We start from the raw sequence: 70633 nt of genomic DNA on the forward strand, positions 1-70633 counted from the left end.
CCGAATGATGATGCTATGACAGAACACCTGAGACATTTCCCCAAATGCCCGTTTTTGGAAAGTCAGCCTCAAGACACTTCGAGATACAGTATTTCTAACCTGAGCATGCAGACACAGATAGCACGTTTCAAAACGTTCAGTAACTGGCCCACTAGTGTTCCCGTTCATCCTGAGCAGCTTGCAAGTGCCGGCTTCTATTACATGGGTAAGACACTTAATCCGATAATAATAATTTTTAAAAATTCAACATGTCTTCTACATTTTAGTGGGCAAATTATATGTATTTATAAGTTTTGGTCAAAAATTAATTTTAGGTTACAACGATGATGTCAAATGCTTTTGCTGTGATGGTGGACTGAGGTGTTGGGAACGGGGAGACGATCCATGGGTGGAACATGCCAAGTGGTTTCCAAGGTAATGGTTTTGATATTCTTTTCTGCAAATGGGTTGATTGTCATGAGATGGGTTATATAAGTATATGTTATAATACTTTCTTCTTTGTTTCAAAAACATATTTGTGAATTAATTTACGATGGATGGATTACTTAGAAAAATAATTACTTAAAAGGTTTGATGAAAATTTAAGACAGAAAAAATAGGTTTAGTACTTTTTGTGTAATTAGTATATATTTTAAAATAATGTATGCTCATTATAAAACCAGAGACAAAAAAATTAAAATGTCCAGAACTCAAGCTAAAGACAACTAGTGACCATTTTAGTGAACATCCCTCCAGAATCTATGTACATACATAGATAAATGCATGTAATTTTATTACATGAATTAGATATTGTGGATACTGTTTTGAAGCTTTTTTCAATTAACATTTTATCTGCATATATTTCTATTTATTCAACATTCAGTATTAATTGATACAACTATCAACAACTAAATCTAAAAAACAAACTAAGCAAACAACTAGAACAGGAACAGAATGACAGAAATGGAGATCATGTGGAGAGTTATCAGTGGAAAGGAGGCAGGGAAGAATGGGAGAAAATGTATAGGGATTTAGAAGCATAATTGGTAGGTACAGAATAGACAGGGGGATATAAAGAACAGTGTAGGCAATGGAGAAGCCAAAGAACTTACATGCACGTGAACCAAGTTGAGGGGATTGCTGGAGGGAAGGGGGGAACCAGGTGGACAGGGGCAAAGGGGGAAAACTGGGACAACTGTAATAGTGTAATAAATAAAATATACTTTAAACAAATAATATTAATTAATCTGTTGCCAGGCATTGTTCCAGGTGCTTAAAATATTCCGTGGGACAAAACCAAGACTTCTGGTTTTATAAGCTGATTTTGCAACAGGAAAGGGCAGACAATATAAACTTCATAAGTAGGTTACATAGTGTGTTGGAAGATAAGAAGTACTATCAATAAAAAGAAAAAAAAGAGAGCAGGGTAAGGGAGATCAGAAGCATCAGGCAGGTTGTCATATCATATAGGGTGATTAGGGTAAATATAGCCCCATCTGTTTTGATCACCACATAGCCTTTTATTGTCATGTCTTACACTTTTGATTATTCCATACTTATTTAGAGTTCCCCCTTTTTAAATCAAAATCAGGTGGCCTATAATTATTTTTTTCATGGTCAAAAGTTACAGTGTTTTTCATGTTGATTACTAACCTTGGTATCCTAACTTCTTTTCCATATATATATATATTTTTTTAAAAATATAATACTGCCACTTCATTTATACCAACTTAGTACTCCCCAAATATTTCAGATTTCAAAAATTATAAAGAACACTCTACAAAGGTGTTTTAAAAAGTGTTGCTAACTTTCCATTCTGGTAATTTTATGAATCGATAAAAAGAATGGTAAATTTGCTTTGCTATTATCATGAATTCATTTTGTACTTAAATTTGATAATGGGCGTATATTATTTAGGAAATGTCAAACTTGTGGATATCTACTTATTAGAAAATGTGCTCAGCATCCTCATTCTTTCTCTCATCCCTCTTTGTATATTTTCATCTTTGCACCATACAAAACTCATTTTTCAACAGTATTAATAATGAGATAACTTTCTACCTCTCTTTGGCTCTGTTCTTAATGTTCAGAGTGTTTTTAGGAATATTAGAATAGTCAAAGAGAGCAGCTAGGAGGTCTGAGTGGAGGCAGCCTAACTCATCTACCACGGGTGGAGAGTGTGTGACTCATCTCCTCTGCAGCCTTGGCAGCTTACCGTCATAGCTGTCCTCTGACTTACATCATCTTGCCTTTAACTTCAGCATCTCTTACCACTTCCTAGGTGCTAAATGAATAATCAAGTGTTTATATGTATATTATGTTATTTCAAAATATGACCAGTCCACAAATGACCAGATTAAAATAACTTCCCAAACTTAATTTTGTTTACATTTTAGGTGTGAGTACTTGATACGAGTTAAAGGACAAGAGTTCATCAGCCGAATTCAAGCCAGTTACCCTTATCTACTTGAACAGGTAGGGACTTTATTTTTTTTAATCTCTGGTTAACAACAGGTAAAATATTTTCTGATATTTTCAGAGAGTAGTATTTTACTTCAAAGGCAAGAGTTGCTTTAAAAATACATTACATTACATCTTGTTTTTACAATACTAAGCATGATTTAGATGCTAAACTTAAATTTGACAATAAATGTATATTATATAGGAAATGTCAAACTTGTGAATATCTACTATTTAGAAAATGCATTCAGCTTCCTCATTCTTTCCTCATTTCATTAAAAGTAAATTTTAGAAAGTACTGTTTTTAGGATAAAAACAGATTCAAAATTTAAAACCTCCTGAAAAATAATATTTAAGTTATATTTCTCTTTAAATATTTTTCTCATAAAGTCACAATAAAATTATTTGAGGAGAAATTGGATGGGATAGTAGAATTGTAATGGTTTACTATATTATTTTTTTAAAAAAAGATTTGCCCTGGCTGGTGTAGCTCAGTGAATTGAGCACAGGCCCGCGCGCGAACCAGAGGATCACGGTTCGGTTCCCAGTCAGGGCACATGCCTGGGTTGCAGGCTGGTTCCCTGCAGGCCAACTCCCATCAGGGGACGCATCAAAGGCAACCATACATTGATGTTTCTCTCCCTCTCTTCTTTCCCCTCTAAAGACAATTAAATAAATAAAATATTTAAAAAATAAAAAAATAAAAAAAGATTTGAGAAGAATTGCGTTGCTCTTTCTAATCTTCCTGGAAAAGCAAACAAGAACTTATATAGTAGTTTGGGAATCAAACACTTTCTAGCCATAGAAAATAGAACTTTAAATGTCCAGCTTATCCCAAAGGATGACCGAGGAAATATAAGCTCTGTGGGATGAAAGGCAAACAATAATTATATCATCACTGAATTGATCACTGAAAAGGTCTAGACCTTCTTCTGCCTTAATGCAAACAGAATTTATTTGTTAATATACACATATACATACATGAAGAAACTCTATTAGTTTATGGCTTAGGAAATTACTGTTATATGTAAATAAAATCATGCTTTTGACATGAAAAATTATATTGTGCATAAGCAAGTCAGTTTGCAATAAGTTCAATAAAATATGTCTCTTGATTAATTTTATTTTTTGCAATGGATGGGATATGATTCATATTTTAACTTTTATACCTTATTTTTTCCTGTAGCTGTTATCTACTTCAGACAATCCAGAAGATGAAAATGCAGAGTCACCAAGTATGTAGAATGATAATTGCTGCATTTAAATAGAACCACTTGGTACTGTTAAAATTGAAGTTTGATCATAATTATAATAAACATTTGTTATGATTTATAACTTAAAGTGCTTTTTCAAACATATTAAGTGGGTATTTCTCAAACTTTTGGGCGTATTGTAATTGCCTGAGGAACTTAAAAAAATATTACAGATTTCTGGTCTCTATTTCAAACTTACTGAATTGAATCATAGTATCGAAGGGCGGTGCTGGAGCATCTGTTTTTCTGAGAACTACATACAGCCAGTCTTAACTCTTGCTCTCAGACCATTTGGAAACAGGTGCACTGTGACTTTTGATTGCTCACACATCCTTTCTGTGAAATGGAGAGGGTAAAGATATTATTCCCATTTTTTAATAGTGACCCTGAGGCTCAGCGAGGTTAAGTGATCTGTCCATCACCTTAAAAGTAAGAGGTGATAGAGCCAATATTTGAGCAAGCTCTTCTACTCTGTTATCTAGTATTCAATTCAATAAATATTTACTGTGTATCTGCTACTCTGAGGATAGAATAGAGAACAGGATACACATAACCCCTGTTCTCATGACCTAACTGGTGAAGAGATACAGACCAATACAAAGACAGGACAGAGGTATATGGTGGGAAAGTTAAGTGCTATAAGAGTCGATGAAGGACAATTAACCCAGACTTGGAAGATCAGAAAAATCTTCAGATTAGAGGAGGTATTTGTCTTATTACAGAATCAAAGGGAAGAGTAGCAGTTAACTAAGAGACAAAGGGAGGAAAATGCAGAAAGATTAGCGCACGAAAAACTTAAGTGACAAAAGAGAACAGGCACATTTGAAGGACTGAACAAGATTCTGTATGGCCAGATGTAGGATTTGCAGACAGATAAATGAATGAATCAGGTCAGCAGTAAGAGCAGTCAGAACTGCAGGCAGAATCTGTGACTTCTGAACTGAGTGTAGAGTATGGATGAACAAGTGGTGAGAGATAAGGATGAGGATGTGGGGTGGGGCTTCACCCTCAGGGCCTTCCCCTGCCACCATGGATGAGAATAAATCTACCAAGATATGATCTGCTTAGGGAGGAAAGGTGGCTGATATCTCAAAAGAGAAGGGCCAGGAGCCTTTTCCTCAATGTGCTTTTATTGAGTTCAATTTACATAGGAATACAGGTAAAGCTCATCAGTCATTGTCAGGTAGTAAGGATCAAATAATAGATAACATACAGAGAACTACGAGGGCTTATTCTGAGTCAGGGTCAGTTAGCTAAAGGGCTATAAAACTTTGGGAAACAAACTCATTTCCTGCTCAGACCCTTATCAGAAAATTGAGAGCATTCTTAGAAAAGCAGGTTTCACAGGATTTTATGCATTCTTTCTTAGGCCTGATCACCTGGGGAACCCGCCGTTTCCGGCACAGGGCTGCACCACTCTCTGTCATTGTTTCAGGCTTAAGTCAGGCAGGGGAAGTAAGGCAGCCAAGAGATTAGGAGACTTCTTGCAGACAGAATGAGGACTCAGGCTATGTCAAAGCCGAGGGGCGAGGGTCCATCACCCCCTTTTTCTATAGCCCCACGAGTCCTTCCCTGTGGGACCCTTCATGACCATGCCTGTTTTAGGTCATCCCTTCCTTGAGGAATCTTACCTGTTATTGGCTAACTGGTTAGCCTTGGGGCCAAGCAGGGTGAGGTGAAGGAAACAGAGGCAGTGCCCCTGCCAGGGAGATAAGCTTTGTCTCCTTAGTGGCTTATGGTCCCAAGGTCTCTCATTCAGCCTTAGCCATGGGGGGGTTAGAGCTTCTGAAAACAGGCAGGGTGGTTCCCAACGAGGATGTAAACCAGGTCCAGATAATGTATGAGATTCTACAAGCCACAGTCGAATGTTATCCTGAGACTAATGGAATTGTTGATGGAATTTAAGAGTGTGACACAAGCAGATTTAGTATTTAAAAAGTCAACAGTTGCAGGCCCTGGCTGGTGTAGCTCAGTGGATTGAGCACGGGCCTGCAAACCACAGGATCGAGGTTTGATTCCCAGTCAGGGCACATTCCTGGGTTGCAGGCCAGTTCCCAGCACGGGATGCACAGGAAGCAACCATACACTGATGTTTCCCTTCCTCTCTCTTTCCTTTCCCCTCTAAAGATAAATAAATAAAATATTTTTAAAAAAGTCAACAGTTGCAATGTTGAGAATGAACTAGATGGAAGCAATACTGAAAGAGGCTATTGCATTAATGAAGGTAAATGAGTACAATGGTCTCTTTTGAAAAAATGTGAAACATGCTTGATTTAGAAAGTTCATTTTTTCATTCAACACGGGGAAAAAAGAACTTCTTTTCTTCTAGGAATCATCTCCAACATTCCATTTCTTTCTCCCACTCATACTTACACTAGATAATGCATATTTTGTATCTGAACACAATATTCCATATTCTTATTCTAGTAACTGAACATTATCATTACTGTAAATAAATTTTATTTTTATTTTTTATTTTAAAGAGAAGGGAAGGGAGGGATAAAGAGAGGGAGAGAAATATCAATACGAGAGAGCACTGGGAACCAAACCTGCAACCCAGGCATGTGCCCTGACTGGGAATTATACCGGTGACCTTTCAGTTTGTGGGGTGAACCCAACCAATTGAGCCACACTGGCCATGCTCATGACTTTACATTTAATGAAGTTTATATAAAATAGTGCCTAAATATTTTAGGGACTTTATGCTTTTGATATTGTAATAACTTTCCATTGTAAAAATACACAGGTTACCCCAACATATGTTAAATTCTTTGTTCCATACAGTTATTCATTATGGACCAGGAGAAACCCGTTCAGAAGATGCAGTCATGATGAATACACCTGTGGTTAAAGCTGCCTTGGAAATGGGCTTCAGCAGAAGGCTGGTCAGACAGACGGTTCAGAGTAAAATCCTAACAAGTGGAGAGAATTACAAAGTCGTCAGTGACCTTGTATTAGATTTACTTAATGCTGAAGATGAAATAAGAGAAGAGGAGAAAGAAAGAGCAACTGAGGAAGAAGAATCAGGTACACATACTTATTAGTGCAGTCTCTATTTCTATAAGAATTTGATGTCATTGTATACAAGTTACTGAAAATATAGTCAATTCAATCAAATTTTTCTTAGGTTCAGTATTCTGAATTTGAATTCTGAAAAATTTCACATTAAAATATATTTGAATTGCTTAATAAATTGAAAATGTATATATTGAATGAAAGCATTTTTTCCTGCTTTTTCTTAATTTATAATTTTACTCTGAGTAACTGGCTGTGTATGTAATTATTCATGGCATATTTTTGACCCCAGGCTAGTTGCTCACTCCCATTTGCTGTAAATCAGGGTGGGATCAGGGACAATTATTAATTTTAATATTAGCCTAACAGTATGTCTTAACCTGTGGCTATAAATTGGTATACAAATTATGATTACATCTCTCACCTGCCCACCCAAGAACCAAGTTTCCCTTCCTAGTGTCCCCCTAGTATTTAGGGGAGTCCTAGGATACTATTTCACATTCTCTCAAGACGACCACCCACGTCCTTCCATATGAGCTTTGTCTGCTACTCTGTTGCCTTTACCACATTGCCCTTCACAAAAACTTTTCCTCGGAGCACGTCCAGTTTCATCTGGTTGCTCTGATTACTCTCGTTACTGTGGCCTAGAGAGAGAGAAACGATCTCCCCTTTGCCATCTTTCCCCAGCATGGACTAGATCTGAGAGTCCTTTCAACACAGCTAAAAACAGACTGCAACTTTTAACAAGCTCCTCCTGGAGATTTAGGCATAACAGAAGCACACTAGAGCACAAATGACAATTGACAACTGCAACTATGTGGCCCCTCTTGGTGCCTCTAAGTCCATCCTCATGAATTTCTCTTCCTGGCTTCTATTTTATCTCTGCATAGCTGTGGCCAGTTTACACAACTGACTAGGAAAGTTGCAAGCATGTTTTCCCATATCAAAGCTCACGTCTCCAAATATCCACTAAGCCCTGAAGGAGAAAAGAGGTTACCCTTTATTCTTGTCCAAGGCCATCTGGGATCTACTTCTTCCTAGACTGACAGTGAGATTGTCCACTCCATTCCTGAGTAAACCTACCCTGACCACAAAGGTGGCTTTATCTTCTGGCCAAGCCAGGCAAATGTATCAGTATTTACAGTATTACATAGTACACATAGTACATTATAATACATATAGTAATACAATATTGTATATTTACCAAAGTGTGAATTATTCAGTCCTACAACCACCAATTTAGCAGCAAACTCACCCAAGTTCATCTTTGCCCACCCTACTCAAGTTCTCTTTTTCACTGCAAGTCCTTCCTGTAGTCTTCTCATGCTTGGCCATTGCTCATCAGTGAACAATTGCTCAAAGAAAGAACACCTATCTCCACAAGTATTTGTAGACCCTATGAAATCTAAAGCTATCCAGTTATAAAATATTTATATTTCCTCCCAAGAAAATCAACAAAGTCTCCAGATATATCCCCAAGTCAACAATATACAATAATTTGGATTGTCAAGAAGATCACTTATCTTCTCAGCTCAGCATTGTATCCATACTACTGAACACAGTGTCTGCACTCAAGAATATTTTTTGAATGAATGAATGAAAATATTTCCATTTAAGTTAATGATTATTTTATAGTTTCCCAAGAATGATGGGTGAGTAATTTCTTGACAGGTGTGTAAATAAGAAGGTAGTTAAGGATATTTTTCCAGAATAAAAGAATGATATGCTTCAAAGGAATTTTCACCTCTTATTAGCCAGAGTACAGTCTATGACTAGGAAATGAGACATTTTTCCACAGCCACTAGCAATCCAGTTTTAGAAATCTTAAAAATTTCACAGAATTCATTAGTTAGGTTAAGTAAAATATAATTAGAAAAATCAGTCTTAGGTTGAAAAACTAATATACTTCAACATCAACTGTAAATTATAGTTTAATTTTTTAACATATCATTATTCCTTTAACACAGGTAATTTAACAGAGTAAGTTCTAATTATTCTCCCACTTTTGTTATCACTTCTTTATTCACAGTGCTCTTTCAATCACTCAGGCTTGGTTGTCCGTTTGTTTGACACGTGTTCATGGAGCATCGTTCTTGCACCAGACGCTTTTCTAGGTCCTGGTCCTCTTCTCCGTTATTCTGTGTTTTAATTCTCTTCAGAATGTGTGTCTCTAATCTTGACTTTTTGACCAAGCCCCAGGGTAAAATGCTCCTAAAGGACAGGAATGGCCCTAGCTGGTGTGGGTCAGTGGATTGAGCGCCAGCCTGTGAACCAAAGGGTCACCGGTTTGATTCCCATCAGGGCACATGCCTGGGTTTCGGGCCAGGTTCCCCAGTGAGGGGTGTGCAAGACGCAACCACACATTCAGGTTTCTCTCCCTCTCCTTTTCCCCGGCTTCCGCTCTGTCTAAAAATAATAAATAAATTCTTAAAAAAATTTTTTTTATTTAATTGTTGTTCAAGTACAGTTTTCTGTCTTTTACTCCTATCCCAGCCCCGCCCCCGCCCCCGTGCTCCCCACTTCCCTCCCATTTCCACCCCACTTAGTTGTCCATGTGTCCTTTCTACAAGTTCCTGTAAATAAATAAGTTCTTTTAAAAAAAGACAGGAATGTGTCACTGAGAAGTAGGATTTAGTTTTCACAATGCTCTTAGTGTCTTTCCCCTTTTACTAAAAAACAGCCAGGTAATGGCAATATCATGTCTAATTTGCGGAAATAATTAATAATTAAAATTGCATCTTACAATAGAATTTTAGAGGAATTTTATAGGCAAATGATAATTTAAGAAAAAATGTGTTATCATTTTAATTTTCCTGATTTTACTTTTTCCCAGTTTGACCAGATTGAATCAAAATTTTAATTTTATTAGGTTCTAAATTTTATTTGGTTAAAGGCTTAACAGTATTGTCAAATGGTTAAGAGCACAGATTATGATGCCAAACTGCACTGTTTTGACTTTTGCTAGTTGTGTGTCCTCTAGTAGTTTACTTGCCACACTGTTTTCTCATCTGTTGCATTAAGATACTAGTATCTACCTTAAAGGGCTGTTGTGAAGATGAAATGAGTAAATACACACATAGTGCTTAGCACAGTTCTCAGTGTTAGTCCTTATTATAAGTAGCATTGTTACCAGGCACAGGGGATCATTACCCCAAACCTAGCAATCAACTTCAATGTGTTATCATGAATTACAGTTGTTTTTCATTCAGTTATATGTTGTAAGCCTGAAAGGAAGTTTGTGAGCAGAGATTGAACATGTCCGTGTTTGCTTTCTTTTTTATAAAGATGATCTATCATGTATCCGGAAAAATAGAATGGCACTTTTTCAACATTTGACTTGTGTGCTTCCAATCTTGGATAGTCTACTAATTGCCAGAGTGATTAATGAACAAGAACATGAAGTTATTAAACAGAAAACACAGACATATTTGCAAGCAAGAGAACTGATTGATACTATCATAGTAAAAGGAAATTTTGCAGCCACCATATTCAGAAAGTCTCTACAAGAAATTGACCCCGTATTATACAAGAGTTTATTTGGTGAGTGCCAGAAAATTTTTTGAGAACTTTCTAGATCAATTAAAATATGCTCTTATTAATAATTTGTGATTATTGAAAAAAATCCAATCTAATTTATAAACTATTAACTGCACAAAACTCTTTCATTGCCTTGACATTATGACAGTTATTTATAGTATTTGGCCAAAGTCTAAACTGTTGATTTATAAATATGCTCTGTGGATGGTGGGCTGGGCAGAGAGGGCAAAAGGGAAAAATTGGAACAACTGCAATAGAGTAACAATAAAGCCATTTTGAATGCATGGGCTTGGATTTATGGCAGGCCCGTCCCCCTGGGTCTCTCATAGTGCCCCAGGCCAGAGCATCCTGGCCTGGAACCGTCGCCCAGCCTCTGCTGGTGGGCTGCAGGCACGGAAGCAGGCTGTACAGTGGAAAAAAATATATATAGACTCTGTGACTAAATATTAACGTTATTTGCCATAGTAATGCTTTTTCTTTTTCTCCCTTAGTACAACAGGACATAAAGTATATTCCCACGGAAAATATTTCAGGTAAAATAGCATTAAGGATTTAAACCAGTAGAAAACATTATTTTTATTTTCTTGGCTTTTCACTGGGGAAGAAGCAGCAAATTGCCTTTTACTAAAAATGTGTTTCTCTTCTTAGATTTACCAATGGAAGAACAATTGAGGAGACTGCAAGAAGAAAGAACATGCAAAGTGTGTATGGACAAAGAAGTGTCCATAGTGTTTATTCCTTGCGGTCATCTAGCAGTGTGCAAAGAGTGTGCCCCTTCTCTAAGAAAGTGTCCTATTTGTAGAGGTACAATCAAGGGTACAGTTCGCACATTTCTTTCATGAAGATGATCCTAAATTTTAGAATTAGTCGATTAAATATATTGTAATTTTAATTTTTATACTGATTTTGTTTCCATAATTTTTCAAATTTATTTAGAAGTCAAAAATTTTTGTTTTGCACACATATATATTTGTACTATATATAGTTAAAACCTATGAACATATTTTAGATAGCAAGCTAATAATAAGCTTTTGTTCTTGTGAACAAAAAAATAGAGACAGCACTACAAGTACAATACTAAGTCAAAATTTCAGCACCATTGATATTGTAAGTGATGTAAAGTTTAAGATTTTTAAGTTAACCTTTCAGAAATTTAAATGTTCTGGAGTTGTATTAAGAACCAAGAACATAGATGCCTTGTTTGATCAGTGTCCTATACATGGAAGGTCTTGAATTTGTTGAATGATTCTTTATGCAAATGGTGGTTTTTTGTAAAGAATTCTGTGAGGAACATTTTTGATAAAGCAATCAGAATCACTCTTGTTCTTATCACTTTTATTTCTGTGACACTGGATCATTTAGCCACTCCCAGGCTCCTCCTTCCTTACCATCTTAAGACCTCTTCAATATTGGACGACCGTTTAGATCCCTTTCTTCAAGATGCTTCATCGTTTACCCTTGTAAAGCACAGGGGCCGGCCATACCTAGCTTTAATCTGCGGGATTCAATGGGATGTCTGAGATGAAATCAAACAATCCTCTCAGTGTTTGTTCCTTCATTTGTCTGTGGATACATTTGGAAAGTCTCATGCCAACCCTATCTATTGGGGAAAAGTCCCTAGTTTTCTCTCTCACCACTTTGGTGTTCATTCTGGGACTTAGAACGTACAGTGGGTAGCAGCCCTTGGAACCAACAGCACTTTCTGGTAAATAAATTTGTTCTGTACTGTCAGTGCAGCAAAATTTCCTCCCATGCATTACTTTTTTGGTACCACATCCAATTCATAATTCTCTATCCTTGTCTCCTATGGTGTTATTAGGGCTTTAAAACCAGAAGTAACCGTGTAATGGGAAAAACTTGGGGGCACAAGCATAGGCCAATTATCTAAGCCACTTCTAGATGTTTGCTGGGGTTTTACAGAGAAAGATTAAGAACCAAGCTAATGGGGAGAGAATCCATATCCTCATTCTGACACTGGGAGACTGTTTCTTTGGGATGTCACTGATTTTGCCCCTGTGTTAAAAGGCTCAGTTGGTTAGCCAGGTATTTACCACGTGGTCCTTCTGGGGTACGAGGCTGAACTAATTGTAATACTGCTTAGGTGGTTTATAACTCAGCTATAGGATAAATATTCAGAGAGAACATGCCTTTTTGCAATGTCTATTTTTATATGGTTCTTATTGCATACTACATACAATATCTGAACTTTTCTATCTTCATTGTAAAACTTTTGTTCATTTCTTATTTTAGTAATTTATAACTAACATAACCAACTTATTTATTCAAATGTTTTGTTGTTTTTCTAAGTATTAATTAAATGGAAATTTTGTTTTGGGAAAAATAAATCACTGTAGATAATACTGGTAGCTCTATTTGCTGATACATCAGCTATTATCTGGGGATGCTTGATGTGTGCTAATTCATTTGATTCTCTCCAACTTCACTCCCCATCTAACCTGGACTTCAGTTCCCAGAATCAAGTGGATAATTTAAACCTCAATATACAATATATAATGAGTGTTATAATTCAGAATGTTGCAGCAGGCTTAATCTCATACTTAGGCCATGCAGTGTTATGATTTCTACCCGCTCTTTTTATTCATTTCCTTATATTACTTGATAATAGCTGTTAAGTTCCTTTGTGGGCACAGGCAATGTCACTCAACCATTTTCATCTCCTTGTGACATCTTGCACGTGATAGCAGACAGTGTGGATGTTTATCAGCTAAATTCCAGGCAAAACTATCAGATGCGATGTTTAAGGAATTCACTATTTAGAAGCAACACTAATATGCTTGAAATAGTATCAGTGGGTCAGTATTGCTGATTCTCTTTAAAACTGTGCCTACTCCCCACCCTTCTAGTCAACAAGAGTTAGGCAAGGTCTAATTCCCGGAGTTTGTGTTGTGTAAATAATAGGTATCTTCCTCAAATTGCACAATGTACCTTCACCTTATCAGATTCTGACATGACCCTGCATAGGATTCAACCTCATTTTCTGCCACTTCACCCTTGCTCCGTATTTCCCAGCTACACTGGCTTTTCTTCAGTTTCTAAACATGACTAGCTTTTCGCTTCAGGGTCTTTGACTGCAATGTTCTTCCACTCACTCTTTCCCTGGCAAAGTCCCACTCATTCTTCGGGTCTTGTTCTTCAGCCTAGATGTACTTCCTCAAGAGAGGCTTTCTCTGACTTCCCCTACTTAACTTGTATTCCTTAGACTGTCTTTCAAATGCTATCTTTATTCTTTATAACACCACACTTTGTGTTTATACACTTGTTTAATGTCATATTTTATCATCGAAGTGAGAAAGAGAACCATCTGTTTTGTCACTAACAAATATCTAGCACCTAGCACAGAGCCTGGCATAGAATAGGTCCCTGTTGAATAAATGAGAACAAGAGACTTTCTGTGAGTGAGGGTGGAATGTGAGAGAGATTTCCTCCTCTGTAATTACCTCTGTGGGTAAAGTATTAAGGTATAATCATTGATAGAGTATCATGGACCACACTTAGATACCAAAATGAATTTTTAGAAAAATCAACCCCATTAAAAAAAGACTGATGTAAGTAAGTGGTGGGACTTGGAATCATTTTCTGAATGATAAAGCAAGGTATTTCAATTTAGGAAAGAACATTTTTAAAAGACAAACTATGGGCATTAGAATCTTTAATAATAATAATAATCTGACATTTATTGAACATGCATGTACTAGATATTTATATACATTGTCTTATTGTTGACTCATGGCAATTCAAAAAAGGCAGTACAGCACAGGGATTTAAAGTGCAGGCTTTTCACCCTGGCTAGTGTAGCTCAGTGGATTGAGCATGGGCTGTGAACCAAAGGGTCGCAGTTCGATTCCTAGTCAGGGCATATGCCTGGGTTGCGGGCTGGGTCCCCAGTGGAGGCCATGTGAGAGGCAACCACACATTGATGTTTCTCTCTCTCTCTTTCTCCCTCCCTTCCCCTCTCTCAAGAATAAATAAATAAATAAATAAATAAATAAATAAATAAAGTGCAGGCTTTGGGTTCACACTGCAGCTGAGTAATCTTGAGCAAATTATTTAACAACTCTGTGCCTCTGTGTGCATCTGTGTGGAATGAGGATAATAGAGCAACATCTCATAAGACTGCGGTGAGGATTTAAAGAGTTGATATACATAAGGTGCTTGGGATGCTCAAAAATTAAGTGGATACTGTTCTTGTTTTTTAACAAGATGGAAAAAACTGAGGCTTCAGGAGGTTAAGTATATTGCCTAAGGTGTTGGCTAGTAAGTGAACCAGTTGGGAGGAGAACCCACATTAATCATTACCATAAACTGAAAAAGACCTTAGGACTATATTCTTTAGCTTGGTAATCATCCTGCCACTGTGATAGCTGAACCACCTCTACAAGGAACCTCTTAAAAAGTGCTCTGTCAACTTTACTAGTTCTAGTAATAGAGATGATTACAACAGAATTTAAGTAATACCTGAAAATAGTGATTCACCTCTTTTGTCAGACCAAATTCTAATTCCAATTAGCTTATGCATCTTCTATCATATCATGCTATGATATGGTCTGATATAATACCATGTCCTATTATACTACTTTCCAAATATATGTGGACTCCATTATGTAAAATAAATATACATGGTAAAGCATTGTTAAATTTATTGCTTTTCAATATGATTTAACAATCAATTTTAAAAGTGTCAAATTGTGATGGGGATATCCTCAAAACACTTAAGTCTTCATACTTGAAAATATTGGAAACCATTGGTCCAAAATAGATCTGTGCCATTGAGTAGTCCCTAGTCGGGCTACTGAGTACTTAAGATGTGGCTTGGTCTTAACAGAGATGTGTGGCAAGAGTAAAATACATAATAAATTTCACAGACCTTGTATAGAAGAATATAAAATACCTCAATAAATGTTAAAATGATATTATTTGAGATATGTTGGGTTATAAATATATTATCAAAATTTCACTCATTTTTAAATTTAATATAATTACTAAAAATACAAAATTATATACATATATATATATATCACATTACACTTCTGTGGGACAGCGCTGGTCTAGAAAAATACAATTGCTCTTCATTTTATTACTTCAAGACATTAGAGATTCATCAGAGTATATACAAAGGTAATATATGCTATACAATATTATCTTCTCTAAGAAGCTACTCTGTCCACTTCAGGTTAGGTTAAAAGTCTCTCTCATGCCCCTTTATTGTCCCCATGTTTGATTTTATGATAGTATTTATCACATTGTATGAAATTAATTTCTTGGTCTCTTCCCCTAATCTGTAAGCCTCTGGATAGGGACTATTTTTATTCACTCTGTCCTTAGGATTTATGCATATGGTATGTTTCTGGAACATAAAAGTTAAATAATTTGTTCAAGGCTATATAACTCAAAAATAAGCACCAGAGATGAAAGCAAAACATGTTTCGCCTCAATGCCCTAGTTTTATTTTTAAAATATATTTTATTGATTATGTTATTACAGTTGTCTCAATTTTTCCCCCTTTGCCCCTTCTGCCCATTCCCTCCAGCAATCCCCCCTTAGGGGTCATGTATATAAGTTCTTTGACTTCTCCATTTCCCATACTGTTCTTAACATTCCCCTGTCTATTTGTTACCTACCAATTGTACTTCTTATACCCTGCACCTTTTCTTCCCTTCGCTCCCCTCTCCCCGCTAGCTGATAACCCTCTAAATGATCTCCATATCTATGATTCTGTTCATGTTCTGCTTGTTTGCTTAATTTTTTTCTTAGTTCAGTTGTTGATAGTTGTGAATTTATTGCCATTTTAATGTTCATAGTTTTTGTTTTTTTTAAAGATTTTATTTATCTATCTTTAGAGAGGAAAGGAAGGAGAGAAGGAGAGAAACATCAATGTATGGTTGCCTCCCATGAGTCCCCTGCTGGGAACTGGCCTGCAACCCAGGCATGTGGCCTGACTGAGAATTGAACCACGATCTTGTGGCTCGCAGGCCCGTGCTCAATCCACTGAGCCACACCAGCCAGGGCTTAATGTTCATAGTTTTGATCTTTTTCTTATATAGTTCCCTTTAATATTTCATGTAATAATGGCTTGGTAATGATGAACTGATGCAGACCCCAGCTCCTGGGGTCCGTGGCATTGTGGATGAAATACAAGACAAATTCACATGAACTACCAAGTTCTGTGGAGGAAAAGGGATGGTGAGGCTTCTTTCTCAGGAGGAGAAAAGCCTCCGAGCACCTTGGCCACTCTCTCAGAATGAGAGCTCACCAACCCATGACTTGACAAGCTTTTATTGCTTTTCTGGTCACATTACATGATGATCCCCATTCACTATGCACAGGTTTGCTTTAGGTGGTTACCTTTTACAGGAAACAAAGAAGAGGATGCCGCTAATTACATCACAGAAGAAGGATATTGGCAAGTGCAAAGAAAAAAGTGGTTGAACTGGTTACACCCATCCTTAGAAGGTTCAGCATAGATTTTAGGAAGTTACTTTAAAGATACGCAGTAAATGTTTGCTGCCTCATTTCAGGGTGAGGGAGTTTTCGCAAAAATCAGGTTTCAAAGTGGCCTAGGTACAATGCAGGCCTGATACCCCGTGGGAGAACCTATCTATGGGTGTGGATCCTGTGCATTGGACCTTGCTTTCCCCTGGCATTTCTGAGTGTGAGCTAGGCCCATGCCATGCAGAACGGTGTCCTATAATGAACTCCTTTAGCATTACCTTGTCTGGAAAGCACTTTATCTGAACTTCAATTCTAAATGATAGCTTTGCTGGATAGAGTAATCTAGGTTGTAGGTCCTGGCTTTTCACTACTTTGAGTACTTCTTGCCTGCAAAATTTCTTTTGTGAAATCAATTAACAGTCTTATGGGAACTCCTTTGTAGATAACTCTCTGCTTTTCTCTTTCTGCTTTTAAGATTCTCTCTTTATCTTTAACCTCTGGCATTTTAATAACAATATGTCTTGATGTGGTCCTCTTTGAGCCCAACTTGTTTGGGACTCTTTGTACTTCCTGGACTTGTATGTCTATTTCCTTCACCACATTAGGGAAGTTTTCTGGTTTTTTCCCTAGTAAGTTTTCAATTTCTTGCTCTTCCTCTTCTCCCTCTGGTACCTCTATAGTTCTGATGTTGGTTCATTTGGAGATGTCCGAGGATCCTTAGAACACAGGTGGCAAACACAAGGCCTATGGGTTGAATCCGGCCCTCCACCTTGTTTCTACCTGGCAGCAGTGCTGAGCTCTCATGTAACTATTACGGAGTAGCTACACTTATACAGTCCTAAAATTACATTTGGCCCTTTGAAGACAACTGCAAGGCTGATGTGGCCCCTGACAAAAATGAATTTGACACCCCTTAGATTACCCTCTTTTTAAAAAATTATTTCTTCTTGCTGTTGTAATTGAATGCTTTCTTTCCCTTATGTTCCAAATTGTTGATTTGATTTTTGGCTTCCTCGCAGTCACTGTCAGTTCCATGTAGGTTTTTCTTTATTTCACTTAATATAATCTTCATTTCTACCTGGGTTCTTTTTATTCTATTTTAGTGCCCAATAAGTTATTTGAGCATTCTGATAACCAGTATTTTGAACTCTCCATCTGATAGGTCACTTATCTCCATTTTGTTTAGTCCTTTTTTCTGGAGTTCTGTTCTGTTCTTTCATTTGGACCATTTTTCTTTGTCTCCTCATTTTGGCAGTCTCCCTGTATTTGTTTCTGTGTATAAGACAGGGCTGCTATGACCCCGTCTTGATAGTGTTGTCTATTGTAGAAGAGCACACCTCTAAATTATATGGGGTAGAGCCACAGGTAATCACCAGGTCAGGGCAACCCATTTCACCACTTTGTGGATCTGTGTGGGGGAGGGCTCAGAGACCAGACAATGCCTGTCCTCTGGAGGGTTGCTCAGGTGGAAGCTGTCTCCCAGCACTTGCCCTATTGCCAGTCACTTCACTTTCTCCCCATATGCCATTTGTGCCCTTCTAGCCGTTGCCCTTGTGTTGAATCCCGGAGCAGGTGGGTCTGCACAAATCCTAAGGCCTTTGTGGGCCTTTTAAGAGGACTCTGCTGAGAATCCTGCAGTTTCTTCCGCCGACTCAACTCCCACTGGGTTCCACAGCCAGAAGTTATGGGGGCTTACCTTTCTGGTGCTAGAACTCTAGGCTGGGTGGTGTGGGGCTGGGGTTGCTTGCTCCTGTGGTATCCCTCCTGATTTTTATCCACCACGCATGATGTGGAACTTCCCATTCCATCACCTCTCTGTGCCACGTCCAAACTCAGAGCCTCTCCATACCTCCTACTGGTCTGGATGAATGCACTTTTTTAGATCCTTGGTTGTTGAACTTCCATCACAGCTCGATTTTCTGACAAATCTGGGTGATATTTGTTTTGTAGTCTAGTTGTAATTTTTTGCTGTAGTTGTATGAGGAGGTGAAGCATGTTTACCTATGCTTCCATCTTGACTGGAAGTACAAAAATCAATGCCCTAGTTTTATACATTATGAAATGTTGTATATACTTAAAAAATTAGAATGATTTTGAGCAGTTGTCTTTTTAAAACTCAATAGCAAAAAACCTCAAACAACTCAATTAAAAAATGGACAGAGGACCAGAAGAGACATTTTCCAAAGAAGATATACAAATGGCCATTAGGTACATGAAAAGATATTCAACAGCATTATTTAAAAAATGCAAATCAGAAAAACAATGACATATCATCTCACACCTGTTAGCATGGCTATTACCATAAAAAGACCAGAGATAAATGTTGGCCATGCTGTGGAGTAGAAGGCATTTTTTTGCACTGTTGGTGGGAATGCAGACTGGTATCACCACTGTGAAAAGCATTACGGAGATACCTTAAAAAATCAAAAATGAATCTGCTTTTTACCCAGCATTTCCACTTTTTGGAATTTATCTGAAAATACCCAAAAACACTAATTCAAAAGAAGATAGGCACCCCTATGTTCATTGCAACATTATTTACAGTCTTAAGATATGGAAGCAGCCCATGTGTTTATCAATAGATGAGTGTATAAAACAAATATGAGACATTTACACTATGGAATACTACTTGGCTATAAAAGGGAGAAAATCTTATCATTTGCAACAGTATGGATGGACCTGGAGAACATTATGCCAAGTGAAATAGGCCCATCAGAGAAAGACAAATACGATATGATTTCACTTACATGTGGAATCCAAAGAACAAACTGAACTAACAAGCCAAAGAGAGACAGACTCACAAATAAGTGAGCAGGATGACAGCTATGGGGTGGGGGGGGGAGTTAGGGGTGGAGGTCACCAAGCAAAAAGGAAAAAGTACTTATGGACATAGATTTCAGGGGTGAGAGGGGTATAAGGAGGTTAAATAGTAATGGAAAAATTACAATAAAACTTTTTTAAAAATAGAAGTATATATTTTCAATATTTAATATAATCTAGTTTACCTAAGTTGTGAGAACTCAATTTTCTAAGTTACCTAAAGTCTTATTTATTTATTGCACTTATATAAGGCTTTTGAATAATTCTACTACAGACTCAACCGGTCAGTCTCTCCCACAATTGCTTTCTGGAAAACCACAGGAAAAGCCTTCCCTGGACTTGCATCGGCTTTTTGGATCCTAAAAGTCTTTTATCTTTTCCTGCCATGATAGGAAATAGTATATAAAGAAAGAACAAGGTCCTCTATGCCTTGAGTAGGCCAGCATGAATTCTTGTGACTATTTTTCTCCAATGAGGCTTTTCTTTTGTCACGTTTGAAGATTTGGGGGCTTATTTTGAAAAAAAAGCACATGGTGGCGGTAGCACACAACTGAGCTTTATGTTGTTGGTGCTAGACAGGTGAAAAGCAAAGGTTAGCCTTCCACAGCAGCAAAGTTTTCAGAGGCAGAAGTGTGGAGTCACCACCTGAAGAAGAAGCAGGCCATGCAGGTACCAGAAAGGTGGCTTACGTGGTCTAGGTGACATTGCACAACAGCTAGATGGGGAGTCAGGGAGCTCCAAAAGGAAAGAGCAGCTTGGGGTCTTACAGCCTGAGGGTTTGTCTTTAGTGGATACTGGCAATGTAAAGCCAGTAGGCTCTATCTAAATTATTTAAAACATGGTTATTTTGGGATATATTTAAAGCAATTAGATGTGTAAAAATTTGAGTTTGGAGCAGGTAAGCTTTTGAGCTAATGGTTTGAGCCTGCTATGAGAGGTAAACAATATAAAGCCAATACAGGGTAGGGCAAAAGTAGATATACCATTGTGAGTATACAAAACACAGTTTATTCTTATTTATTATTGTATTATTTTCCATATGAACATTGGTAAACCTACTTTTGCTCCACCCTGTATATAAGGGCCATCTTTAACCCATTTATATAAATCTTTATCAATCTTTTAATTCATATATTTTTTAATTAAGAGCTGAAGAAGAGCTAACTTATACTAATTAAGCTTTTAAATATTTCTGAAATTTAAAAAATGTGAATTCTGATACAGACTTTCTAATACAGACTTTTAAAGCTGTCATGACATCCTCATATGTAAAATAAAGTTTTCAGATTATTTCTAGTTTGAAAACTGTAATGAAAAGATTTTATGAAAAAAATCAGTCTCAAGACAAATACATGAAGTGATTTTTTTCAACAGATGGAAAGTTAATGCTTGTAAGTAACTAAAAGCTGGGGAAGCAAGTAGTGATGTGGCCATAATTTCCAAGTTTTTAATGTGTTGGATTCTGTTTAATTTTAAATTCAGGAAAGTATACATTTTATCTGCGTACTGAGGGGTAACAATATGCCACCTCAAAATGTGCCTCTTTGGCATATAGATTTTGAGCTAAAGGTCATTCAGAATTAACATGAGAAGCACTAAAAAGAGGGTACAAGTCTTCCTTTTCTAAGGGAAATTTACATTTTTAAAGTGCTTTTTCTGGTCACTTTCCTAAGGCTTCAAACCTCTTTTCCTTTGCTGGGTATTTAAACCCACATTCTAACTACCTCTTTGGGTTACTGCTCAATGTGGGTTCTCAACTGCACATGTGTGATGAACCTGTTTGTCTCGAGTGTCTGTTCATGATATACTCTTTCCTACAAGTCAGCTGGGCAACTGTTCAGCTAGATGCCTGCTGGGCAGCCTGGCACCAAAGAATAGACAAGAGTCACACAAGGTAATAGCACTATTCACTCAACTTTTATTGAATGCATTTTCATTCAAAGTAGAACATCAACATACATAAATGTCCTACTCACACCCTAACAATGTTAAGATAAATATAACACATACATGCAGCAATCAGTGGGGGATAAAGAACCTGAGTCCCAGAGTTTCAGTCGGCAGGTCTGGGAGATAGCATGGTGGGTAAGGGAGCCGTCAACATTTTGCAAGGAAAGAGCACCAGAGCCATGTAAGCAGCAGAGCAGGTAAAGTCCTCAGTCCAGCAGAGCAGAGCCCCCGGAAGCTGATGCCAAGGGAAGTCAGTGTGGCATGGAGTAGCAGTGGTGTGTGGAGCTGGGCTGTCTAAGCAGTGGTCTGGAGCCGGCCTCAGTTATAACTTGAGAGTGGTGTACGTATGTACCCCACCCTTCTAAGTCTTTTCAATAAATGTCTTGGCACCCCTGACACCAAGTGGGGAATTTCCCCAGGATCCTATCTATGGGTGGTCCTGCTCTGCAGAAATGGCTACTCTGACCACATGTGCAGATATCTTAAGTGTGTCTCCTTGCCAAACGTGTCTGCTCTTACCACGTGGGCAGATATGCCTCCTTGCTGGGTGTGTTTACTGTGACTTTGGTAATTTTCCTCCTGAACCAAAGTGTCATGGCTGACTGACAGCCATTTTAGCTGACTTAAGTGACTCCACTTTATTTTATATAGTTTATGCTATTTTAGCTGGACCAATGCCATTTTATTGGTCCTGCTCTCCACATTGTTAGTAAACTTCTGATTGTTTTTCTCTTGCTAATCTAATGTTGGCCAGTTTAATTTTCAGCATCCTAGCAAGAGAACCTAAGATGGTCAGAGATAGAGATTTTTCCTTCTCTACAGTATATACTGATGTAGGGGAGGAAAAAAATAATTTCCTCTCTACCCTTCTGAGTTCTTGGCTGATAGCCCTGTAATTAGAGACAGATTAACAAGAGAAAAAAATGTAAGTTTAATATGTATACCTCATGGGTATACATGGGAGATTCCCAGTGAAAAATGAGTAATTCCCTGAGGTAAACTAAGCCACAGGATTACATACATTCGTCAGCTAAAGGCAAAAGGAAGAAGGGTGTGGGGAGGTTACCAGGAAAAACATGGTAAACAAAGATAAGTAGCTCAGTAGGAATGCTTCCACCATTGATACCTGACCAAATTTCTTAAACTCTACATTTAATGTATAACACCTTAGCCTATCTTCAGCAAGAATCCCCCTGCGCCTGATGTCTCTACTAAGTAATTTTACATCTACTGACTCCCTTCGTTTTGCTGGTTGTCTGCTGTATTCAGAGTTGAGCCAAATCTCTCTCCGATACTGCAATGCTTTTAGACCAATAGTGCTGAATAGTCTTTCTTGCCTGTTCCTTACTTGCTGACACCTTAACAAGTGTCAGAATAATTTTTCTTTAACAATACCAAATAATCAATCCTAACATTTATACTTATTCTTAAAACAAATAAAACATTGCACATGCAATTGATGTATATGATAAGATTTTCAATGTCATTCATAACAGAGCAAATAAATTAAAAAACTACGCTGAAATTGGGGCTGCTGGGCAAGCGGGCAATGTGAGTAAATGCAGTCAGTACTCACATCCTCCCAAGACCACATCAAAAGTACAACTAAACTAGAGAACAACAATCATTCAGAACTGCCTGAAACCTAGCTGAAAACAAGTCCTACAACTAAGAATGTGAAGAAGTTATCAATACATCAAGACTGGTAGCAGGGGCAGAGACTTGGACTGGTCTGGTCCCACACACATACTGGTAGATAAAAATCAGGAGGGATATCTCAGCTATGGAGGATTCCCTTGTGAAGGAAGGGGTCCCAGCCCCACACCAGGTCCCACAGCCCATGGTTCTAGTGCCAGGATAAGAAATTCCCGTTACTTCCGGCTGTAAAAACCAGCACGGACTGTGGGTGAGTGAGAGAGGGCTTCTGGAGACCGGGGTGCTCCTCATAAAGGACCCACACAGTGACTTATTCAGACTCACTAGCTGAGCTCCAGTGCTGGGGCAGCAGCTCGAAAGTCATCAGGGACACACGGGAAGGGAATGAATCGCCTGGCATCAGGGAGAGAGCTGAAGAGGCCGTTTCCTCCCAAAGTGCTTGCAGAGGCCATTGTTCCTTTGCTGAGCTTCCCCAACCCCCAAGGCCAGCTGGTAGGCATCATAGCTGAGTCTCCATTAACGTGGCAATCACTGTTCACCTTGCCCTGGTGATTCCTTGAGACAATGCCTCACCCAACTTGCAGACCCACACAAGCTGTTTCCAGTGGCTTTTCCATACAAATGTTTGTCTTGGCTCACACTTCAGACTTTCCTAAATTCTTTCAAACAAGCACCACCAGGCTCTGTACCTTTCCCTAAGTGGCCCCAGGCATAGCACCAGTGGCAGCTGGCTTTAATTCATAGCTTGGCCTCACCCAGGTACCTCCAAGCCCAACATCTGCAGATCACCTTGTAGCTCAGGCCAAGTGGCCCTGGACAGTATGCAGGTGGTGTGTGACCTTGGCTTGCACCTCTTGGGAGGCCCCAGAGCCAGCTCACTTATTGGACAGCGTCAGACCATGTCAAAGCACCATCCCACCATCTCCACAAGCAATATACTCAAGGGGTGGATTCTTTGGCCACCACAGTCTTGCTGAAGTATTGTTAAGTCTTGCTCCATGGGGTGGGCCCCTGTACAGCTGATACTCCATGGTGGTCAAAGACAGTACTTGCAGCTGATTGGCCTGGGAGTAAATCCCTACTGTGGACGTGCCAACGGCAATCAAGGCTCAGGTACAACAGGAGGGTGCACACAGCCTACATTGGAAGAGGATGCACCTGGAGTGCCCAGCTTGGATGAATGGGGAGGCTGTGCCACTGGGCCCCACAGGGCACATACTACATAAGGCCAATCTACCAGGCTGGGAGACATAGAAGCTCAACCTAATACATAGAAATAAACACAGGGAGGCTGCCAAAGATGAGCAGACAAAGAAACATATACGAAAGAATGTAACAAAACTCCAGAAAAAGAACTAAGTAAAATGGAGCAACCTATCAGATGCACAGTTCAAAACACTGGTATAAGGATGCTCAATGAACTTAGGGGAAGAGTAGATGAACTTTATGAGAACTTCAACAAAGAGATAAGAAACCTAAAAACAGATAAAAAACATAAAAAAGAACCAGTCAGAAATGAAGAATATAGTAATTGAAGTGATGAATACAGTGTAGTAGATGAAGCAGAGGATGAATTCAGAGGATTGGAAAATAAAGAAGCAGAGAACTCCCGATCGAAACAGCAGAAAGAATTTTAAAAATCAGTATAGTATAAAGAGCTTCTGTGATAACTTCAAGCATACCAACATTTGTGTTATGGGGGTGCCAGAAGGAGATGAGAGTAAGGAATTGAAAACCTATGTAAAAAAATGATGTAAAATTTCCCTGATCTGGCCAGGTGACTCACATGGTTGGAATGTCATTCCATACACCAAAAGGAGATTAGACACACAATTACAGGAAGTTCAGAGATCACCAAATAAGATGAACCTGAAGCAGCCCACATGAAGACATGTCATAATTAAACTGCCAAAGGTTAAAGACAAAAAAAGAATCTTAAAAGAAGCAAGAAAAGCTATTAGTTATTTACAAGGGATGTTCCATAAGACTGTCAACTGGTTTCTTAACAGAAACTTTGTAGATCAGTCGGGACTGACATGAAATATCAAAGTGATGAAAATCAAGGACCTACAACCAAGATTCCTCTACCCAGCAAAGTTATCATTTAGAATTGAAGAAGGGACAAAGAGCTTCCCAGACAAGAAAAAGCTAAAGGAGTTTGTCACCAGCAAACAAGTATTACAAGAAATGTTAAAAGGTCTTCTTTAAGAAGAGAAAAACAGATCAAATATGTGAATAATAAAATGGCAATAATACATATCTATCAACAATTGAATCTAAAAAACAAATTAACAAGCACAAAAGAAACAGACTGATAGATATAGAAAACACTGATGGCTGACAGATGGGAAAAAGGTTGGGGGATGGGTGAAAAAGGTGAAGGGCTATAGAAGTACAAATTGGTAGTTACAGAATAGTCATGGGGATGTGAAGGGAATATAGTCAATAACACTGTAATAACTTTGAGTGCTGTCAGATGGGTATCAGATTTATCAGGATGATCACTTAGTTGTATAATATCTAATATCTGGCTTGTACACCTAAAGGTAATATTATATATCAACTGTAACTGAAAAATAAAAAATTAAAGTAAAAAAAATATTCTGATTACATTTACTACATTTCTTTAGTAGGGAGGAAGGAAAAAGAGGAAAAAAAACCTATTACTACACCTCACCTACAAAATTTCTTATTGTTTTAAAACAAGGACTGTTAAATATGGTAAAGGTGTTTTCTTCCACCCCCTTTGCCAGTCTTTATGTAAAAGTGGTTTCATTTTGTTCATGCTACAGGTAAAGACAATCATTTAATATCAATATCCACCTATTGATGGCCTAAACACAGAGCATTATGCATTTTGTGGATAGATAATATACATGTACATCTATTGCACATATGTATACAGACCTACATTTGAGAATGAAAGATGTGAGGGCATTTATTTTGACAGCTCCTAAGCCGACAAAAACTTTGTTCTGAAATGCATGGTTTTTTTCTACAAATAAAAATTACCTTTTATTTTTTCTGGGGTTATGTAAAAAAAACTATACTGAAATATAATTTATGTAACAGACTGGCAACAATTCAAAAGTCTGATGAAGCTGTGCAGCAAAATGGAATCTACATATATTGCTGGCTGGATTGCAAAATGCTAACATTCCCATGGAGGGGGAGGGATATTTGGCCATATCTAGCAATATTACTTAGGAATTTACCATTTGACCTAACAATCCAACTTTTGAGAATATATCCTAAAATAAGATTTATGTCCATGACTATTCATTACAGGACTACTGTAATAGCAAAAGATTGAAACCACTAAGAAATTGATCAGTTAGGGAAGTAGTTGAAAACATATGGTACTAGTTGAATATATTATGGTATAGCTGTAACAGGGTGCAGCCAAGGGCAGAGGGGGGGTACAAATAGGTATTTGTAATGGGGTCTAGAACTCAGTGTCCAGGAAATATTAGAAAAATGTATATATATGATGTCCTCACCCCCACCAGTCTGAGCTGGGGAATGGGAGGCAGGGAGCAGGGCCCTGGAGAGTTGTTTTGAATAGCAAACAGTTTTGCAGATAACCTCTACAATGGTCATTTAACATATGTATAACCTTTAACTGGTTTCATAGATATGTTAAACAGTTGTGGCCTTGTTTTAAGCCAGGGAGATGGGCGTGACTTCAACCCATGATGTAACAGGGAGGCAACTTCCCCTGGTTACAGAGCCCATGTCAGAGCATGGAGATGACTTGGCCCCACACTGCAGGGCCACGCCTGCCCAAACTTACTATGGCAGCCCAATAAAGCTGGAAAAAAATACAGGAACGGGGGCAGCTGTGGCCAATTGTGGGAGTTGGAAATGGTGCAGCAGAGGAAGATTGGCGCTGGGATTTAAACCCAGGCTAGGCAGCCAATCGGTGTCTTTTTGGGACCACATGGCTTGGGCAGAGAAACATGGACTTCTATTTCTTTCTCTGAGATACAGCACCCCGGACTGGGCAGGGGGAAGGAAGGGCTGTGCATTTGTGGGTATTCTAAAGTACTTTGGGATCCCAATGAAGACATTAAGTCATTACTCTTAAGTTTGTATAACTCTTTAAATATATAATTCCTTTCCTTTTTACCAATCTCTGACATAGAGAGATGTCTTTCCCTGGCAGCAGACAAGGCTAACCTAGTGTGGGGCTGGGGACCCCCAGAGCACAAGGGTGGGTCCATTCAATAATAGTATACCAATCATTCACCATCACCCCCACTCCGGGTCTGTTCTCTAATATAGCTACAAAAAACAAGACCGTATTACCCAGCTCTGTCCATGGATCAGGTTATAAAACAATACAACTCAATCACAACTAGCACCACAAACCGGGGTACACTGAATAAATGGCTAATTATAGGTAATGGGATAAGAAATGTATAAAACCAGCCTGGCAAGCTATCAAAGACTCTTAGGGCCTTGTCAAAGGACTCAGAAACCAATGCGAATAAGCTACTATTGGCCTAAGGTTAAAAACAAACAGAAAGCAAAAACTTGAGTATTGACAGTAACTGTGATGGGTTGTAACTCACAACATACATTTAAATCTCCAGTTTCATAATGATGGCTATTCACTTTAAGGGTTTTTACCAGGATTGTTTTTAATAGTTTAGATCAATATCTAACTTTCCTATGAAAATAACCATTTATTCAGCATTACACATTGAGTAATTCTCTTCTCACTAATATCAATATCATATAAAATTCATACATATAATACATGATATATTGTATATATTAGTATTAATATAATATATAAACATGTTATATCTTTTATTATATATTTTTGTATTTTATAAAAGCTATATTTATATCTTATATTTATCTTTTAATATAAAAGATTTATGTTAACATAATATATATCTTTTGCAGAGCTCCTTATCTTGTTCTGTTGTTTACCTGCCCATTCTTCTAATACAATACTGTCTTAATTACTGTGGCTTTATTATGCAACTTATTACCTGATGAACAGGTCCCTTCGACCTTATTTTCTTTTTTTTTCTTCCTTAAAATTGTCTTCAATGCTGTAAATATTTTTTCTACATACATCTGAAAAATATTAGGATGACAATCTCAGGAGAAATATACACCTTATGTTTAAAAATCACCAACAATTCTACAGTGAAAATATGAAAAAAATTAACTGAATAAATTTAACACTAAACTACAAGGTTACACAAAATAATAAAGTAGTACTTATTATACCTGATTGTTATTACATACTTTTGGGGGGAAATATCTAAGGCTTTTGAGTTTGTGAATTTGAATTTTCCCTTACAGTGAAGTATATTCATTATCTTTTTTGGTCAGGACAAGAACTGACAAAGAGAAATTACCTTGAATTCAGAATGAATAATTCTATAAAATTTTCCCACATGTATAAGGAAGGTTCTGTAACTTCCCAAGAAATAGCGACTTGAACTACATATTGAATTACTACTAAAACTCACGTGCACATTTCCAAGTTTTTAGTCATTGGGAGCCATGACATTTCTTTTCTGTTATCACAAGCTGTTACAAATACTTTCTTTTTACTGTTAACATTGGGACAGAAGACCTCGTGTTGTGACTGGCAGGCAGAAATGACAGAAAGGAAATGGGAAATGGTTCAGGGTCCTGGAATTCCCGGCTGTCTAAGGGAATTAGGCTTGTTATTTGGAAGTTTCTGAAATATTTGTCCCCTGGAGTTCCCCTGAGAGAAAACCACATCTGATTTCATTGACCAAGAGTATCTTCATACAACATAAAATAAGAAATTAGCTCACTGCAATTCAGCGAACATTTACTGCATGCCAGTGTATTGCAGGCACAAGTAGAACAGGGGGGAGGGGGAGAGACAAAACGTCCGTGATTAGCAACATCCAAGATTTCGTCTTTGCAATTTTCTATCAGTCAGCTACTGAAAACTTTAATAAGTGGGCTCCTTTGTGGTTCACCTACCATTTTTATATATACACACACATACGTATATCCCATTTTAGTCACATTCAGAAAAAATTGGGGAGTAAAGCGTGGCCTGAAATGCTGTTCACGTTGCTAGCGATAAGCCTTTGAAATAATAACGCTTTTTCGTTAGTGCATGTATCTCCAGAACAGAAAACCAAAAGTTTGAAAACAAAAGTTTAAAAACATAAGACACAGAAGTTAATTACAAAATAGATATAATTATAACCCCTAAAGGATTATACAATCAGGCCTTCAAAATTAACCCGACGCTGTTCTACTTCCCAGCATTTCCGCTTTTTCCCCTCTCCACGGAAGCTGTTGAAAGTTGAGGGTACGTGGCTGAGCTGGGAGGAAAAACGGTTTCCTTAGTTGAAGCAAAAATGCCAGCAGGCTGTCTCCTCAAAGGCAGTCAGTCACCTACGTCAAGTGGAGGAGCCACACCAGAGGTATTTGGCCAGGAGGTACTTGGAACCGTGAGGTGACGCGGTGAAAAGACGCAAAACCACCCGCGCAGGGGCGTTCCCACAGGGTTTCCCAATATTCAAACTCTTCGGCTCGCGGTTTGCCACGTCTCCTTCGGGAGAACGTTAGGGACAGAGAGAGGGGGAGACGTCAAAAGTAATAAAATCGCGAGACCAAAAATCTAAACACCAGGTTAATATTCATGGTGTTGCTTCACCCACAAGCTGACCAACTGACCGCAGCTGAAGGGGCGTTGAGTCCAGTTCTCCAACCGCAGACTCTTCGGCGCCCTCCCGTGGCAGTGACGCAGTCCCCGGCCAGGCGCGCTGACGTCACCGTGCGTCGGCACTGGCCCTGCTTGGGCGGGGGGCTTCGGGAGCGCTGGACCTGAACCGGTGGTACTGTATCTCGGGTCTGCCCGCTTCTCCTGTATGTATGTGTGTGTGTGTGGAGGCCGCCAGGCAACCGCGCCGTTTCCGTGTGTGTGCGCCTGCACCGAGGTGAGTGCAGCTCCTTCCGGGCCCAGGCCGAGAGAGGCGGGTCGCGGCGAGTGGGCCCGCGGGGCCCACTTCCCAGAAGCTGCGGCGGGCCGAGGCAAGACAGGGCCTGGGGGTCCGGCATCCTGTGAGCGTTCTGCCCTCCACTCTCGCCTAGGCCTGTATTTAATACGGAAGCTCTGACTCCAAGACTTGATATCGAAAATAATTTTTTAAAATTTATCTGTTTGCATGCATTCTCTGGCTGCTGCCCACTTAACCCTCGGTATACTTTTTCATTTTTTGAAACCAAGGCAGTTCTGTGGCGGCGAGATTGTGTTTCAGGTAGCTTCAACTGCGCTTCGCCACTTTAGTAGTCTTTTGTGTGCTGTGAGATACAACTCCTGGAAATTAATGGGTAAATCCCATAGTTGCTCTTTTTTCTTCCAGTCTGTCCTCCCACCTAGCTACAGTTTGCATAAAGAGGGCGAAATTCACAGTACGGTGCTTGCGGCTAGGAGTTTATAATTTAAAGATGTGATATCAGGTCCTGGTGTAACGAAAGCATTTATGCAACTGGTCACATTCTCAAGGCCAGTGTTTCACAGGCCTTTTGTGCTGCGTTTTGTTTTCGAGGTGCTTTCTGTTGCTGTTGCTTTGGAACTGGGAGGGAATTGTTGAGTTTAAGACAATTTATATTAATGACTTCCTGATGCATTCATGCTTACTGGTCAGTTTGCCTAGTCCTGGAGAGATTTGGCATTAAAAAATAACGTTACTGTCTAATTACTGTTGTGCTGTTGTTGATGGGGTGTACTTAAACTTTTTTTCACCATTGTCTCCTTTTGCCTGAGATATTATCTTTAAAAGTTGTATTACATTATATTATATTAAAAGTTGTCACCAGAATAGGGGAGGAGACCAAGGACAAAATATTTTCTTATAAGGAAATGTCCATCTGTCTTTGAAGTTGTATGTTTTTTAAAATAGATATACTCTTAGTTTTAAAGGAGCTGTATTGCATTTATTTTAATTAAAGCTTTTCCAATTAGGAAGTTTAGGTGACAAATTGCTGGAATTAAGATGTATTACCTAAAGTGTAAATTATTTTTAGATTTTTATGGAATAAATTGAATGATCTGTAAATGCTCTTTACTATAAAAATAGTTTTCTAAAACAGCTTTTTCTTTTCCTCCCCCCAGATTTACAGCTCTGAAGATACTCCTTTTCCCCCTCATTTTTTCCTGCTACAGTAATAAATCCCATTATGGAGACCCAGAAACTTTAAAGGGATATAGCTTGAATTCTGTGGAGTGTAATTTTGTGTATGAATTATATACATATTTAAAACATGAAGGTTTTTCAGAAAGAAGGCTAGTAGGGTTAATTAGTTATACATTATGTATAAGCAGTAGTTCTATTGGGTTACAATATTTTATTAGGCATTTGTGATAATACTAAAAAGGACAAGCTGTGTCTTGATAAATTGATTTATTTTTAATTTCAAAATGAATGATATTATAAATACATGATCCTTAAATAATTTTTAAGTGCAGTGTAGAAAATTCCTGCTGTGGAAACTTTATGGTGAACTACTTAAGTTTATGGAGAAAATACTTTCAGTTGATTAAGTATAATAAAGTGCTATGCAAAGGAAGAAAGGCAATATAATATTGATGCTGCAGGAAATGGAAACATATATAGATAATAATTAACAAAAGTAGAAACATTAAGTTTATTTTAAACAAAATTCATTTCGTTTGATATGATAGCCAATATAATAGGCATAGGTTCAACATAGGTTGATGTCCCCAAAAGTTGTTAATCTGAAACTAATATAACCCATTTAAGTAAATACTAATGAAAATAAGTTGTGTGAAATTAGCCTATAGATAATGTAACCCCCATGAAGGCTTCTTGTTTACTAGGCTAAAACACGGTTTTTTTGAGGGGGTGGGGTGGTATTAAAAGTGCTTGGGGAGAAAGACCCTGGTGTTTAGTTTTTCCCTCTTATAGCATAATCAGTAATTGGCTTGCTACCCAGGCTTTGTAGCTTATAACCAAAAGCAAATTAAAGGTAAATTTTAGGTATTCTATACTTGTTTAGAATTTTGGGAGTATAAACCTCCTTGAAAAGTCAAGTAGTTTTAAATATTTTCAGAAGTGTGTCTGTTTCTTTCAGGCCATTATGTTAGTATTACACCAATAGGTAACCTGAGTGTAATCCCCAAAACTACCACAGAGTATCTCTCAGTAATTTAGAAGTATATGTCAGTACTTTAGAAGAGAGATTCATCCTCCCTGAGTGTAAACTCAGGTATAAATCCAGTAAAGTAGGTGTAGTGAACTTTAAGTAGGAGTCTATCATTTGGTTCTTTTTTAATAGTAAAAATCTAATTTAGTGTGAAGGGATGAGAAATTTCACGTGAGAGTTTTTTACCCATCAAAAAGTAAAATCACTCATGCACAAAACTACCTCCCCATGACTTATCCCAGGTCCCTTGTATCAAAAAACTAAGAGTATAATGGAAGATCACGCGATCTTGTCAAATCGGACAATTGACAACAAACACAAAATGAAATATGACTTTTCATGTGAGCTCTACAGAATGTCTACATATTCGACTTTCCCCATTGGCGTTCCTGTGTCGGAAAGGAGTCTCGCACGTGCTGGTTTTTATTATACTGGTGTGAATGACAAGGTCAAATGTTTCTGTTGTGGCCTGATGCTGGATAACTGGAAGCAAGGAGACAATCCTATTGAAAAGCATAAACAGCTCTATCCTAGCTGTAGCTTTATTCAGAATCTCGTTTCCGTTACTAGGTTGGAATCCACTTTTAAAAATACTTCTCCGATGAGAAACAGTTTTACACATTCATTATCTCCCATTTTGGAACAAAGTGGCTCCTTCAGTGGTTCTTATAGCAACCTTTCACCAAACCCTATTGATTCTAGAGCGGTTGAAGATATCTCCCCATTGAGGACTAATCCCTACAGTTATGCAATGAGTACTGAACAAGCCAGGTTTCTTACTTTCCACATGTGGCCATTAACCTTTTTGTCACCTTCAGATTTGGCAAGAGCTGGTTTTTATTACATAGGACCTGGAGATAGGGTAGCCTGCTTTGCTTGTGGTGGGACACTAAGTAACTGGGAACCAAAGGACGATGCCATGTCAGAACACCGGAGACATTTCCCCAACTGTCCATTTCTGGAAAATTCTCTAGAAACGTTGAGGTTTAGCATTTCAAATTTGAGCATGCAGACACATGCAGCCCGACTGAGAACATTTATGTACTGGCCATCTAGTGTTCCAGTTCAACCTGAGCAGCTTGCAAGTGCTGGTTTCTATTATGTGGGTAAGAAACTAACGTAGCTCTACATTTTCTAGTTCATTTTGATTTACGTATTAGAAAGTGTGTATTCAATTTTAGTCCTTTGTTTTCTTAAGGTCGCAACGATGATGTCAAGTGCTTTTGTTGTGATGGTGGCTTAAGGTGTTGGGAACCTGGAGATGACCCATGGGTAGAACATGCCAAGTGGTTTCCAAGGTAATTGTTTTTAAAGGTATTGCTACACAAAATTGCTTAAAGAAACAGGTGTCCCTGTGCAGTTAAGTTTACATCTCAATATAATAAAGCTTCTCTTATACTGTTGGGGAATTAGCCTTTTAAAACTCCCAATTTGGCCCTGGCTGGTGTAGCTCAGTGGATTGAGCACAGGCCTGCGAACCAGCGGATCGCGGTTCCATTCCCAGTCAGGGCACATGCCTGGGTTGCAGGCCGGTTCCCTGCAGGCCAACTCCCAGCAGGGAACGCACAAAAGGCAACCATACATTGATGTTTCTCTCCCTCTCCCCTTCCCCTCTAAAGGTAGATAAATAAATAAAATCTTTAAAAAATAAAAATTAAAAAAAAAATAAAACTCCCAATTTGAACTTAAAATATTTTGATTGAAAATGTTGTGGAATGTTCTGTGTACTTTTATTTTGTAAGCCATGTATTTAGGATATTGTTTAACTTGATGACTCATTTACAATTATGGCCATACATTTTGTTTATATAGTTCCCATTTTGCTTTAAGGAGACTTAAGGATTAAAGATATGTAAAATAGAACCAAAAAAAGCCATAAGTTGGTAAGAAGGGAAAAGGAAAACAAGCAACATAAAATGGATCTATGAATAAGATAAATATAAATACATATAATAAAATCTGTTAAGTCTCTTTAATTGTAAATTATTTTTCTGCACAGTTTTATCTTGTGATATGTCACATAATTCCTTTGTCTCTAGCAATATCCTATTTTTAGAAAGAATTTAGAGGTAGTGTTATTAGTGGAAATAGAATTAGAAATTAATTGTTTTTCTTATGGAGTAGCTATGTGAACTTGAACAAATTGTGTGATGCCTTTGAGCCTCTCTCCTATAAAATGAGAAAGTTGGATTAGATCATTTTTTAATTGTGGTAAAATATAAATAACATAAAACTTATCATTGTAACCATTTTTAAATATGCAGTTCTGTGTCATTAAAAGTATTCACATTGTTTCTTAACCATTACCACCATTCATCTTCTCAAACTGAAACTTGTACTCATTACACTAACTCATTATTTATGTGGCCCCCCTGCAGGCAACCACCATTCAACTTTCTCTATGAGTTTTACTACTGTAGGTACCCCTCACAAATGGAATTGTATGATATTGGTAATGTTTTGATCTGCGCGTACTTTGCACAACATGAGGAATCTCTTAAACCCCTTCAGGAAATTAAAAAACTTTTTGTCATTTTTGTGTAAGATAAAAAAAATTGAGTAACAATATTTTATTATGGATCAGTACATTGTTAAAAGTTATATTTTAAAGTCATATTTTAATATTCATAATATATAAGATAAATTTAACTTTCTAACTAAAAAGTGACATATTTTGTCTATTTTAAATAATCTACATAGCAAAAAGCATGTTTTATTATCAGAATAATTTTTTAAAATATTTATTTACTTATTAGAGAGAGGGTAAGGGAGGGAGAAAGAGAGGGAGAGAAACATCAATCGATTGCCTCTTGTACATGATCCAGGAACTGAACCCGCAACCTAGGCATGTGCCCTGACCGAGAATTGAACCAGCAACCCTTCCCTTTGTGGGATGATGCCCAGCCAACTGAGCATGCCTGGTCAGGGCTTATTGTCAGAATTTTAAATGACAGTTATGTTTGACTCTATGGGATTGTGTACATATAATTTGAAATTTAACTATGCTGTATGAAAAAGACAAAACAGCTTTCCAGTTCCAGTGTTTGAATGGTTGTATTTTGTCCTTTATAAAAGAAAACAAAAAATATTGGTTTATTTCTTTTTTTAAAATATATTTTATTGACTATGTCATTACAGTTGTTCTAATTCCCCCCTTCATTCCCCTCCACCCTGCACACCATTCCCCCCCCTTTAGTTTATGTCCACGTGTCTCAAGTACTTTAGATTCTGTATTTCCCCTACTATTCTTGCCCTCCCCCCTATCTATTTTCTACCTACCATCTATGCTACTTATTCTCTGTACCTTCTCCCCCGCTTCTCCTCTTTCCACTCCCCTGTTGCTAACCCTCCATGTGATCTTCATTTCTATGGTTCTACTCCTGATCTAGCTGTCCACTTAGTTTGCTTTTGTTTTAGGTGTGGTTGTTAATAACTGTGAGTTTGCTGTCCTTTCACTGTTAATATTTTTATCTTCTTTTTCTTAGATAAGTCCCTTTAACATTTCATATACTAAGGGCTTGGTGATGATGAACTCCTTGAATTTGACCTTATCTGAGAAGCACTTTATCTGTCCTTCCATTCTAAATGAAAACTTTGCAGGATAGAGCAATCTTGGCTGTAGGTCTTTGGATTTCATGACTTGGAATACTTCTTTCCAGCCCCTTCTTGCCTGTAAGATCTCTTTTGAGAAATCTCCTGACAGTCTGATGGGAACTCCTTTGTAGGTGCTTTCCCCTTATCTCTTGCTGCTTCTAGAATTCTTTCCTTCATTTTAATCTTGGCTAATGTAATTACGATATGCCTTGGTGTGTTCCTTCTTGGATCCAACTTCTTTGGGACTCTCTGAGCTTCTTGGATTTCCTGGAAGTCTATTTCCTTTGCCAGACTTGGGAAGTTCTCCTTTATTATTTGTTCAATAAGTTTTCCACTCGTGGCTGTTCCTTGTCCCCTTCTGGTACCCCTGTAATTTGGATGTTGGAACGTTTAAAGATGTCCTGGAGGTTCCTAAGCCTCTCCTCATTTTCTTGAATTCCTGTTTGTTCCTTCTTTTCTGTTTGGTTGTTTCTTTCTTCCTTCTGGTCCACTCGATTGATTTGAGTCCCAGTTTCCTTTCCATTGCTATTGGTTTCCTGTGCATTTCCCTTCATTTCAGTTAGTTTAGCCTTCATTTGTTCCTCTAATTTGTGACTAAAATCAACCAGTTCTGTGAGCATCCTGATCACCAGTGTTTTGAACTGTGCATCTGAAAGGTTGGCTATTTCTTGGTTGCTTAGAATTATAGGGTCTGGGGCTTTGAGTTCTTCTTGAGCCATGTTTTGGTCTGTCCGTACCTGTTATGTATGAGGAGTGGAGCCTTAGGTGTTCACCAGGACGAGGCAACTCAGTCACTGGGTTGTGATGCTGTGTGTGGGGGCCGGGTCAAAGGGGCAATGGCTATCTCCTCTGCTGCTTCCCGCCGCCATTGTGGCCTGTGCGGTCTGTCTCACTGCTCACTTTGCTGGTTTATCTGCATTCGAATGTGTGACCACGGTCAGCCTGCCACCTTGCACCCTCACTGGGTCTGCCCGTTGCTTCCCCACACCTGGGATCCACCCATGGCTGCCTGCACACCTGGGTGGGGGATCTTTCCTGCCCGACCTGCTCTGCTGCTGGCTCCGCCCCTCTTACCTGTCTGGCTGAATGGTTCGTTGTTGTCAGACTTCCCTATAGTTCAATTTTCTGTGTTTTGGCTGCGTTTTTGTTTCTGAAACTTTGTTGACTTTAAACTTGGTTGTGCGAGGAGGCACAGTGTTTCCACCTACGCCTCCATCTTGGCGGAAGTCCTTGGTTTATTTCTGTAACTTGTGTTTTGCTTTAAATGGTTAAATAAGGGGAAAAGCTTAGGGGGGCTTTTTGTAAACTTTCTAAGTACAACAAATTTTCACTATGGGTAATCTTTAATCTCAGTAAATAAAAAACCAAAATGGGTAATAAACAGTTTAAACAGTTCATTTATTGTCAAATATTTGGATGCCTAATGGAGACTATTTTAGGTGCAGGGGATATAACAGTGAATAAGACACATGAAAATTATCCTCATGGAATTTATTAGAGAAGGTGGAAATATGGGGCAGAGTTTTTATGCTTCCTGTCTTTAATCATTGTGAGTATAAATTAATCAATCCCAGGACAAAAAATAATTTAAAACTATATAAAGATCAAAACGCAGTGACATCTAGCTGTGTTGTTTGCATGATAAACTTGAGTCCTCAGCATGCATATAGTCTTTACTAATTCTGCCCATTCACCAGTTGAGGATATTTGAGTTGTTTCTAGTTTGCAGCAATAATAAATGAAGCTACTCTAAACATTAATAAACATTTGTGGATACATATTCTAATCTTTCTTGGGTAGACATGTCCAAGTGTGATTGGTAAGTTATATGGCAAGTTTTGTTTTCACTTTATAAGAAACTGCTAAATTGTCTTTTGAAATGGCTGTATCACATAAAATGTCAAATTTCCACTGGCAAGGTATAAGACCTCCACATGTTGGGCATCCTTAACACCATTTGTCAGTCTTTTTTATTTTAGCTGTTCTAATAGATGTGTATGTACATAGTGATTATCTCCCTGTGATTTTAATTAGCATTTCCTTAATTACCAGTGCTGGCGAGCTTCTCATTCACTTATTTGCCAGCTATACATCTTCTTTGGTGAAGTGGCTGTTCACATCTTTTGCCCATTTTTAAGTTTTTTTAAAATTAAGTTTTGTGAGTTCGTAATATAGTTTGGATATAGTGCTTTATCACATGTGTTTTGCAAATTCTGAGTCCGTGGCTTATTTTCTTTACCTTGTGGGGATCTCAGTCAAAAAAAATTACAGCATGGGTCGCTTGTATCCGGGAGATACATTTGTTACTAATAAGTGCTGAAATGGGGGAAAAATTAAAAACACTGCAATTTTCCACTTATTATATTTATATAATAAAAATACATGGTTTTTATTTTCAACTACTGTCTAGAAATTATTAAACAAAAATTTAAAGAATACAAATTTTTCAAATAATGGAAATACAGATATTGCTAAAAAATACAACCAAAAGATGTCTTTAATATTAATTAATTAGAGAATCTTCAGTAGTTGGCTTTGCGGACTATTTTTGTAACAGTCATTGCAAACAAGATTGCTATTCTCCAGGCATAAATACTTTTCATGATACTTGCAAAAATATTTTGATGAGCGACTCATTTTGGATATGTAGCACCTAACAACATATTTTTCTTTTTCTGCTTGTTGGGGGAGCTGTATCCATGTTGTTGTTAGAATTTCCTTCAATTTTTGTTTGAAATTGTTGAAATTTCAGGTATAAAGGCTTTATGTATACCCATAGCATTTTCTGAATGCCTTTTTATTTGTTCTGACACTAACTGCATTATAAGATTTCTAATAATTATTCTGCACCTTATTTTGACATTGCTCTTCAGTCTGAAGTCTGAGCATTTATTCCTGCACTATTCAAAATTGTGTAGAATATAACCATGGGCATTCCTCTGGTATTCCTGGCCATGATATATTTACTGATCGCTTGGTCCACAGTTGTCAACTCCTGGTTGTAATATTCTGTTAGGTCAGGCTAATGTGAATCTGAATTTATGGCATCATCAAAATGCATACATGAAATAAAATTACATTTTTTCCCTTTTGGGTATATGAGATACAAGTGTACAGTCTGCACCAAAAGCAAATAAATTGCATTTTGGGGGCCTCTTTCTGGAAGACACAGATTTGGGGGTAATTGGGGTTTAGTCTTAAGGAGCAGTACCTACATATGAAAGTCACTTCTTTTTCAAGTAGTAGGTAAGATTTATATCAGTGTACCAGTTACCTGCTGTGATACTACATCCTGATGAGTAAATGGGTTCTGCATGTGTCTTGGTTAGGTTTGTTATTAGTCAAGTGAGGACCTTTGGGCTGCTTACTGGCTTATATTTCAAGATTTCCTGTGTAAAATAGTTTTGAATCACCCATAGCAAAAATTTTTATACCATATTTACTGGACTTGGTTGGAATATATTGTCTAAACCCACATTTGCCTCTAAATCCAGGTAACATTTGGTCTGTTGTTACATTCTGTCCCATTGAGTGATTTAATTTACAGTGTTCTACAAATGCTGAGAAAATGTCTCCCAGCTACAATTTTGTCCACTTTCAGACATTCTAAGTGGATGAATTTGTCATCAAGCCTGTTACAATTATGAATAAATCTAAATATCTGCAAAGGTACCATAAGTCTAAAAAGTTCAGTTTGACTACCATCTGTAACCCATAAATCCTGCAATTTAGCTATTGTGTCTATGCAAACCAGCCAGATATGAGGCCTAAAAATGCTTTCAGTTCAGGTTTGTCTATTCATTTAACATCTCTTTCTCCTGAAAGCCAGCTCAAGATAAAATCAATGTATTTATTTTGTATATAATGAGATTATATCTAAAGTAGCATTTGTGATAAAGCAGTTCCAAGTTTCAAGTTCTCTCTAGGCATTTTTTTTGCTTTTGGCCAAACTAATGGAAATTGACACAAAATATTCCATGGTTATTTTCTAATCTGTTTTCTTACTGGATTTTTCCTTCACTTTGATTCTTTATCCTTTCCCAAAAAATACTCTTTATTCACATCTGATTCATTTTCACTAAAATATCTTGGTATCTGAATCCTCTGAACAAACTTCCATGTATATAATCTTCATCTTCTAAATCACTTTCATTTTCATATTTGACTCTATCATTCTCATCATCAGACTCAAGTAGCCTCTGCTGAAGTTCTTCACCATCTCTTGGATTATCGAATCAATATTTTTTCCAGACATTTTCAACAGTAAATGAAAAAAAACCCCACAACACTGACTTCATTGTTCCTGAAAAAAAAGCCCAGCTACACCAACAGTGACTTTGGGGTTTGTGGTATCTCTCAGATACAGTTTACTATCAAATATCGAACACCCTTACAAAACATGTGCTACAACCAAACTGATGGCTTAAATGTTATAGCTTAACAGTAGTCACATACAAACGTCTAGCTAGCCATGATCTTGAACCTGTGCACCAGATGTATGTAACAGTATTTAGGATAAGAGTTTGTATGTATCTCTTAGATAAACTGTGGCCTCTGTAGGGTTAGCAGTGTATTTTGATGAGCACACTTTTTAATTTTGATGATGTCAGTTTATCATTTTTATCTTTTATGGTTATGCTGTGGTATCTTAATCTGCACCTTACGTAAGAATAGAAAGATTTTCTGTTTTCTTCTATGTTTTACACTTCACATTTATGTATGTGATTTATTTTTAGTTTATTTTTGTGTATAGTATGGGCATAGGTTGAGGTTTATTATTATTTGCATATGAATATCTACTTATCTCGCACCATTGTTGAAAACAAAAGGAATGAAATGGAAACAGGTTTTATGTGAACTTCCTGGGACACCTTTGAGAGACCCTACTAGTTTGAAAACAAGTATTTGGAAACACACTATGTATAGATGAAAATATTTGTTTCAATATTTTTTGGAGGGAGGGCTTGTGCTTTAAATGTAATGGAAAAGTGGACACTGGAGAAAGATTAGCAGTTGTTACATTGTGAAAGATCACATTTTAGGAATACTGTAGTATAGTTTAGGAAACTGTTCAGCCCCAAAAGTAAATTATCTGGAACGGCATTTTTCAAGCTTCAGTTTGTGCTCCTTTGTGCTCCTTTGTAGGCCATTTTATTGTTATTGTGTTAATGGAATTAAAGAGAAAATACATTAACACATAGTAAGAGTCTAATATTTTATGAGAATTTTGTTCCTGTTAGGTTTGTTATATGTACTACGTTGTGATGAAAAGTATTTCTATTATAGGGTACAAAGAGTGTGAAAGCCACTTTTTTAAATGATTGGGTTATGTTTTTTATATAAAACAATTAAAAAATAATTTTCCTCTAATGTTTTAGGTGTGAGTTTTTGATACGCATGAAAGGGCAGGGGTTTGTTGATGAGATTCAAGCTAGATATCCTCATCTTCTGGAACAGGTAAATAAATTTTTATAATTGACATTGAGTTCTCCTAAATAATAATCACAAAAACATTAGAAATGATAGTTACAGATTTTGTGTCCATATTAATATCTTTAGTTTTTATTTTTTTAACTGCCATGTTGAAGGGCTTTAAAAAAAAAGATTGCCTTTTGCTTTTAATTTTTTGAAACTCACTTAACATCCTACTATATAACTTGTGGTAAGGTTGGAGGAGGATGTATAGTGTATCCTCCATCTTTTCCAGAAAAGAAAATAGAAAATACATTGTCAGTTGTTTAGAACCTCAGAGAATGATCCCTCTGAAATACAACTTTCTAAAAGGAATGAGAAATCATTAATACATTTTGCTACTTTCCTGAAACTAGAGGAATACTTGAATTCTAATTTGGAAGTAGATAAATTTTAGGGAAATTTTTATGATGATTAAGGTAAAACAAAAGCAACATGAAGTATTATGTAAATTACTTAGTTTTCAAAAGAGTATGCACATTATATAAGGGAAACCTAGCTTAATGTTGCTTTGTGCAGGATGTTTGAGGTTTCTGACTTTACCTATTAATTTTTTCCTGTTTCATAGCTGTTGTCAACTTCAGACCCTCCTGGAGATGAAAATGCTGAGCCACCAAGTATGTATGAAAGTACTTCAAGTATAGAATGGTAATTTTTATAGGAATGTTGGGACCTAAAGTATGCAAATAAAGGATTTCTGAAGTCATAGAAACTAAAAGCTGGAAGTTAACTAATAAATACTGTGTCTACTAAGATTCATAACATTGTTGGAGGTTCTTAGAAGTAGTCTTTCTTAAAGTACTGACATTCAAGTGAGGAGACAAGATGCATGTAGAAGAAAAAGAACCGTAACAAAACAGCTCCACGAATACCAAGGAAATATGCAAATAATTAGCCCTCCAAGGAGGAAAAGCTGTTTGCTAACTTATATAGCATGTTTAAAAAAACCCAGTTCACATAGATTTAGGAATTGGGCTAGATATTAGGTATTTGTCAGGTATATAGAATTTTAGTGCAAAGATAGGAAGTACATCTTCTGGTTAGTATTTAATTTTAATCTGTCATTTAGTTCAGGGGTCCCCAACCTCCAGGCCGAAAACTGGTACCAGTCTGGGTCTGTTAGGAACGGGGGCCTCACAGCAGGAGGTGAGCTTGATTGTAATGTGCTTGAATCATCCCCAAATCATTCCCCTCCCCACTGCCCCAGTTCGTGGAAAAATGTCTTCCATGAAATCATCTCTGTTGCCAGAAGAGTTGGGGACCACTGATGTAGTTTATATATATAAGTACATGTTTTGGTGTCCAAAATAATGAAGATAATAGTTCACTGATTTCTGCACTAATCATGTGTAGAAAGGGGTATTTTGTATTTGGCATACCATTTCAAAGAATATTGGCAAATTTGTAGCAGGACCAGAAGATAACAATATATGCGTCTTAGAAACCATGGCTCAGTAAGATTACTGAAGATTTGGGTGGTAGTATTTCACTTGGAAAAGAAAAATAGTTGCTTGGATATATAATAACCACCTCCTATATAATAGAACTGGAAAAAAAATAACAGTAGTGCTGACTATTCTTTAAATTTATAACCATGGCTTTCTAGTGGGCTGCCCTGCAATCCTTCAGTTCCCTAACAAAATCACTTTGCCAAACTTTTAAATGTCTCACATGTTCTCCATAAGTTTCTAACACTGTTTCGTGCCTTATTCTCACCTCATAACCTTATTTCACTGAGAGAATGAAAAAAATCAAAGAAAAACTCCCTCATCTTCTCATTAGGAAAACTACCAGTCTACATTAATGTACCCGTATACTCTGGTTTCTGTTCTTTTATAAAGGATCCATTGTCCTTCCCTTTATCTGAGCCCAACTTCTTCCAGTTACTCTCCTTTCTTTGAATCTCATCCCCTACTGCCAATTTAAGAACTTTCTTTGGCAATAATCTACCCTTTCTCACATCATCAATTTTTGTTTCTCATTTATTTAAGCATACGTACATAATATACTGTTGCCAGTCCTCAGAAAATCTTCCCTTGAGCTTACATCTTCTTCCAGCAGTTGCCTCATTTCTCTTGCTTCCAATGACAACAAAATGCCTAAAAAGATTTATCTGAGCTAACTTTCTTCTTCACCTTCCATTTTTTCTTTAATTTGTTCTACGAAACACTATTTCTGTCAGGGTCATCAGGAACTACTGTCTTAGCAAATCTACTACTTGACCATTATCCGCATTTGAAGCGACTGAGTGCTTCATCTCCCCTCCCCTGCCATCCCAGCTTTATTGAGATAGAATTGGCATACGACATTGTGTAAGTTAAAGATGTACAGTGTCATGATTTGATACACATACTGCAAAATGATTACCACATTAAGATTAGTTAACACGTCTGTCACCTCACATAATTAAATTTGCTCTCTCAGTAACTTTTAAGTATATAATGCAGTATTATTGACTGTTGTCATCATGCTGTATTATTGGGTCTACAAAACTTACTCATCTTATAAGGTCCACCCATGTTGTCACAAATTGTAAGATTTCATTCTTTTTATTGGGTAAAGTATATGTATATATAATTTATACCACATATATATTCACACTTATTCATATATGTGAATATACATGTATAGTTACATTTTCGTTATCCATTTATCTGGTGATGGACACTTACAGGTTGTGTCCAGTGAGCATGGGGGTACAGGTATCTCTTCAAGATAGCAATCTATTTTCCTTTAATATGCACAGAACTAAGATTTTTAGATCATAAGGAAGCTCTAATTTTGATTTTTTGAGAAACCTTCATACTGTTTTTCATAATAGCTACACCAATTTACATTCCCACCAAGGGTGCTAAGGGTTCCCTTTACTCCACAGTGTGGCCAACTGTTTCTCTGGTCTCTTTATGGTAATAGCCATTCTAACATGTGTGAAATGAAATCATTGGGGTTTTTTTATTTGCATTTCTTGGTGATTAGTGGTGTTGAACATTTTTTCATGTACCTAAATGGCCATTTTTTCATGGCCATTTGTATATCTTTGGAATATGTATCTTTAGGTCCTCTGTCCATTTTTTAATTGTGGTTTTTTTTTTTGTTTTTTTTGTTGGCTATTGGATTGTATGAGTTCCCTGTGTATTTTGGATAATCTCTTTTCTGATACATTGTTTGCAGTTTTTTTTCCATTTTGTATGTGCCTCTTCATTTTGTTGATGGTTTCCTTTGTTGAACAGAAGTTTTTTAGTTGGATGTTGTGGGCTTTTTGTTTGTTTTTAATTTTAATCATTGTTCAGGTAGACTTTGATGTTGTTGATTTTTGCTTTTGTTGTTTGTGCTTTTGGTGTTACTTCCGAAAATCATAGCCATGGCCAATGTCAAGGAGTTTTTCTCTCTCTTCTAGGAGTTTTATGGTTCCAGGTCTAAAATGTAAGTTTTTTTTTAAACCATGGAGTTTATTTTTGTGTATGGTAGAAGATAGGGGTCCAATTTCATTCTTCCCCATGTGAATATCAGTTTTCCCAGCAGCATTGTTTAAAAGATTTTGTTTATTTAGAGAGAGGGGAAGGGAGGGAGAAAGAGAGGGAGAGAAACATCATTGTGTGGTTGCCTCTCACATGGCCCACACTGGGGACCTGGCCCACAACCCAGGCATGTGCCCTGACTGGAAATTGAACTGGCAACCCTTTGGTTCACAGCCTGAGCTCAATTCACTGAGCTACACCAGCCAAGGCCTCAGTAGTGTGTATGTGAAGACTGTCTTTTCCTCACTGAGTATTCTTGGCTTCTTGGCTCCTTGGTTAAATACTAGTTTTCCTTATGTGTGTGGATGTACTTCTGGTCTCTCTATTCTGTTCCATTGGTCTATGAGTCTGTTTTTATGCCGGTGCCATATTGATTACTATACCTTTGTAATATAGTTTAAAACCAGGAAGTGTGATGCCCCCAGCTTTGTTCTTTTTTCTGATGTTTGCTTTGGCTATTTGGGGTCTTTTGCAGTTCTATATGAATTTCTGAATTGCTTTTTCTGTTTCTCTGAGAAAGTACCATTGGAATTTTTTTTAATTATTTATTTATTTTTTAGAGGGGAAGGGAAGGAGAGAGGGAGAGAAATATCAATGTATGGTTGCCTTTGGTATGTCCCCTGCCGGGAGCTGGCCTGCAACCCAGGCATGTGCCCTGACTGGGAATCGAACCATGATCGTCTGGTTTGCAGGCCCGTGCTCAATCCACTGAGCTACGCCAGCTGGGGCAAGTGCCGTTGGAATTTTGATAGTGATTGTCTTGAATCTATACGTGGTTTTTGGTAGTATGGACATTGTCATAATATTAATTCTTTTAATCTGTGAACATGAGATATCTTAAGTTTTTTATTGTTTTTAAATTGAGATATAATTAACTATTTTTATGCTATAGTAAATGGGATTTTATTTCTCTATCAGATACCGTATATTTTAGACTACAAGATGTACTCTTTTTCTTCTTTTTTAAAAATAATTTCCCAAAATTTGGAAGAAATAATGGTTGTTAATGCTGCTGTTGAGTTATATTTACATTTACATTGGTGAAATATTATGTTATTTATGTTATTAAATATTTTACCACATTTTTTTTGCTTCAAAAATTTTTTTCTATTTTCCTCCTCTGAAACCTAGATGTGTCTTATGGTCTGAAAAATGTGGTATTTCATTGTTAGTGGATAGTAATACAGCTGATTTGTATGTGCTTTTGGGGGTTTCTTTTACAGAATTTACTGCGGTTTCAGTGAAATTGCTTATTCTAACAGATTTTTGGTGGAGTCTGTAAGCGTTTTCTATATATAAGTTCATGTCATCAGTAAACAGACAATTTATTCTTCTTTTCCTATTTGGATACCTTTTATTTCCTTTCTTGTCTAATTCCTCTAGCTAAGACTTCCAGTGTTACATTGAATAAATGTAGTGAGAGTGTGCACCTTTGTCTTATTCCTGATCTTAGAGGAAAAGCTTTGAGCTTTTCTCTATTGACTATGTTGTTAGCTGTGGGTTTGAAATATTGGTCTTTATTATGATGAGTTATGTTTTTCCTGTCCCCAATTTGTTGAGAGCTTTTTATCATGAAATGGGTTGAATTTTCCTAAATGCTTTTTCTGATCTGTTGAGAGGGTATGTTTTTTATTCTTCATTCTGTTAAAATGGTTGTTCATGTGTATTGATTTGCATATATTGAACCATCCTCGCATCCAAAGATAAATTTCTTTTAACATAAGCATGACTCTTTTAATATGCTATTGAATGTTAGAGAATTTTGAGAATTTTTATATCTGTATTCATAAAGAATATTAATCTGTAGTTTTCCTCCAAGTAGTGGCTTTAGTGTCCAGATGGTGCTAGCCTCATAAATGAGTTGGGGGTTTTCCCGCCTCTTTAATTTTTTGGAGGAGTTCGAGAAGGGTTGGCATTAATTCTTTTTAAAATCTTTGGTAGAATTCACCAGTTAAACCGTCTGGTCTTGGTCTTTCTTTGTTGGGAGGTTTTTGATTACTGCTTCAATCATCTTAGTTGTTATTGGTCTGTTCCCATTTTCTGTTTCTTTATGTTTCAGTTTTGGTAAGTTGCGTGTTTCTAGGAACTGATTCATTTCATCTAGACTATGCAGTTTTTTTGTACATGTTAGTGTTAGTTTTTTGTAATAGTCTTTTTTATGATCCTTTATATTTCTGGTGTTTAATTTGCCGTGTCTTCTCTTTTTTTCTAGATTAGTCTGACTCTGGTTTTTTCAGTTTTGTTTATCTTTTTGAAAAACCAACTCTTAGTTTCTTTTTTCTATTTTCTTTATAGTCTCTATATAATTTATTTCTGCTCTAATTTTTATTATTTCCTTCCTTCCTCTAACTAGGGCTTAGTTTCTTTTTCTCATTTCATACGTTTAAAGTTAGGTTGTTTATTTGAGACCTTTTTCTTATGTAGGCATTATTGTTTTAAACTTCCGTCTTAGAACTATTTTTGCTGCATCCTCTAAGTTTTGGTACATTTTGTTTTTGCTTTTTTGTGCTTAAAAGGTATTTTCTGATTTCCCTTTGATTTCTTTGGTGCATTGGTTGTTCATAGTATATTTAATTTTTCTGTATTTGTGAATTTTTCAGTTCTTTTTCTGTTGTTGATTTCTACTTTTGTATCATTGTGTTTGGAAAGGAAACTTAGTATAATTTCAGTATTCTTAAATTTGTTAAGGCTTGTTTTGGGGCCTGATACATGATTTCTCATGAAGAATGTTCCCTGTGAGTCTGAGAAAAATGTTTTCTGGTGCAATTGGATTCACTATTCTATGTATGTCTGTTAGGGCCATTTGGTGTATAGTGTAATTTGGGTATGCTGTTTCTTTGTTAATTTTCTGTCTGGATGACCTATCCAATATTGAAAGTGGAGTATTGAAGTCCCCTACTATTATTTCTCTCTATTTCTGTTAATATTTATTTTAAACCTGTAGACACTCTAATGTTTGGTGCATATATATTTACAGTTATTAATACCTGCTTGATGAATTGACCTCTCTCTAATGACCTTTTTGTCTTGTACTGATTTTGACTGGAAGTCTATTTTATTTGATGTAAGTATAGCCACTTCTCATTGCTTTTGGTTACCATTTGTATGAATATCTTTTTTCATACCTTCAGCCTGTCTGTTTCCTTAAGCTACATTGAGTTTCTGTGGGCAGCATATTGTTGGATCCTGTTGTTTTAATCCATTCAGCCATTCTGTATCTTATCAGAGAATTTAGATGTCTGTTTACATTTAAAGTAATTATTGATAGTTAAGGACTATTACAATTTTAATTGTAATAGTTTTTTTTTTTTTTTTAAAGAATTTATTTATTTATCTTTAGAGGGGAGAGAGGGAGAGAAACATCAATGTATGGTTGCCTTTCGTGCGTTCCCTGCTGGGAGTTGACCTGCAGGGAACCAGCCTGCAACCCAGGCATGTGCCCTGACTGGGAACCGAACCGCGATCGTGTGGTTCGCAGGCCCGCACTCAATCCACTGAGCTACACCAGCCAGGGCCTTAATTGTAATAGTTTTAATCGTAAAAGTTTTCTGACTTTTTACAAGCTCCTTTGTTTATTTCTTCTTCTCTTGCTGTCTTCCTTTCTGATTAATTTTTCTTTGTGTTTACCATGAGGCTTACATGAAACATAAGTCTGTTTTAAGCTGTAACTTACCTTCAGTCATATATGAAACCGCTACATTTTTACTTCTTCTCACCGTACATTTTACACTATCGATGTTATACTTTTACATCTTTTTATATTATTAATGCATTAGTAAATTATTGTAGCTATAGTTATTATTATTGTTTTTTAACTTCCATACTAGAGGTAAGACTGATTTATATATCATTGTTACCATGTAGAGTATTCTGATTTTGACTGTATATTTACCTGTACCACTAAGCCTTACACTTTTATATGTTTTATATAGTTACTTAATGTCCCTTCATTTCAACTAGAAAAAATCCTGTTAGCAGTTCTTGTAAGGCAGGTCTTACATTGATGAACTACCTCAGCTTTTGTTTGTATGGAATGTCTGTCTCTCCTTCATTTCTGAAGGATTATTTTGCATGGTTGACGGATTTTGTCTTTACGCAAGTTAGTCTCTCCTGGTCTGCATGATTTCTGTAGCAAAATCTGTTGATAGCCTTGGAGGACATGTAAGAAGTAGTTTTTCTCTTGCTTCTTTGAAAGAACAACTTTCTTTGTCTTTTAACATTTTGATTATGTGTCTTCGAGTGATCTTTGGGTTGATCTTGCTTGGAGTGTTTTGAGCTTACTATATTCCTGGGTATCCATAACTCTCCCCCCAAGATTTGGTAAAATTTTCAGCTATCCATTTTTTTCTTTAAAAAAATTAGTATTTCTGCCTTGGCCAATGTGTCTAAGTTGGTTGGAGCATCATCCTGTAGACCAAATGACCGCAGGTTCAATTCCCAGTCGGGGTTCAATCCCTGGTTGGGGCGTGTACGAGAAGGCAACAAATCAATGTTTCTCTTTCACATTGATGTTTCTCCTCTCTCCCTCTCTCTCTCTTTCTCTCTCTCTCTCTCTCATTTCTCCCAGTAATTAAAAAATTTCTTCAGATAAGGATTAAGAAAATTTATTATTATTATTTTTTTATTTTTTAAAAAGATTTTATTTATTTATCTTTAGAGGGGAAGGAGAGAGGGAGAGAAACAACAATGTATGGTTGCCTTTTGTGTGTCCCCTGCTGGGAATTGGCCTGCAGGGAACTGGCCTGCAACCCAGGCATGTGCCCTGACTGAGAATCGAACCGCGATTGTCTGAGTCACAGGCCCGTGCTCAATCCACTGAGCTACACCAGCCAGGGCTATATTATTTCTTTAAGTAAGCTTTCTTTCCCTTTCTGTCTTCTTCTGAGACACCCAATAAAGCTAATGCTCTTGTGTTTGGTAGTGTCCCATAATTCACGTGGACTTTTTTCACTCTTCTTAATTTCTTTTTGCTCTTAAAACTGGCTAATTTCAAATGATTCCCCTTTTAAGTTCTCTGATTCTTCCTTCTGCATGATCAAGTTTATTGTTGAATTTCTCTGTTTAATTTTTCAGTTCTGTCATTGTATTCTGTAGCTCCAGAATTTCTGTTAGTTTGGTTTTGGGGGGGGGGTTTGGTTTCTATTTTTTTTTAACTTCTCATTGTGTTCATGTGTTGTTGTTTTTCTCATTTTATTTAGTTGTCTGTCTTGGTTCTCTTGAATTTCATTGAATTTCTTTAACTGATTATTTTTAATTCATTGTCAGGCAAATCATAGTTGTCAGGTAAATTGTAGCTATTTCTTTGGGTTAGTGAGACTTGAGTAGTTGCCTTTGATGGTGTGATACTTGCCTGATTTGTGTGATAACATGTAACCTTGCCTTGGTCTTTGTACATTTGAAGGAGCAAACAACTCTTCCAGTATTTGTAGACTGGTTTTATCAGGTAAAGACCTTCTTCTGTAGGGTCCGCTGGCTGATGGGATTGCCTCTGGATTGTCGTCATGCTTGGTTGGAGCGGTTATAAGGCTATTGCTGGGTCTGTGGTAGTATTCATGGATGGTGGGCTTGTTACCGGGGGCTTTGGCTGGTGTGGATCCGATTTAATCCCTTGCAGGATAGGACTGATTCTAGTACATTGTCAATAGAATATTGTTGGGACAAGGGTCTGCTGAAGTGTCCACAGTTGGGCTCTAGATAATGTCTGTTACTAGATGTACAGTTGAATGTGGCTCCCTTCAGGCCCCTGGAGGGCCTCCTGTCTGGTCACTGTATTTGTCTCTTGATGGGAATGGTTGCAGGTTCAGCCAAGATTGAGGTCTGTAGACCTACCTCTGTAGACATGGATGGTCTCTTGGTGGAGTAGGCTGCTCTCTAACTTGGCTAGAAGGCTGGGGTTATTTAAGGATCTCCTGAGGTACAGACATCAGTGTCTCCCACAAGGTCCCTGTGCTAGAAGTACTGCTGTGGACGTGGTTGAGAGGGACTAAAGCTGAGTATTGGACCCTTTCAGGAGTTTCAGGTGCTCAGTTGGGAGTGTCTCTTGCTGGGCCATGTGGCAGCAGGGCTGTTTGTGGACTGCAGCTGGAATGGGTTGGAACCAGGTGCCAGGCCCTTTCAGAACGTATAGTCTGACAGGTTTGCCTCCAGTGGCTCCTGGGCTGTGACTGGATGTGATCCACAGGCAACTTCAGTGTCCAGAGCTGAGACTGAGGTGAGGTGTTTTACCAGAAGTTTAGGTGGGTGTGACTCCTCTCCATTTTCTTGGTATATGGGGTTGGGAACAAGTTAAATTGGATTGTAGCCACGTTCTGAAAGGGTACAAAGCTGTACCCTGTAGCTGGGACCATGGTCAGTGAGTCACCTGCCTGGGTACAGGCCTGTCTTTTCAAAACAGTTCTCCTTGGTCTCAGACTGCCAGAAGATTTCATAACCCTCTAGCTGGATCTCTCTTTTTAAAAAAATATATTTTATTGATTATGCCATTACAGTTGTCCCATTCCCCCCTTCACTCCTCTCCACCCTGCACACCCCTTCCCCACCATTCCCCCCCTTTTGTTCATGTCCATGTGTCACAAGTACTTTAGATTCTGTATTTCCCATAGTATTCCTGCCCTCCCCCCTGTCTATTTTCTACCTACCATCTATGCTACTTATTCTCTGTACCTTCTCCCCCCTTCTCCTCCTCCCACTGCCCTGTTGCTAACCCTCCATGTGATCTCCATTTCTCTTTCCACTCCCGATCTAGCTGTCCTCTTAGTTTGCTTTTGTTTTAGGTGTGGTTGTTAATAACTGTGAGTTTGCTGTCCTTTCACTGTTCATATTTTTTATCTTCTTTTTCTTAGATAAGTCCCTTTAGCATTTCATATAATAAGGGCTTGGTGATGATGAACTCCTGGAACTTGACCTTATCTGAGAAGCACTTTATCTGTCCTTCCATTCTAAATGAAAACTTTGCAGGATAGAGCAATCTTGGCTGTAGGTCTTTGGATTTCATGACTTGGAATACTTCTTTCCAGCCCCTTCTTGCCTGTAAGGTCTCTTTTGAGAAATCTCCTGACAGTCTGATGGGAACTCCTTTGTAGGTGCTTTCCCCTTATCTCTTGCTGCTTCTAGAATTCTTTCCTTCATTTTAATCTTGGCTAATGTAATTACGATATGCCTTGGTGTGTTCCTTCTTGGATCCAACTTCTTTGGGACTCTCTGGATTTCTCTCTTCTTTGGGAGCTTCTTGGATTTCCTGGAAGTCTATTTCCTTTGCCAGACTTGGGAAGTTCTTTATTATTTGTTCAAATAAGTTTTCCACTCATGGCTGTTCCTTGTCCCCTTCTGGTACCCCTGTAATTTGGATGTTGGAACGTTTAAAGATGTCCTGGAGGTTCCTAAGCCTCTCCTCATTTTTTTGAATTCCTGTTTGTTCCTTCTTTTCTGTTTGGTTGTTTCTTTCTTCCTTCTGGTCCACTCGATTGATTTGAGTCCCAGTTTCCTTTCCATTGCTATTGGTTTCCTGTGCATTTCCCTTCATTTCAATCAGTTTAGCCTCCATATGTTCCTCTAATTTGTGGCTAAAATCAACCAGTTCTGTGAGTATCCTGATCACCAGTGTTTTGAACTATTCATCTGAAAGGCTGGCTATTTCTTGGTCACTTAGAATTACAGGCTCTGGGGCTTTGAGCTGTTCTTGAGTCATAACATTTGGTCTGTTTGCACCTGTTATGTATGAGGGGCGGTGCCTTAGGTGTTCACCAGGGTGGGGTGACCCAGTTGCTGGTTTGTGATGCTGTATATGGGGGCGGGGTCAGAGAAGGGAAAAAAATGGTGCTTTGCTCCACTCTCTCTCAGATTTCTGTCCCCTCTGTAGCTTCCCACAGGCAAATTGGGCCCGTCTGGTGCTGGTTCCTGGGTGTGTGGGCCCATGTGCTCTCCAGGACCCTGTGGGTCTCTCCAGTGAACTCTCTGTGTGCCTGGGAGCCTCTCCCGGCCCCTCGCCCCTGAGAAAGTCTTTCCAGTTGGTGCTTTCAGGCTCTAATTCCCTGGGGCCCTAGCCTGAGTGGTCTGTCTCAATGTTTGCTCCTTCGCTTGGTTTATCTGCGTGAGATGTGTGACCACAATCAGCTAGCCACACTGTGCCCTCACTGGGTCCGCCTGTCGCCACCCGACAACTGGGATCCAGCAACTGCCTCCGCCTCTGCCTCTGCTCCTGGGTTGGTTGGACCGAACAATCTTTCCAGCCCAACCCCACTCCACTGCTGATTCCGCCCCTCTTACCAGTCTAGTTGAATGGTTCGTTGTTGTCGGATTTCCGTACAGTTCAGTTTTCACTGTTTTGGCTGCGTTTTGTTATTAAAACTTCGCTGTCTTTAAATTTAGTTGTGGGACGGGGCACAGTGTTTCCACCTGTGCCTCCTTCTTGGCTGGAAGTCCATAACCCTCTTGCTGGATCTCAGATGCACTGTATGTTATTTATTTTTAACCCTGACCAAGGATATGTTTATTGATTTTAAGGAGAGGTTGCTCTTATATACACCCTGACCAGGGATAGAACCTATAACCTAGTTATGTGCCCTGACTGGGAATCAAATACACAACTTTTGGTATATGGGGCAATGCTCCAACCAACTGAGCCACCTAGCCAGGGCCCACAAGGACACTTAGTCCATGGATGGATTCCTGTTGTTGATGGGGCGTGAGTTCGGAGCAGGTGATATGAGTGGAAAACATCTTACTTAGCACTCTTGATAATGTCATTCACTCTTCTTCATTCTTAAGAAATCATCTCTCTTGTTTTAAAGACTTTATTTATTTTCAGAGAGAGGGGAAAGGAGGAAAAGACGGGGAGGGAAGCATTGATGTGTGAGAGAAACATCAATTGGTTGCCTCTTGCACACCTCCAGCCAGGGACCCAGCTCGAATCTAGGTATGTATGTACCCTGACCAGGATTTAACCGGCAACTTTTGGTTTGTGAGACAACACCCAACCCAGTGGGTCACACCAGTCAGGGCTTAAGACATCATCTTTTGACTTCCCAAACATGATATTCTTGCTTTTCCCTGGTTGAACATGAATGATCTCCTTTTGACAGCTCTTTTTTCAAACTAAAGGATGGAATACTTTCAACACTCAAGCCAAGTTTATTTCTCTATTATCTGAGCTTCAGGCTGGCTTGTCCAACTACATATTTAAATCTCTACTTAGGAATAACATTTTCTCCCTGTTCTCCCTCAAATCTGCTGTTAATCTGGCCTTCCCCATCTCAGTTAATGGTAGCCACTTGCTAAGGTCAGAAGCTGACTCAGGTAGGTGTCATTCCTGTTTCTTTCCTTTACCTTATATATTTATTTATGGAACCACAAAGAACATGAGAAGAACGAAGTTGGAGGAATCATGCTACCTAATGTCAAACTATACTATAAGGCTATAGTATTAAAAACAGCATGGTACTTGCATAAAAACAGACGCATAAATCAATAGAGAGCCCAGAAATAAACCTACCCCTTTATAGTCAATATTTGACAGAGGAAGCAGCACATACAATGGGCTGAAAATAGTTTATTCAAAAATCATGTTGACAAAATTGGACAGATGTGTGCAGAAAAGTGAAACCAGACCACTTTCTTATGCCACACACAAAAATAAATTCAAAATGGATAAAAACTTAAATGTTAGACCTGAAACCATAAAAGTCATAGAAGAAAAAAGAATATAGGTAGTAAAATCTGGACATTACTCATAGCAATATTTTATTTGATGTACATTCCCAGGCAAGGAAAACAAAAGAGAAAATAAGCAAACGGGACTACATCAAACTAAAAGGTTTTTGTGCAATAAGGGAAACCATCAACAAAATAAAAAGACAGCCCACTGAATGGGAAGACGTATTTGCTGGTACATCTGATAAGGGGTTAATGTCCAAAATTTATAAAGAACTTATAAAACTCAACACCAAAAAAGCCCAAACCAATTAGAAAATGGGCAAAGGATCTGAATAGACAATTCTCCAAAGAGGACATACAGATGGCCAGTAGACATGAAAATATACTCACTGTCACTAATCATCAGAGAAATGCAAATTAAAAGCACAATGAGATGCCATCTCACACCTGTCAGAATGACTTATCATCAGTACAACAATAAACGAGTGCTGGTGAGGATGTGAAGAAAGGGGAACCCCATTGACTTGGTGGGAATGCAGACTGGTGCAGCCACTGTGGAAAGCTGTATGGAGATACCTCAAAAAATTAAACATGGAACTGCCTTATGACCCAGTGATTGCACTTCTGGGAATTTATCCAAAGAAACCCAAAACATGCATTTGAAAGAATATAAGCACCCTGTATGTTCATTGAGCATTATTTACAATTGCCAAGATTTAGAAGCACCTCAATAGTCCATCAGTAGATGAGTGGATATAACAACTATGGGACATTTACACAATGGAATACTACTTGACTGTAAAAAAAAGAAGAAAATTTTACCCTTTTCAACAACATTCATGGACCTGGAGAACATTATGTTTAGTGAAGTAAGCCAGTCTGAGAAAGACAGATATCATGTGGCTTTACTCATATGTGGAATCTAATGAACAAACTGAACTAACAAACAACAGACAGGCTGTATAGACAGAGGACAGGCTGACAGCTTGGTGGGGTGGGGGAGCAGCAGGTGCAGTGGGAATCCAGCAAAAAGGACTCGTGGATGTGGACAACAGTGTGGTTGGTGATTGCAGGGGAAGTGAGGTATAAGGGGGATAAAAGGTAATGGGAAAAATACAATAAGAATAAATTAAAAAATAAAACATTCTCCACACATACACAAAGAAGTCCTTTCATCTTGTATGTGTTTTACAAGTCACTTCATCTCTACCTTTGTAATATGCCCTTAATATTACCACTTTTCTCGATTTCTACCCCTATCAATCTATCCAACCTGCCATCATCTTCTATTATAATACCCTGACAGGTCTCCCTGATTCCATTTTATCTCATTCTAGTTTATCAACAAACTGCCAGTCATCTTTTGAAAAAAGAAATCAGGTTTTATGAGGTGCCTGCTTAAAACCCTCCTAGAATATTCTGGCAAAATAAAATACAAACTTTTTGCAAGGCTGTACGTGATCTGGGCATCATCCTCCTCTCTGACTTTCACCACCTTCATTTTGTTTCTTGAATATATCAAGTTTTACCTTTTTTAAAAACATTTTATTTATTTACTTTTTTAAAAAATTTATTGTTGTTCAGGTACAGTTTTCAGCCTTTTCCCCCCATCCCTCCCACAAGCTTTTCTCTTAAGGTTTTTACACTTGCTTTTCTCTTTTCCTGAAAGGCTTCTTTTAGGTATTCCCACAGTTTACTGCTTTTTATCACTTAAGTATTTGTTCTGCTATTACCCCTTCAGACAGGGCTTGCGTGTGTGTTCGAGCAAGGGAGCACAGTACACATTGTAGCCATTACATATTTATATGTTTATTATAACAATTTTCCAGCAGATGGCAGTGAAGTATCTTAAAAAATTATGTCTTTGTAATTTTCATAGAGTGCCTTATTGGCTATTGATCTATCCTGTTCATCAATCTTTTATCAGAAACTGCTTTCCTGATTACCTTATCTAAATTGTCGTCATCCCTCGTACTTTGTTTTAATCACCTTACACTGCTTTATTTTCTTCAGGGCATTTGTCACTGTCTGAAATAATGTGACTTTGTTTACTTCAACCATATTCGTTTATATCTTTAGACATGAACTAGCCTTCCTTTTTACTATACTTTCTGGTTGTTATTCTTTCTGTTTCATCTGTTCATCTCTTTTGATTCTGTTTATCTGTAAGTCAGAGCGCTAATGCCATTTCTTTCGTGAAGTCCTTGTTGATTTTCCCTGCTTTCCTGGTTAAAATGAGATAATTTCTCACTTCAACATTTGAATAGCATATTGGTTTCTGAAAATGACTGTACATCAGAGTCACTGATGTGCAGAGAATTTTTAAAAGACACAGATTTCTAAGCCCTATCCCTACTCTCTTATTAAGTAGGTCTAGAATGTAGCCTGAAAAGTGGAAATGGTATTTTTTAAACAGTACCACATATTACATTCTCATTTGATCCTGATCAAGTGTAAACTATTGTTGGGGCTATAGGTAGTTGGTGCATCGAGCCTGTCTCACCAGGATATAAACAGCATGAGATTAAAGAGCCTGTTGTAAATATTTTTACACATACTTGTATTTGTGGAATTTAACATTCATACATGTCTTTTTAAATAGTTGTTCATTTTGGACCTGGAGAAAGTTCTTCAGAAGATGCAGTCATGATGAATACACCTGTGGTTAAAGCTGCCTTGGAAATGGGCTTCAGCAGAAGCCTGGTCAAACAGACGGTTCAGAGTAAAATCCTAACAAGTGGAGAGAATTACAAAACAATTAATGATATTGTGTCAGCACTTCTTAACGCTGAAGATGAGAAAAGACAAGAGGAAAAGGAAAGACAAACTGAAGAAATGGCATCAGGTATTTGGGAACGTTAGTCAACTGCATTATTTCTCAGTGGGACTCGTCGGGTTGTCTCACAGGTTACGGGACGGTTAGCACCCTCTTCTGTCCACTCACTGCTTGTAGCAGCTCCAGCCATTTCCAAACCACATATCCCCTTCTCCACTGTGGATAGTGTACAACATCACTTGAGAACTGTTGACTCTAGTCCTTTTCTATATGTTTATTTTCCAGTAAGATCCCCTGATACATGCTAATCAGAGAATTTTAGCATAACTCTTCTTGAGCTCCGTTTACTTCTTAAAACAAATTTAAGTTGTTGTGAAAAGCCAGATTTTTAACATTGAATACGGGTTTTCTCTCTTTTTTAAGTTCTTTCAAATCATGTTTTTATATGGTATTTGACTCTCTAATTCTTATGCAAAATATAGAACTGATGGTGAAATCCTAGGACTTGGTGAGAAGCCCCTGTCCAATCCAAAGATACTATAATAAACGTTATATGAGTGTCTTGGGGCCATTATTGAGTAAGACTATGGTTAACTTGAACACAAGCACTGTAATATCATGGCAGTTGATCTAATCTAGTCACTAATGTGTGGGTAGTGTGTACAGCATGGGTACACAGGACAAAGGAATTTTTTATATCCCAACCGAGAGTGAGATTTTAGCATACTGCCCAGAATGGTGCACAATTTAAAACTCGTGCGTTGTTTATTTCTGCAATTTCCCATTCACTGTATGTGGACTGTGGTCGACTGGGAGTAACTGAAACAGTGGAACGTGAGACCGGAGGTAAAGGAGGTCTGCTGTGCTGTTTCCTAAGCGTGGAGTTGAAGGGAACACTAGGAGATCTGGGTCTGCAACTTGATTCTACTCTGACCCTGGGCAGGTTCTCATTTTTTCCCTAGGTCTTCCTACTTGAAAATGAGAAGCAGCTGTAGTTACCTTACAGGATCTTTGTATCAAATACAACAGCTTATATGAAAGTGCTTATGAAGCTAAAGTGATATTAATCCTTTTGAATTAGTGCTTTCATTTTCTTTCAATAAATACTCAAGTGCAATTGCTAGGTGGAATGCTTTATCTGTTTTTAATTTTTTGAGGATTCTCCATACTGTTTTCCATAGGGGCTGCACTGGTTTGCAGTCCTCCCATGAGTGCACAAGGGTTTGGTTTTCTCTGCATCCTGGTCGACACTAATTTTTCGTTGAATCGGATAGTAGCCATTCTGAGTGCTATGAGGTGGTGTCTCATTGTGGTTTTGATTTGCATTTCCCTGATGATTAGTGATGTCTTCTTTGGAGAAATGTTTTTCATGTTTTCTGTGCATTTTTAGTGGAGTGATCATACAGTAAGGTATAAATGTCTAATTACCGTGTTGTACACCTGAAACTAATATAACCAATATAAAATTATATGCTAACTATATTTAAATTTTAAAAACTTTTTAAAAAGTAAAGCGATAAAATGTGAATAGAAGTTAGTAGTATTAATTCTCTGAGGGAAAAGTAGAGAGGTGGGAAATTTCTATTATCCTCTAAAATTCTCTGCTTTCACCAGAATAAAGGAAAAACAGGCTTCTAAGCATATAAATGTATTGCCTTAAAAAGGACACAAACAGACTCCATGTGTACACTTATAATATGTCTTAGCTAAATCTAGAAGTTTTTCAAATGAGAGACATTAATGTGCAAACAAGTAAAATTAGTCCTTCTTTTTCAAGTTCCTATTTATTTAATGCCTAAATTGCTTGCAGGGTTGGCATGAGTATAATTGGAGCAGTTTAAAATCTAATGGTGTTTTTCTTTTCTTTCTTTCTTTTTTGGTGCCAAAACCTGGGACTTTTGTTTTTTTCCAATGAAGATGATTTGTCATTAATTCGGAAGAATAGAATGGCTCTCTTTCAGCAATTGACCTGTGTGCTTCCTATCCTGGATAATCTTTTAAAGGCCAATATTATTAATAAACAAGAACATGATATAATTAAACAAAAAACACAGATACCTTTACAAGCAAGAGAACTGATTGATACTGTTTTAGTTAAAGGAAATGCTGCAGCCAACATCTTTAAAAGCTGTCTAAAAGAAATTGACTCTACATTATATAAGAACTTATTTGGTGAGTTTTTCATTAAAATTATTTTAGAAATACTTGGGATTATGTTCACTTTTGTATTTGACCACAAAATAAATTTAATTAGCAAACTATATAATTTTAACATGTTCTAAAACACTGAGGTCTTTTATTTTTTATTGCCCAAGTAGTATGGCTAAATGTTTTCTGATAATATACACACCTAGAATCTCTGTTGTTCGATAGATAGTAGCCAAAACAGATAGGTGGTAGGTTAAGCAGTGTTGTATTTGGTAGTGATGCTTTTTGTATGTTTTTCTTTCCATAGTGGAAAAAAATATGAAGTATGTTCCAACAGAAGATGTTTCAGGTAAAACAAAATTAAGACCAACACAAATCATTACTTGTATTATTTTTTTAATGGGAACTAATAGAAATTCAATTTCACTGAAAGCTTGTGTTGTTACTAGGTCTGTCACTGGAAGAACAATTGAGGAGGCTGCAAGAAGAACGGACTTGTAAAGTGTGTATGGACAAAGAAGTTTCTATAGTATTCATTCCTTGTGGTCATCTGGTAGTGTGCCAGGAATGTGCCCCTTCTCTGAGAAAATGCCCTATTTGCAGGGGTATAATTAAGGGTACTGTTCGTACATTTCTCTCATAAAAGAAAAATAGGCTGTATGTTAGCCTGTATATAAAAATTTTTTAAATATTGCCGAACATTTTCGAAGCCATCTGAAGTAAAATAGGAATATTGATTCCTTAATTAGTAATATTTTTTGTGTTCCCCCCTGCTTTGTTACTAGCAATGATATTTTAAAAAATACAGTATCCTATATCATATTTAATCTTAATTTTTGTTATATCGAATGGATGACTTATGTGTGGTGGGCTCTATTACTGTACATGTGTCAACATAGGAGAAATTAAAGGCATAAGTAGTCTCAGTGCTCTTATGTATCATTTCAGGGTGACTGAGTTAGGTATTTCTGAAAGGTTTGAGTATTGAGTACTCAATACTGAGTACCTTAGAGTGTAGTTTAAAAGAACTGGAAACCAGGAACACTGAAGTTTATCAAAGTTACGGTGCCAAATTCTCTTTGGTGTTTTTCACTTGTGTTGTAAAATAAGAATTATTTCTTTTACTGGTAGATAAGCTGTTTCCTAGTTTGTGAGAAACATCTTAATAAAGTTCTTTAAAAAGAGTATGTTGCCAAAATTTTTTCCCTTAAAAATAATTTTCATACGTCTTCGTAGGATTATGAGGATTAGGTGAAATAATATACATAAGCATTGTTCCTGTCACATTGTGAACACTCATGTGCTTAGATAGCATTTAGAAAAATTAGATAAAAAATTGAACTCATGAAACAAATTACTAAGAAATTTTTAAATGATGTGATTAATGAATATTCTTTTAGATAATATTATTTGTCTAGTTACTTTGTATATTAGAAATATAATTTGAATTAAAAATTTATAACAAAATTCTTTTTTAACTTTTTAAAAAATTATATTTTGTTGATTGTGCTATTACGGTTGTCCTGATTTTCACACGTTTGCCCCCCTCCACCCAGCAGCCCTTACTCCCTCAGGCAATCCCCCCACCAAAGTTCAAGTCCATGGGTAATGTGTATATTCTTTGGCTATTTCATTCCCTATACTATACTTTACATCCCCATGGCTATTCTATAACTACCTATTTATACTTCTTAGTCCCCTCACCTCTTCACCTATCCCCTTATTCCCCCCTCCTGACTGACAACCACCAAAAACACTTTCTGTACTCATGATTCTGACTGTTCTTGTTTGCTTAGTTTGTTTTTTAGATTCAGTTGTTGATAGATACATATTTTTGCCATTTTATTCATAGTTTTGATCTCCTTAAATGTGTCCCTTTAACATTTCATACAATAATGGTTTGTTGATGATAAACTCCTTTAACTTGACCTTATCTGGGAAGCAGTTTATCCACCCTTCCATTCTAAATGGTAGCTTTGTTGGATAGAGTAATTGTGGATGTAGGTCCTTGCCTTTCATGACTTCAAATACTTCTTTCCAGCCCCTTCTTGCCTGTAATGTTTCTTTTGAGAAATCAGCTGATAGACTTATGGGAACTCCTTTGTAGGTAAGGCTCTCCTTATCTCTTGCTGCTTTTAGGATTTTCTCTTTGTCTTTAATCTTGGATAACTTAACGATGATGTGCCTTGGTGTGTTCCTCTTTGGGTCCCACTTCTTTGGAAGGGCTTTCTTCTTTTCTGGGCTTCCTGAACTTCCTGGAAGTCTATTTCCTTTGCCAGATTGGGAGTTTTCCTTCATTATTTTTTCAAATAAGTTTTCAATTTCTTGCTGTTGTCTTTCCTTCTGGCACCCCTATATGATGTAGACCCTCCCTGGCCAGCAGGGTCTGTGTGTTGTGGCTGCAAGAGACAAATTCACATGGACTACAGAAGTCCTGTGGGGAAAAAGGGACAGCATAGCCACTCTCTGAGTGAGAGAGGGCCATGACCCGTGCCTGGACAAGCTTTTATTGCTTTTCTGGGTACATTACATTGAGGATGGTCCTCCCTTACTATGCACAGGTTCACTTTAGGTGGTTACCTTTTACAGAAAACAAAGGAGAGGATGTTGCTAATTACATCACAGAAGAGGGATATTTGCAAGTGAAAAGGGAAAAGTGATTGAACTGGTTACACTCATCTTTGGAAGGTTTAGCATGGATTCTGGGAAGTTACTTTAGAGATATGCAGTAAACATTTTCTGCCTCAATTCAGGGTGAGGGAGTTTTAGCAAAAGCAAGCCTCATAGGTACAATGCAGGCCTGATTCCCCATGGGAGAACCTATCTGTAGGCATGGGTCCTGTGTGCTGGACCTCGTTCCCCACTGGCTTTTCTCAGTGGGAGCTGGGCTACATTTCCCACACCACACAGAACAGTTCCCCATACTTATAATTCAGATATTGGAATGTTTCAAGTTGTCCCAGAGATGCCTCAGCCTCTCTCCATTTTTTTCTGAATTCTTGTTTCTTCATTCTGTTCTGGATGGATGTTTATTACTTTTTTTGTTCCAAATTGTTGCTTTGAGTCCTGGTTTCCTTGTCATTGTTGGTTCCCTGAATATTTTGCTTTATTTCATTTTGGGTATCTTTTATTTGTTCTTTCATTTTTCAGCCAAGCTCAATCAGTTCTGTGAAGCATTTTGATTACCAGGGCTTTAAATTCTCCATCAGATAGGTTGGCTGTCTCCTCATTGTTTCTCTCTCTTTCCTAAGCTTTGCTCTGTTCTTTCATTTTGGCCCTATTTCTTTGTTCTAGGCCCCTGTTACATTGTAAGTTGTAAGGGGGTGGGCCTTAAGCATTCACCCTGGTGGGGCAACCTTCCTTGCTTTGCAGCTTGTGAGGGAGGGGCCAGAGAGGGAACAGTGCAGCTTGTCTGCGGTCTCTAGCCCACTTTTCAAGAACACTTGAGTGCGACTGGGAGGTTCTCCTACTGTGTTAACCACCATAGTCCACAGTCAACTCTAAGTGTCAGTTTTCCCTTAAGTCAGCCCTGCCCACGCAGTTTCCCGCCTCGCTGAGGTTTCTCTCCATCTGCTGCCTTCCCAGTCTAGTTACTCTGTTTTAATTCCGTGGTTGTCGGAGTTCCATACAATTTGATTTTCTGGCACTTCTGTTTGTTTGTTGATTTTAGATTGGTTTTTATCCTCCTCTTGGTTGTGCGAGAAGCGAAGGGTTTCTACCTACGCCTCCATCTTGGCCGGAACTCTCAGTTTTAATAATGTACTAGAACGTCTGTGTTTTTTTGCATTTAGTAAAAATATTTTATAAAATAGAAGTAAATGATAATATAATTAACATTTTATCCTCTTGCTGAATTCTATGACCCTAGAGTGTAGGGTTTGAGTTTCTTCCTCTCTTTGCCCTCCTTAGGATGATAATGTCTCATAACAGGTATTCGTGATGTTGAACAAATAGATGAAAGATGTTTTGTTAGGTTTACTTATTGCCTTATTTAACCCTTAAAACCCTGGGAGAAATGTTACCCCTTGTTTGTACATGTGGAAATACAGGCCCAGTGAAATGGTGGCGGTTGCAGGAGATAACAGGTGGTGGACTGTGAACTGTGTATGGTCCAGGTGGGAATGACTCCAAAACGTGGGCCTCTTTAAATTTTAATCTGTTAAACTACACTTCAGGTTTTTACTTTCTACTTATTTTGGGGAATAACATTTCTCTATTGTTTTACTTTCTTAACATAAATTGGGAGAACTGTGTCATTTATCGTTTGTTAGGCCTCTTGTTCCCACCTTGAAGACAGCACAAGTACCAGAGCTCTCTCTCCTGCTCCACACTAAGAAAGTAAGAGTCCCTTCACTGGTCGACTGCCATTCTATGAGTCAGAGGACAGCTGGCTGTCTGCTTTGATGACAGACCTAAGTTTTTTTTTTCTGAAAGTGTATATTTCAACCAGTATCCCCCACTATATGTAAAATAAATCTATTGGTGTGTAGTAGCACTTCTTAAACATTTTGGTCTCAGAATATTTTACAGTTCTAAAAAAAAGTTAAGATGTTACTTATTTATTTTCAGAGAAAGGAAGGAACAAAGAGGGAGAGAAACATCAATCTGTGGTTGCCTCTCACACATCTTATACGGGTGACCTGGCCCACAACTCAGGCATGTGCCCTAACTAGGAATTGAACAGGTGACCCTTTGGTTCGCAGGCCAATCAATACTCAGTCCACTGAGCCACACCAGCCAGGCCTGTTATGAAAAGTTTTGAGGATCCTAAACAGCTTATGTTTATGTGGGTTGTACATATTTATATTTACCATGTTAAAAATTAAACAAATATTAGCCCTGGCTGGTGTAGCTCAGTGGGTGTAGTGCGGGCCTGTGAACCAAAGAGTTACCGATTTGATTCTCAGTCCAGGGCATATGCTTGGGTTGCAGTCTAGGTCCTCTGGGGGGAACGCATGAGAGGCAACCACACATTGATGTTTCCCTCCCTCTCTTTCTCCTTCCCTTCCCCCTTTAACAATGAATAAATAAAATTTAAAAAATATAAATGTTAAAAATATTTGTTTCTTTAGAAATAAACACATTTACATATTTTTAAAAATAAAGCAAATACACATTACGTGTTAAGGTTGCACTTCTTATGAAAAGTAATTATTTAAAATATTTAATGAGAAGAATGGCGTTTCACATTTTGGCAAAGTTCTACGATATTTGGCTTAAAGTACAAGACAGCTAGATTCTCCTGCTTTCTGTATCTCATCTATTGTAATATATCTGTTGTTTCTGTTGAAGTATATGAAGAAAATGTAGCCTCTCAGAATATGTTGTTAAAAAGGAATGAAAATTTTTCAGCTGTTTATATATTTTTTTGATGCTACATCAAAACATAACAAGTGCCTTAAAGGTACTTGGAATGTGGACTCTAAAATCATATTAATGATCTTTAAAATTTTTTAAATTTAAATTAAACAATTTTATTTATACATTATATATTTCAGAGTAATTTTAGGTTCACAGCAAAACTGAGCAGAAAGTTAAGAGTTCCCCTCTACTTCTTGCCCACACATATTCAGCCTCCCGTACTCTCAACATCCCTTACCAGTAATTTGTTATAACCTGTGAACCTACACTGACACATCATTGTCACCCAAAAGTCAATAGTTTACATTAGGGTTCACTCTTGGTGTTTTGACAGACGTATAATAATGACATGTATCCACCCTTGTAATATACAGAACACTTACATTGCCCTAAAAATTTTCTGTGTTCCACATCTTAATCCCTTCCCTCCCAGCTTCACCCTGGCAACTTCTTCTCTTTTTAGTGTTCAGTAATCTCTTTGTTTTCTGTCATATTAAGATCCATTGGTGAGTCTTGCACCTGGAATGGGTCTTTTTACCTGTGCACAATCTTGTACCATTATGCATTGCTCATTTGGAAAATACTTGTTTACTGAAATATGCAGATCCCATATGTTGACAATGTCATTACTCAGTATCAAAAAAAATCACATTTGTTTTTACCACTTACATCTTAGGACAAGTCTAAGAATCAGGAACTCTCAAGCTCATAGTGGTGGATACAAGTTTCTAAAATTTTAATTTTTACTGAAAAGCTTGATTTTCATCATTAGCCATAAACATTGTCCATTGTTTTCTCAGACTCACTTCAAGAGAATGAATGCCAAATACTTAAGTCTATCAGTATTATTTTTCTGACTTAAAATTCTTTTTATTTTTAAATTACAGATGACATTCAATATATTAATTTTGGGTGTATAACATCGTGGTTAGAGGCAAATATAACTTAAGAGGTGATCCCCCCAATAAGTCTAGTACTGATACATAGAATCAGTATTTTTTGTCAGCTATTCTTTTAAGTAAAAAATGCTACTTTATGAAAATACAAGTTCATTCACACAAGTGCTTTTCTTTGAAACATGATACTTTTGCATGTAGCATACTTTATACTAATTTTTGTCAGTGTTAAAATGGTATACTCAGATTTAATAAACAATTTTACTGCTTTATCAAGAATATTCTTACATCACCATTAACAGGCATCTAAACAAAACAAACAAGCAAGCAAAATATGACCAATGACACTCAAATACGGAACAGGCTGACAGGGTCCAGAGGGGAGAGGGAGAGAATCATAGGGGAAAGGGGATGGACTCACATGAACAAGTATAAAGGACACATGGACAATAACTAAGGGTGGGGGCGGAAATGGGAGGGAGGCGGGGAGCATGGAGAGGTGGGTGGGAAGGGTTGGGAATATAAGAGCTGTACTTGAACAAGAATTAAATTTAAAAAAATATTTTTTAAAAAGAATATTCTTAAATAAATAATCTAATTTGCACTATCAGAGAAAATTATAAATAACATGTTAGTATTATTTTTGAATTTTCAGTGCCCCCAAAGCAGTGTGGTTCCCAGCCTTTTTGGCACCAGGGACTGGTTTTGTGGAAGACAATTTTTCCATGGATCGAAGGAGGGGCAGGGGATATGGGATGGTTTGGGGATGATTCAAACACATTACATTCAGTGCAGCCTGGTTCCTAACAAGCCCTGACCAGTAAGTAGGTCCACAGCCCAGGGGTTAGGGACCCGGGGACCCACACTGTCTCGGGGACCCTCAGAGATCCTTTCACCACCCACCCTTTAGGAACCACTGGTATATAGTAACTGTTAGTCTTACTCTTTACAAAAATTAATCCATAAAGGATTGTATTAAGGAGTGACATTTAGTCCTTTTTTTTTTTTTGAGATTTCCTTCATCATAGATGTATGTGTTCTCTTTGCCCTTGCACTTACTACCTTCCTGGTGCTTTTGGGAGAGAAACTTGAGTGTGCCTACCAGCTCAGTTCCATCTTTCTTTTTCCCTGGGAGCCACCCTGGGGGCAGCGGGCGGTACTCTGTTCCTCTGATTTTGGCATCAGCGGAGCTGGCCTTGGTTTTTCATTATTTCCAGTGACTGAGTGGTGAGGTTTTTTTCATCCTACAACTCAGTATTAGGAAATGTACACCTAAGGCTTGTTCTCCTAGGCTTTTGTCAGTAGTAAAGGTGATTTCTATGTGATGACTTTCACCCTTTCTTTATTGGTTCTGAACTTGTATAAAAGAAATGCTATCCATTGCGCCCCACAAATCTACAATGGGGATTATGTTGCCTGACTATCTGTTGGGATATGCATGATAAGCTCCACAGAAATGGAAAAATTATGATAATTGAGTATTATGCTAGGTCCTGTTATATTTCTTGTATAACGGTGTCCAGACAGGTTTTAGCCAGTGAGTCCTTGGAGCTTTTCATTCTTATCTCTGACAGTAAAGGGTTGTAGGTGCTTAATCTAGTTCTAAGGCATGGGATTGTGTTGTTCGGTGTGGTATGGTGAAGAACACCTAGAATTTAAAATCCAAAGGCTTTGCCTTTCAGCTTACTTCTACCATTTGATAAAGCTTTCACCAAGTCCGTTCTCACTGATCCTCAGCTTTTCTTTGAGGGTCACTTTCAGCCCTACTTATTCCTCAGAAGGTTATAGTGGGTTCTAATGTGGAACTGCATATAAGAACTATGTTTTTTATCCGTAGGCGGTGCTAATGATTGTGGCGTTGGTCTGATGGCGAAGTGGCAAGCATTGCACTGCACGTCTGACCTGGATGAACTGAGTCATGGCATTGTGTTCCACTGAGTGGTGCTTTTTTGTTGTTGTTCTTGTTGTTGTAAAAGATTTAAACAAGTATAAAAAGCAAAGTGTTCTCCTTCGTTTCTCCCGATCACTATCAATTTCTTTCCCAGTGGTAATCACCATTAAGTTCTCTATATATTCAGTGTGGGGGGGTGTGTATGCATGCATGTGCATACATACATGTGGTTATGTGAATGCTCTTCAGGTTACTTTTTCAGTCAACAAGATGCCTTGAAAATCTTTATCTTTCCATGTTCAGGGGGTAAATACCCAATGATTTTTCTATAAAAAATATACATCGGCTCAGTTTCAAAGTTACAAGGAAGCTAAAGATTTTTCTGTCTTTATCTGGAATATATAATCTCCATAGCCCTTAAATGACGATTACATGTACAATCTCTGTTTCCACTAGAATTCACTGTCTTGAAGCTTATCAATTTTGAGGCTTTTCTGATCACTAAAGTAATTCATAGTATAGCGTACTTTGGAGTAATGGGGGTATATTTTACAGACCCTAGAGGTGAAAAACCATGGCAGGTGTAGAGATTAGCGATAGTTTTGGTACGTGTAAAGGCAGAGAGGAGCAACAGAAAAAGCACTGTCAGAGAACGGAGAGGTGTCCTGTAATCCCCAATCTGTTTTATAGCCAGGATGCTGAGGGTCTGAGATGCATTTTAATGCAAAGTAGAAAATGACCATAAAACAGGTTCAGATAAAGTGCTATAGGGATTTTTCAAATAATTTTAGCTAAGATAGCAATTTACCGGATGTTGAAGATTAAATAAGATTATAGTTAAAGAGCAGAGGTACTAGGTAGTATTTTCCAGGCAGGAGGAAAAAGATGAAGAAAAAAGTGCATGAAGCATTGGAAAAAATGAAGAGTAGTAGGTCAATGAAAGTGAGTAATGGAAACAGGATGGAAAGGTGGGGGCGGACCAGGTTTGGGAGGACACAAAATTATGGCTTTGCTGTCTAGACTTTATTCCATGGGTAAAGGGGAGCTATTGGTTTTTAAGTAGAAGAGTTATATGATCATAGCTGTTATTTATAAATAATAATGCAGTGTCACCATTGGATTTGTGTATAAAAGCAGTTTGGGATAAGTTTAGTTGATTGGACTTGAAAGTTAAATTCATAAAGCATCATATGTGATATTGGAAAAGCATCACTGCATCAAAAAATGAAGAGACACAGATTATGAAGATGGCTAAAGTTCCCATAAGTGACCAGTGGCCCTGCTACCACTGGAGAAGGCAGGGGGTGAAATGTATGGGATGGCAGAAAGACTAGGAGTAGAGATCTCTAAAGGATTTTCAGTAGTTCACTGATGTCAAATCTTCCCTCTTGTATTCTTGCTTTATTTTCCTAGAAGTGCTGTTATTAATACAAGAAAGACTTTTGGTTTATTCCTCCCTATTCCTTTTTAAAAATTGAGATGAAGTTCACATAACATAAAATGAGCTATTTTAAAGTGCACAATTCTTTTTTTCTTTATTGTTTTTCAGGTACAGTTGTCTCCATTTTCCCCCCACCACTCCTGCCCACCCACCCCCACCTCTCACCCTTGATCCTAGCCCCCTTTGACTTTGTCCTTGTGTCCTTTAATACATGTTCCTTGATGATCCTTCCCCTTTTTTCTCCCATTGTCCCTCTCCCTCCTACCCTCCGGTTACTGTCAGTTTGTTCTCTAATGTCTCTGGTTATATTTTGGTTGCTTGCTTGTTTTGTTGAATAGGTTCTAATTACAGGTGAGATCATATGGTATTTGTCCCTCACCACCTGGCTTATTTCACTTAGCAAAGTGCTCTCCAGTTCCATCCATGCTGTTGCAAAGGGTAGGAGCTCCTTTCTGCTGTAAAGTGCACAATTTTGTAGCATTTAGTACATTCACAATGTTCTGCAACCACCACTTTTATCAAGTTCCAAAACATTTAAGCACCCCAAAAGAAAATCTTGTACCCTTTAAGTAATCACCCCCTAACAAACACCATTTGCTTTCTGCCTCTGGATTTAGTTTAGGTAATTCATATAAATGGAATCATATGATATGTTGATTTCGTGTCTGGCTTCCTTCACTTAGCAAAATGTTTTTGAAGTTCACCACATTGTAGGATGTATCAGTACTTCATTCCTTTTATGACTATGTATACCATTTTGTTTATCATATCATTATACCATGATGAACCTGGATAGTTTTCAGCTTTTGGCTATTGTGAATGGTGCTACTATGAATGTTCCTGTACAAGTACTTGTTTTGAGTTTCTGTTCTCAGTTCTTTTGGGTGTATATGCAGGAGTGGAATTGCTGGGATTTGATAATCTGTTTAATTTACGGAGGAATTGCCAGACTGTTTTCAACAGTGGCTGCACCATTCATTTTATATTCCCAAGAGCAAAACGCAAGGGTCCCCATTTCTCCATGTTCCCTGCAATACTTATGTTCTCTCTCATTTTAAAACTATAAACATCTTAGTGGGTGTAGTTTTTCACTCTCCTCTTGTCTTGTGTTTTCCTAATGGCTAATGTCATAGCATTTTTTGTCATGTACTTTTTGCCCATTTGAATAATTTTGAAGAAATGTCTTTTTTATAGTTGAGTTGTAGTATTTTTTTACATATTCCGAATCCTAGACCCTTTTCAGAGATATGATTTGAAAATATTGTATTCTGTAGATTGTCATTTCCATTTCTAGATATCTTTTGGTGGAAAAGTTTGGTTTTAATTTTGATTAAGTCCAATTTCTCTACTTTTTCTTTGGTTGCTTATGCTCTTCGTGTCACATCTTAAAATCTGTTGCCAGATCCAAGGTCATGAAGACTTACCCCTGTGTTTCAACAGTGTGTAGTTTGGCTTTTATGTTTTAGATATTGATTTTGAGGTAAATTTTGTGTATGTTGTGAGATGAGGGTTGAAATCCACTGTTTTGCATGTTTGTGCTAGAACTACTGGATATTTGTAGAAGAGATTATTTTTCACCGCACTG

At 37.6% G+C, this 70633-nt stretch overlaps 2 protein-coding genes and 1 non-coding gene across 4 annotated transcripts in view; all 3 read left to right on the forward strand.

The window, feature by feature from the left end:
- Nucleotides 1-11569, forward strand: part of BIRC3 (baculoviral IAP repeat containing 3) — an 18144-nt gene extending 6575 nt beyond the window's left edge. For both annotated transcript variants that reach the window (XM_037029728.1, XM_037029727.1), the window contains 8 exons: nucleotides 1-205; nucleotides 315-414; nucleotides 2376-2454; nucleotides 3626-3674; nucleotides 6477-6719; nucleotides 9993-10247; nucleotides 10736-10777; nucleotides 10893-11569. The exon at nucleotides 1-205 is cut by the window's left edge. In XM_037029728.1, the coding sequence (XP_036885623.1) occupies nucleotides 1-205; nucleotides 315-414; nucleotides 2376-2454; nucleotides 3626-3674; nucleotides 6477-6719; nucleotides 9993-10247; nucleotides 10736-10777; nucleotides 10893-11086 (1167 nt within the window). In that variant the 3' untranslated portion in view covers nucleotides 11087-11569. The remainder of the gene's footprint in view (nucleotides 206-314; nucleotides 415-2375; nucleotides 2455-3625; nucleotides 3675-6476; nucleotides 6720-9992; nucleotides 10248-10735; nucleotides 10778-10892) is intronic.
- On the forward strand, nucleotides 10526-10657 carry LOC118975729 (small nucleolar RNA SNORA42/SNORA80 family). Its single transcript, XR_005064120.1, has one exon. It is a non-coding gene; the product is annotated as a small nucleolar RNA SNORA42/SNORA80 family (small nucleolar RNA).
- An 18384-nt stretch (nucleotides 11570-29953) lies between the features above and the next one.
- Nucleotides 29954-60643, forward strand: BIRC2 (baculoviral IAP repeat containing 2). The gene is made up of 9 exons (XM_037029715.1): nucleotides 29954-30070; nucleotides 31249-33406; nucleotides 33499-33598; nucleotides 41273-41351; nucleotides 41935-41983; nucleotides 57138-57380; nucleotides 59229-59483; nucleotides 59767-59808; nucleotides 59909-60643. Exons 2-9 carry the CDS (start codon nucleotides 32572-32574, stop codon nucleotides 60100-60102), a joined length of 1797 nt encoding a protein of 598 aa, XP_036885610.1. The 5' UTR covers nucleotides 29954-30070; nucleotides 31249-32571; the 3' UTR covers nucleotides 60103-60643.
- Nucleotides 60644-70633: the final 9990 nt, after the last annotated feature.

Source organism: Sturnira hondurensis, unplaced genomic scaffold (genome assembly GCF_014824575.4).
Source record: "Sturnira hondurensis isolate 20B ecotype Veracruz unplaced genomic scaffold, ASM1482457v3 Scaffold0020489, whole genome shotgun sequence".
In the NCBI taxonomy this organism is placed as follows: Eukaryota; Metazoa; Chordata; class Mammalia; order Chiroptera; family Phyllostomidae; genus Sturnira; species Sturnira hondurensis.

What these genes read in the sequence shown, in the direction of transcription:
- BIRC2 (XM_037029715.1), top strand. Translation starts at nt 32,572, where the DNA reads ATGGAAGATCACGCGATCTTGTCAAATCGGACAATTGACAACAAACAC. An exon ending in TGCTGGTTTCTATTATGTGG is followed by an intron (nt 33,407 to 33,498) that starts GTAAGAAACTAA and finishes TGTTTTCTTAAG; the next exon opens with GTCGCAACGATGATGTCAAG. An exon ending in CATGCCAAGTGGTTTCCAAG is followed by an intron (nt 33,599 to 41,272) that starts GTAATTGTTTTT and finishes CTAATGTTTTAG; the next exon opens with GTGTGAGTTTTTGATACGCA.